The sequence below is a fragment of the Impatiens glandulifera genome, chromosome 1 (assembly GCF_907164915.1).
Source record: "Impatiens glandulifera chromosome 1, dImpGla2.1, whole genome shotgun sequence".
NCBI classification, from domain to species: domain Eukaryota; kingdom Viridiplantae; phylum Streptophyta; class Magnoliopsida; order Ericales; family Balsaminaceae; genus Impatiens; species Impatiens glandulifera.
Window position 1 is genome coordinate 72,783,506 of NC_061862.1, and position 63,316 is coordinate 72,846,821.

Below are 63,316 nucleotides of genomic sequence, written 5' to 3' on the forward strand. Positions count from 1 at the left end.
TATAAAATTGCTCGATGTCGACTACCACACCGATAAACCTTTCTAGCACGGTGACGAAGAGCTTATTTACTAGCGCAACATCATTTAGTGTTTTTTTAAGGCTCGAGTACCTGGACGATATGGATGTGAGTCGACCAACATATTGATAGAGCGACTCATTATCGTTCATGTGCATCATATCTAGCTCACTCTTCAATGTCTGCAATTGTGCATTCTTCACACGTTCCGCACCAATGAACCTTGTTTTGAGACAGTCTCACACTTCTTTCGTCGTCTTCTTATTTGCCACCTACATGAAAAGATCCTCCGGAAGTGCTTGTAAAAGATGTGACATTGTCTTCTTATCGAGTTGGGCATCAATCTATGTGCCTTCTGCTGGCTCGACAGACTCCCACACTCTTTGGTCATCCATCATAACATGTACATGAATCACCCAATTGATGTAGTTCGTGTGTGTTAGCTGTGGATAGTGGAATATGCTATTGTTTTGATGCGCTATTGATGATTCTACATCCTTCGACATTTGATTCCACCGGATGATTTTTGGTATTCACTTGATGCTTTGATATCAATTGTTGGCCTAGAGAGAGAATCACTCACAACACTTGGAAAATATTTTTATAAAATCTTTTATTTCTAAAAATCAATTATAAAAGTTATTCTCTCTCATTTTTATTATCTAATTGAGAGTAACATACATTTTATTATATTAAAAAGAAGAAAAAAACTTTTAATTTTTTATTTTAATCAAATTTATTATAAATATTTCGTTTTCCTCATTAATGCAGATATTCCGTTTCAAGGTTAATGCATATTTCCTTTTTATTTATCTGTAACAATATCGGAAAAATGCAACAATATCTGCTCACAACAATAATTTCCAAAATATAAATAATATATATATATATATATATATTTCAACCTATCTTTTATAATAACATTATTATATTTCACAATGTCCATACATCATAATAGTGTAATATTGTACACTGGTAAGAAGTCATTGTTGAGCTTAAATAATTGTGATTGGTTATTCAAAATCTCCATTAAATTAATTGTTTTAAAATATTGTTTAAGTTTTGATTTTATAAAAAAAAAAATTAAATAAAACTAGATACATTAATTTGATATATCATTAAATAAATTATATTGAGTTGAATACAAAATTTGAAAAATTATTTTATAGAAACTTAAAAATTAGATTATTTTTTATTTAACAATACAATTTATAAAACAAACCATCATACCAAAAAAATATTCAATTTGTTTAGATTAAATAAAAAAATTTAAAATTATCAAGTATACAGTAAATTTTTGTAATAACAAAATGTGTATTGACTAAATTGAGAAAGCACAAGTGCCCTAGTTGGTGTCCCGTGTAGTGTCTTATTTATTTTTATATTTTAAATAATAAACTAAAATTTCTGTTTATTTTTTAAAAATCCAACTAAATCTATTTATAAATTTTAAACTCAAATTTATAAAATAAATAATTATTTTTTTTTATAAAATTTAAGTTTTAAATCATATATGTGTTAGGCAACACTTAATTTATTATACAATATCGACTTGTTATCATTAGTTATAGAAAATTGTAAGTGAGTTTTGTTGGTTATTAAAATTAGTGGGTTATCCCAACTTACCGGATTTATGGACTTATATTTGAGATTATTTTATATAATTATTTCATAATTTATTAAAATTCTTTAATCTCCTTTTAAAAAAAAGTATATTATATTATTATTAAATGTCTCTCACTCTACTCTACTAAATCTTAATTTTTTTAAAACTTGTTCAAAACATAAATAAATTGATAATATTTAATTTTATAAATATTGCATTTATAAAACTTATATATTGTTATGTACTTGTGTTACACACCGATTTATTATTATATTAAAAAAAAAATTAATTTAATAAAAAAATAATAATAATATTTTAAAATTCTTAATAAATTATGAATAATATATAAAAATAAAAATAAATAAAACACTTTTATTTCACATTTTATTCACATCGGATTTATCACAACATATATTTTTTCCAAATGAACTTGTCATATCGTGACTTTACACTTTCACTTTGTTTAATCAAATATTTGATTCATATTTTTTAACCACTTTCAATTGATATCGGCTTATTATTCCTCGGCAAATCACATCACAATCACAATTGGTTAAAAACTTGTACTTGTTTTTGTTAACTTACAAGTTCGAAATTTATTATAAATCTTTCGTTTTCACAATTGGTTAAAAACTTGTATTTGTTTTTGTTAACTTACAAGTTCGAAATTTATTATAAATCTTTCGTTTTCCTCATTAATGCAGATATTCCGTTTCAACGTTAATGCATATTTCCATTTTATTTATCTGTAACAATATCGAAAAAAATGCAACAATAACTAGGGGTGGCCAAACCTACAGATCGGATACGATCCGATATTTCGGATCGGATATCCGCTTTTATTTTTTTCAAAAATTGCGATCCGTATCCGATCCGGTATCCGACCCTAAAATACCGGATCGGATCGGATCGGCCAGTCGGATACCCGTTGATCCGATTTTTTTTCATATGCTAGAAAATTGAAATTGTTCATTAAGAATCTTAAAATTCAACTCATAAGTACAATACATATCAAAAATATAATTCAAATACCAAAATGAAATCAATATTTTTTTAAAACAAAAAGACATTGGTCCACTTAAAATTTAACTCATAAGTACAATACATTGGAATTGAAAATGCAAGATTCAAACACTTACAGAAGTATATAAATTCCTCAGGTTCCACAAAAGCAAAAGGCAACTCATCAACAATAATCATCCTAGAAAGGGCCTTTCTACAAGTTGTTTGATCAAATTACCAACAAGACGGAAGAGAAATTGTTTGAAACACACCATCATCACGGACAATAGTTTTTGTTTCAACTCGCATAAGTTTTTGTTTCTTATCCATTTTAGCAGGAAGTTGCTTACATCTCTTGATATGATTAGCTAAAGGAGTTGTTCCATTTTTTGCCGCATAACCAATTTTTGTAGCACAATATTTGCACTTTACATAATTTATATCATCCGTTTTATCAAAATGAGACCACCAAATAGAACTTTTTCTCTTATTATCATAGATAGAACTAGAAGAAGAAACATTACTAGACGTAGGATGCTTTAGTGATTTTTGACTTGTAGAAATATGTGTTTCATTTCTCTCAGACTGTCAGATATAGATTTCTCACTCATGTTTGTAGATCTTGAATACTAGTAAGATCTGCAAGTTACAGCAGCAGAAATGGAAAACATATACTTAAATATATACTGGAAAACAAATACTTAAACACTACGAAGTAGGAACTGAAAAACAGATCTGGAAATGGAAGAAGCAGAAATGGAAAACAAATTTGCAAGTTACAGCAACAGAAATGGAAAACATTACTTACAAGTTACCGCAGCAGCTCCAAGCTCCAGCTCCAACAACTTCTAATGACGATTTGAGAAACAGACAGAGAAAGAAAAATGTGAAGAAGAACAACTCCAGCAACTTCTAATGACTATTTGAGAAATTGACAGAGAAAGGAAAATGTGAAGAAGAAGAAAGGAAAATGTGAAGAGGAAGAAGAAATAGATCTGAAAGGTAAGAAACCCGTTTGATATGGGTTTGTAAACAGACAGAGAAAAGAAAAAGAAAAAGAAAAAGAAAGGTAGAGAGAGATATATTTAATTATTTTATAATATTTTGTTTTTAAATTTATTTATTTAATAAATTTTAAATATCATCGGATCGGTTTCGGGTATCCGATTTTTTTTTTGCTCGATTCGTATTCGATCCAGAAATCCGGTAAAAATATCGGATCGAATCGATATTCGAATTCGATCCATCGGATACGGATTTTTTCGGATCGGATTAGCTGGATCAACGGATCGGATTTTTCGGATCGAATTTTTGGCCACCCCTAAAAATAACTGCTCACAACAATAATTTCCAAAATAATAATAATAATATTAATATTAATATATATATATATATATATCAACCTATCTCTAATTTCTTTTATAATAACATTATTATATTTCACACTAATTTCTTTTATAATAACATTATTATATTTCACACTAATTTCTTTTATAATAACATTATTATATTTCACAATGTCCATACATCATAACAGTGTAATATTGTACACTGGTAAGTTGAGCTTAAATAATTGTGATCGGTTATTCAAAATCTCCATTAAATTAATTGTTTTAAAATATTGTTTAAGTTTTGATTTTATAAAAAAAATTTAAAAATAAAACTAGATACATTAATTTGATATATCATTAAATAAATTATATTGAGTTGAAGACAAAATTTGGAAAATTATTTTATAAAAACTTTAAAATTAGATTATTTTTTATTTAACAATACAATTTATAAAACAAATCATCATACCAAACAAATATTCAATTTGTTTAGATTAAATAAAAAAATTTAAAATTATCAAGTGTGAAGTAAATTTGTGTAATAACAAAATGTGTATTGACTAAATTGAGAAAGCACAAGTGCCCTAGTTGGTGTCCCGTGTAGTGTCTTATTTATTTTTAATTTTTAAATAATAAACTAAAAGTTCTGTTTATTTTTAAAAATCCAACTAAATCTATTTATAAATTTTAAACTCAAATTTATATAATAAATAATTAGTTTTTTTTATAAAATTTAAATTTTAAATCATATATTTGTGTTAGGCAACACTAAATCTATTATACAATATCGACTTGTTATCATTAGTTATAGAAAACTGTAAGTGAGTTTTGTTGGTTATTAGAATTAGTGGGTTATCTCTAACTTACCAGATTTATGGACTTATATTAGAGATTATTTTATATAATTATTTCATAATTTATTAAAATTCTTTAATCTCTTTTTAAAAAAAAAGTATATTATATTATTATTAAATGTCTCTCACTCCACCCTACTAAATCTTAATTTTTTTAAAATTTGTTCAAAACATAAATAAATCGATAATATTTAATTTTATAAATATTGCATTTATAAAACTTATATATGGTTATGTACTTGTCTTTATTGTTACACACCGATTTATTATTATATTTGAAAAAAATTAATTTAATAAAAAAATAATATTTTAAAATTCTTAATAAATTATGAATAATATATTAAAATAAAAAATAAAACATAAATAAAACACTTTTATTTCACATTTTATTCACATCGGATTTATCACAACATATATTTTTTCGAATGAACTTGTCATATCGTGACCTTACACTTTCACTTTGTTTAATCAAATATTTGATTCATATTTTTTAACCATTTTCAATTGATATCGGCTTATTATTCCTCGGCAAATCACATCACAATCACAATTACAATTGGTTAAAAACTTGTACTTGTTTTTGTTAACTTACAAGTTCGAAATTTATTATAAATATTTCGTTTTCCTCATTAGTGCAGATATTTCGTTTCAACGTTAATGTATATTTCCTTTTTATTTATCTGTAACAATATCGAAAAAATACAACAATAACTGCTCACAACAATAATTTCATATATATATATATATATATATATATATTTTAACCTATCTCTAATATCTTTTATAATAACATTATAATATTATAGTTGTCCATACATCATAATAGTGTAATATTGTACACTGGTAAGAAGCCGTAAGAAGCATTGTTGAGCTTAAATAATTGTGATCGGTTATTCAAAATCTCCATTAAATTAATTGTTTTAAAATATTGTTTAAGTTTTGATCTTATAAAAAAAATTAAAAATTAAACTAGATACATTAATTTGATATATCATTAAATAAATTATATTGAGTTGAAGACAAAACTGGAAAATTATTTTATAAAAACTTTAAAATTAGATTATTTTTTATTTAATAATACATTTTATAAAACAAATCATCATACCAAACAAATATTCAATTTGTGTAGATTAAATAAAAAAATTTAAAATTATCAAGTATGCAGAAAATTTTTGTAATAACAAAATGTGTATTGACTAAATTGAGAAAGCACAAGTGCCCTAGTTGGTGTCCCGTGTAGTGTCTTATTTATTTTTATTTTTTAAATAATAAACTAAAATATCTGTTTATTTTTTAAAAATTCAACTAAATCTATTTATAAATTTTAAACTCAAATTTATAAAATAAATAATTAATTTTTTTTTATAAAATTTAAGTTTTAAATCATATATTTGTGTTAGGCAACACTGAATCTATTATACAATATAAACTTGTTATCCTTAGTTATAGTAAACTGTAATTGAGTTTTTTTGGTTATTAAAATTAGTGGGTTATCCTAACTTACCGGATTTCTGGACTTATATTAGAGATTATTTTATATAATTATTTCATAATTTATTAAAATTCTTTAATCTATTTAAAAAAAAACGTATATTATATTATTATTAAATGTCTCTCATCCTACCCTACTAAATCTTAATTTTTTTAAAACTTGTTCAAAACATAAATAAATTGATAATATTTAATTTTATAAATATTGCATTTATAAAACTTATATATGGTTATGTACTTGTCTTTATTGTGTTACACACCGATTTATTATTATATTTAAAAAAATTTAATTCAATAAAAAAATAATAATAATATTTTAAAATTCTTAATAAATTATGAATAATGTATTAAAATAAAAAATAAATAAAACACTTTTATTTCACATTTGATTCACATCAGATTTATCACAACATATATTTTTTCCGAATGAACTTGTCATATCGTGACCTTACACTTTCACTTTGTTCAATCAAATATTTGATTCATATTTTTAACCACTTTCAATTGATATCGGCTTATTATTTCTCGGCAAATCACATCACAATCACAATTGGTTAAAAACTTGTACTTGTTTTTGTTAACTTACAAGTTCGAAACATACATATAGTGTTAGGATCTAGGTCGCGGTTGGAGGACCGGGGTTGAGCCGGTTAGCGCGTTTCACTCAAAGGGTGGTGATTAATCCGGTTATAGATTAACATCGGGGTTTCAATACTACACAAACTGTCACAAACCCTTGAACTAGGTTCAAGCGCGGAAGAGGTTTGTTTCAGGTTGAAGCAGCACACTTGTATGATAGGAAGAATCGGTTTTGAATAGGACAGGTTTAGAAATTGATGGGTCGGTTTTTTTGTAACTTGGTGATTCGGTTTAAGTAGTGTAGAGTCGGTTAGAGCGGTGAAGATAGGTTAGTACAGGTCGGTTAGAATGTAGAACCAGCAGAAAGTAAATAACAAGACATGTTTTTATGTATGTTCGGAGATAAAACTCCTACGTCACCCCTTCCTCTCGAAACCGCGAGAAGGATATTCACTAAGGAATACAAATACAATCCGATCGAGACTTATTTCCTGTTCGATAACACCCGTACAATTTACACCGAAATTGTAAATACACACTTCAACTTAGCACTTAAGCTCTTCTAGAGATAGAACACAATCTTATCACTTGTAAATTAAATGCTCACTGTGCTCCACTTGTCCCAATGTGTCCCGTTTTGTCCCACGTTTTCTCTTCTTCAGCTGCTCCTTTTATAGGTGAAATATGCCAACGGTCATATTTCACTTCCTTGAATTTGATTGGCTGAGTAGAGGTTCATTGATACAGACCTGGCGGTCAACTGTTCAGACCTGGCGGTCAATTTTACAGAGTTGGCAGTCTGTTCTTCCGGTGTGTAAGACAAACCTGCTAGGTTTGTCTTTTACTCGATGTGGTAACTGTCGGTTAGACAGTTGTATGTACTTGGAAGATTGCCTTTCTGATTTATCATGAAGTGGAAAGATCTTGTAAGACTGTCTTCTGCAGCCTACAGACTTTCCTCTGACTTGTATGGATATAGAAGTGTTCAGTCTGTTCCTTTGGTATCATTCTCAACAGATACCCGAAGTATCTTCTTATGCTGGTCGGTCATTTGTCTTTTCACCGGATGGCTTCCGGTGTGATTAGTTTAACCAGACAGCTTCCAGTTATTCCTTTGCCTTCTAGCTGATCGGCTGTCTGGTGTTTCCAGTTTTTAGCTTTGGCCGATCCTTTCTTTGTGCGGTCATGTTCCGAATGTTCCTGGTCGGTTTAATAACTTGACCGGTTAATCTTCTTAACCGGTTCATTTGTTTGACCGGTCCGGTTCCTTGTTCCTGCATGGAAAATTTATTTATGTTAAGTTCTGTGAACCGGTCTAATTTTATCTAACAATTTCTCCCTTTTTGATTATTTTATTTAAAATTATCAAAACCATGTAAGTTTGCAAACGTAGGCCGGTTCTTTATTTGACCGGATTTTTGAAACTGACTTGGGAGAATTTTTCGAAAAATTTGGAAAAATTTTGAGAAAATTTTTGGAAAAATCTAATATTTTATCTTATCAATTTCTCTCTTTTTGATTATTTTATTTAAAATTATCAAAACCATGTAGAAATGCAAGTATATGCCGGTTTAAAAAATAGCTTTATATATATAGAGAAATAACCGAAAAACGGAAAGTATTATATAAATACCGAAATAAACATAGTTTAGGAAAAGTGAGCCCCTATTCTGATTCGGAAAATCTGAAGTCGTCCATCATATCATCGGTTGGTTCTTCCTCATCCGGTTGGTCCGGTCTTGAAGATGAACCTTCAGCTTGCGGTTGACCGCCCGTGCTGATTTGAACCGTATTGGAGACTCGATATCTTGTGGAACGCTGCTCCAGATGCTCTTCGTCTTCATCCTCGGTTTGCGGTGGGTTTGGTGGAGTATCGATATTTGTCTCGGTGATCCTCTCCAACATTTTTCTTGCAGAAACTTTCCTCTTTCGTTTCACCGGAGCCGAAGAGGAAGAAGCTGCCTTTTTCTTCTTGTGAGCCCTAGCATATTCTTCGAGCCCTTGTTTTTGTGCGTTTAGCCGCTCTGCATCTTTGGCCGCTTGATCTGCCACGGACTTCGCAAGTCCCGGATTTTGAGCCGCTAGGTTTCGTTCGCGCTCGGCTATTTCTTCTTCGGTCAGACGCGGTGTCTCCTTTGCTATCCGCGTTTCTTCGTCAAGCGCATCTTGGACTTCCTTAGCCGCTCGGGCGTTTGCTTCCTCAATCGCTGTATCAGCATTAATCTTGGCATTTAACAGCTCCGCCACCTGTTCGGTTAGCGCCTTAAGATCGACTTCAAGCTTGTCGTTGCGGTCTTCAAGGCTCGCATTCTTCTTTTCCAGATCTGTGACTCTGTCAAGTGTCGAGCCGACTTTATTGCTTGACCGCCCTAGGTCCTCATCGACCTCTGTGAATCGATGCTCGGTTTCCCTTTCAAACCGATCTATGTCATCCACCATCCTTGAGGTCTTTTCTTCCAAGTCCTCGGTTCGCCGAAGATGATTGTTGCGCAAAACCGTGTCGTCCTGGTAGTCGGCTTCGATGGCTGTGATCCGGTCCTCTGCCTTTACGAGAGTGTTTGGCGCACAACTTTTTTGATTTTCTCCTGTAATGGTTGAACCGTTGAGTCGGCAAACTCTTGAATAAGGGACTTGACCCTTTCTTCTGTGACGCCCGGTTCGGAAACCCCAGGTTGATCAGTTTCAAGTTTCTCGGTGAAAGGAGTCCCCGTCCTTTCGTCGGTTTCGTTTATTACCGGATCCGCCAGAGGAGGTGTTGCACCTTGATTCTGACCGTCATCGGTCTCAGGAGTTGGAGAATGCGGTGTGTTTTGCTGGTCGCGCACCGCGTCAATCTGCTTGATTTTGTCAAGGAATTCTCCTTTCCTCACTTCAAGCATTTCCAGCACTAGGAGTTGTAACTTGGCCTTCGGTGTTCCCGCCACATACCTTTCTGTAAGCTTTTGTATGCGTACGGATACAAAAAACCGGCTCGTTCCACACACACCGACTGCAAATAGAATATCCGGTCTACTTGCTGTCAGGTATAGAAGAGAACCGATGATGCCCCGGTAAGCGATCTGGTCTACCGATTGACCCTCATCATCTTTGTCCAATTTAACCGATGAGCTCATTGGAGTAGATGTTGAGGAGCATGTGTCCATCCCAAATTTCTTTAGAAGCTCCTTGGTGTACATGGGTTGGCTTATGAACGTTCCTTCTTCGAGTTGTTTAACCTGAAGACCTAGGAAGAAACTTAATTCTCCCATCATACTCATTTCAAACTTGTTAGTCATCACGGTTGAAAATTTATCACATAACTTAGGATCGGTTGAACCGAAGATGATATCATCTACATAGATTTGAACAAGTAGGATATGTTTCTTCTTCTCAAATTTAAATAACGTTTTATCCACCGAACCGATGGTGAAATCATGTTTTAACAAAAAATGCGGTTAGTGTGTCATACCAGGCTCTAAGTGCTTGCTTTAGACCGTATAAAGCTTTGTTTAACCGGTATACATGATTTGGAAATTCAGCACTTTTGAAACCGGGTGGTTGTTCAACATACACCTCTTCACGTAAGTCACCATTCAAAAATGCACTTTTAACATCCATTTGGAAAACCTTAAAGTTTTTGAATGCAGCAAAAGCTAGAAAAATCCTAATAGCTTCAATCCTAGCTACAAGGGCAAATGATTCTTCAAAATCAATGCATTCTTCCTGTTTGTAATCTTGCGCCACTAATCTGGCTTTGTTCCTCGTGACCAAACCGTCTTCGTTGAGTTTGTTTCTAAATACCCATCTTGTTCCTATGACCGGTTGATTTTTCGGTCTAGGGACTAGGTACCAGACTTTATTACTCTCGAACTGGTTTAATTCTTCTTGCATTCCCAAGATCCAATCCTGATCTGACAATGCTTCATCTATTCTTTTCGGCTCAATCTGGGATATAAAGGCGGAATTAAAGTATTCCTCCAGAATTTGACGCCTAGTTCGAACAGGTTCTGAAGGGTCACCTATAATTTGCTCAGGAGGATGATTGGTGTTTCTTTTGAAATTCGGCTCAGGGATGTCTACCAAATTACCGTTTACTTGATCAAGGCTAGACATATCGGTAGGCTGAGCAGGATTCTCAGACCGACCGACTTCCTCGGATTGAACCGGGGTGTCAGCTTCCTGTTGTGAGACAGCTTGATCCGGCTGGGTTTCAATGTTACCCATTTGGTCATGGACAAACCGCCTGAAGACCGGAGTCTCATCTTCACTGTCAGAATGGATATTATTATTTTCCAATCTGTTGTGTAGATCAAAGCATGATGCAGTATTACTCTCAACCGATTCATCAAAAACCACGTGAAGTGATTCCTCCATGGTTAAAGTTCTATTGTTATACACTCTATATGCCTTACTCACTGATGAGTAACCTAGCATGATCCCAGTATCGGTTTTTGCATCAAAAGCAGAAAGGGAGGTTTTACCATTTATATGAATATAACATTTACACCCGAAAATCTTAAGGTACTTAAGGTTGGGAACCCTGTTAAAATAAAGCTCATACGGTATTTTGTTATGAAACTTGTTAATTAAAGACCGGTTTTGTGTATAGCATGCAGTATTGATAGCCTCAGCCCAAAATTTCTGAGCAATGCCCGAATCGGCTATCATGGACCGTGCGGCTTCCTTGAGAGTTCGGTTTCTTCTCTCGGCCAGGCCATTTTGTTGAGGAGTCCTAGCACTAGACAACTCGTGTCTAATACCAGATTCATCAAGAAATGCGGTTAAAGTACTATTGGTAAATTCGGTACCTCGATCACTTCTAATACTATTAATGCGAGTTGATTTTTTATTTTGCAAACGTTTAAGCAGTGTGATCAAGTTTGATGCAGTTTCACGTTTAGATGGTAGAAATATTACCCATGTGTACCTAGAATAATCATCAATAACTACCATGGTGTAAAGCATACCTCCTAGGCTAATGACCTGAATTGGTCCAAATAAATCCATGTGAAGAAGATCCAAGCATCGGTTAGATTGAATATTCCCTTTACTCTTAAAGGTTGACCTAGTTTGTTTACCCATTTGACATGCTAAGCAAACCTTATCCTTGTTAAATACTATGTCAGGAATACCTTCAACTAGCTTTTTACCGCGAATATAGTTTAAGGTTATCATGTTCAGATGGTTTAGTCTCTTATGCCATAACCAGGTTTGATCAGTCTTAGCTATCATGCATATAGGGTATTGTACCTTAGTTTTCCAGTCTACCTTGTAGATATTTCCTAGCCTATTTCCGGTTAGTAGTATAGTGCCTTGAGAATTCTTAACTAAGCATGCATGTTTAAGAAATTCTACCGTGTATCCAGCATCACACATTTGACTAATGCTTAGCAGATTAAAACGTAGGTTTTCAAATAAGAGTACATTATCAATTGTTAAGTTACCAAGGACAATCTTACCCTTGCCCACAGTTCTACCTTTTGAGTTGTCATCGAAAGTGATTAGTGCACCGGTTTCTATTCTAATGTCGGTTAGCAGATTGTTGTTCCCGGTCATGTGCCTGGAGCAACCACTATCCAAGTACCATTCAGAGTTTCCTAGTCGTTTCTTTATATCCTGCAAAATGTACATATTTACAATTGTTTGGTACCCACATTCACTTGGGTCCACATGCGGTTAGTCCCTTGGGCATCCAGACCTTGACAAACCGGACAACTTTCTTTGCTAAGGTCTTGACCGTCCTTTTTGCACTCGGTCTTGGATATCTCGGTTTTTCTACGAAAGTCTTAAATGAGGGTGTTTTGTGGTTTGTCCTATGCGGTTGAGGATTGGCTCTCCTATTTTTGAGCATGTCGGCTTTTCTTTTCTCAGGGTCAAGCCACTTCTCAGAGTCGGTTGGACCTACATAGTTTAGTTTTTCTACCGTATAATATGCGGTCAACTCTTCTTCAGCAGTTAAGGAACTTCTAATGAATCTTATAAGAGGAAGGTTATCCTTTGTGAACCTTACTTTCTCTACGGGTTTTTGGTCTTTGGATCTATCCTTTTTGTATCCTAAGCCGAACATGCAAAAAGGATGTCTGTAATGACTACACATTTTCTTTACCATGTCACTGGATCTCTTATATGCGGCCATTTTATACTGGAATCGGGCATTTTCCTCTTCAGTTAGCTCTCGAACTGGTTCACTAGACTGTTCGGTCTTGAGTGGTGGTTCAGGTTCTAACTCGGTTTCTAAGGTAGGGGTTTCATCAGGTTCTATGATCTTTGGTTCGGTTATAACAGGTACTTTTGGTTCTGTCAGAATGGGTACTATAGGACCGGTTCTAAGGTTGAGTTTCTTAGGTAGCAGGGCTAGTAGGTTCTTATACTCTTCTACTATATCATTCAATGCATTGTATAACTCATCTTTAGTAAATTCTTCACAAGGAGAGTCAAATACTTGTTCCTCATTTTCCATGAGGCATGTGAATTCATCATCACTGTCACTGTGAGGCGATAAGCTTCCTCCATCGTCGGCTATCAGTGCTTTCTGAACCTCACTTCCTTCACCGGTTTGTTGATTGTTATTTCGGTTATTTTGGTTATCTGGTTTCCGGTCATCCCTCCTTGGTTTTCTGCATTCCCACTTGAAATGTCCCAAACAGTTACAGTTATAACACCTTACATTGGATTTATCGCCATAGTTGTAGTTTTTCGGTTGACTTCTTTTCATGAACCTTCCAAACTTCTGTGAAAGCATTGCCATGGCATCCTCGGTGAACTATTCGGCAGTTCTGATCGGTGCAGGTGCAGCCGGTTCTGTGGATGTGATCAGTGCTCTGGTTGAGGTTGAGGCTGAAACTTCTTCTTCAGTCCTAGATCTCATTTCAAACTCATATGCCTTAAGATCTTCGAATACATCATGTAGCTTCATCTTACTTAGGCAGTTTGATTCCCTCATCACCATTGTCTTTATATCCCACGCACTTGGAAGTGATCTTAATGCTTTCATGATGACCTCCTTGTTATCATACCTTTTGCCAAGAGTTGCTAGCTCATCTAATACACTAGTGAACCGGTCACTGTACTCTTTCATTGTTTCTCCCGGTTTCATCTTGATACTTTCAAACTTCTGAGTAGCTACCATTACCTTGTTTTCCTTGGTTCTTTCATTTCCCTCATGAATCTGAATAACTGTGTCCCATGTTTCCTTTGCGGTTTTGCAGTCTCTGATCTTGCAATACGTGTTTCTGTCCACACTGCTGGAGATCCGGTTTCTGGCATGGTTATCCAGGTTGTTTCTTCTCCTATCTTCAGCTGTCCATTTCTTTCTGTCCTTATCAATGATTATCGGTCCCTCGGCCAAAATGAACTCCATCTCATCATCCAAGGTGATTAAGTGTAGGTGCATGCGTGCCTTCCAGTTGGCAAAGTCATCACCTTCTAGCATTGGTGGCCTATCGAACGACATGCTTGCTTGAGTATTGAAACTAACTGCTCTGATACTAATTGTTAGGATCTAGGTCGCGGCTGGAGGACCGGGGTTGGGCCGGTTAGCGCGTTTCACTCAAAGGGTGGTGATTAATCCGGTTAGAGATTAACATCAGGGTTTCAATACTACACAAACTGTCACAAACCCTTGAACTAGGTTCAAGCGCGGAAGAGGTTTGTTTCAGGTTGAAGCAGCACACTTGTATGATAGGCAGAACCGATTTTGAATAGGACAAGTTTATAAATTGATGGGTCGGTTTTTTGTAACTTGGTGATTCAGTTTAAGTAGTGTAGAGTCGGTTAGAGCGGTGAAGATAGGTTAGTACAGGTCGGTTAGAATGTAGAACCAGCAGAAAGTAAATAACAAAACAGGTTTTTATGGATGTTCAGAGATAAAACTCATATGTCACCCCTTCCTCTCGAAACCGCGAGAAGGATATTCACTAAGGAATACAAATACAATCCGATCGAGACTTATTTCCTGCTCGATAACACCCGTAAAATTTACACCGAAATTGTAAATACACACTTCAACTTAGCACTTAAGCTCTTCTAGAGATAGAACACAATCTTATCACTTGTAAATTAAATGCTCATTGTGCTCCACTTGTCCCAATGTGTCTCGTTTTTGTCCCACGTTTTCTCTTCTTTAGCTGCTCCTTTTATAGGTGAAATATGCCAACGGTCATATTTTACTTCCTTGAATTTGATTGGCTGAGCAGAGGTTCATTGATACAGACCTGGCGGTCAACTGTTCAGATCTGGCGGTCAACTGTTCAGACCTCGCGGTCAATTTTACAGAGTTGGCAGTCTGTTCTTCCGGTGTGTAAGACAAACCTGCTAGGTTTGTCTTTTACTCGATGTGGTAACTGTCGGTTAGACAGTTGTCTGTACTTGGAAGATTTCCTTTCTGATTTATCCTGAAGTGGAAAGATCTTGTAGGACTGTTTTCTGCAGCCTGCAGACTTTCCTCAGACTTGTATGGATATGGAAGTGTTCAGTCTATTCCTTTGGTATCATTCTCAACAGATACCCGAAGTATCTTCTTGTGCTGGTCGGTCATTTGTCTTTTCACCGGATGGCTTCCGGTGTGATTAGTTTAACCGGACAGCTTCCGGTTATTCCTTTGCCTCCTAGCTGATCGGCTGTCTGGTGTTTCCGGTTTTTAGATTTGGCCGATCATTTCTTTGTGCGGTCATGTTCCGAATGTTCCTGGTCGGTTTAATAGCTTGACCGGTTAATCTTCTTAACCGGTTCATTTGTTTGACTGGTCCGGTTCCTTGTTCCTGCATGGAAAGTTTATTTATGTTAAGTTCTGTGAACCGGTCTAATTTTATCTAACATATAGTATTTTTAATTTTATTTTTAACCGTTTTATGTTTTTTGACGGGTCAACCCACAATACGACCCAAGTACTCATTTACTCTCATATATATATCTAAATTAATAATAGCTTTCGACCCGACAATCCAGACATTTTAAAATGAAGCATTATTATTATATATATATATATTAGTTAGTTACAAAGTTGAACTTATACTTTTAAAACGTCCCGTCTTCATCATGGTGTTTAATTTAAAATATAAAGTCTTATTAATCTAGTTAGTTAAAGAGTTGTACTTGTTTTGTTATGTTACAAATTCGAAACATACATATACCATTTTTTATTTTATTTTTAACTGTAGAATTATCCTCAAATATGGAAAGTCGGTAGCAAATGAATCAATTAGACTTTTGATTTGCTAACTGACCGAGAATGGAAAGTTATTAGAGTAAATCAATTAGTCTAATTGATTGAAGATTTGCTATCAAATCAATTATATAATTTTATCGTTTAAATAATTCCTTTTCTGCAAATGTATTTTTTTACTATTTAAGCACTGGAGTACTTATGTAAGAAACAATACACAACAGAAACACAACCAAAAAACCAACAATAAATTTCTCTTTTTTCTTAAATTTTCTACATGGTATCAGAGCAGGTTTTTTCATCTTCAAGGAACCTATTCACAACTTCCATTGCCTCCTCCAATGGTGGAAATAGCCATTGGAGTAGAACTCAAATGATTCTATAATCTCATATTTATCGAAAATCCCAATGCGTTTTTTTATAGTTCAGTTGAATCTGTATTGAGCATTGTCTTCGTGTCTCGACAAATTTAATTTTTCTCCTTTTTTTTGGCAAGCATCGTCTTCATGTCTCGACAGATTTCTTCCAACATTTCATATGTTAAAAAATTATCACTTTACACTTCAAAAGATGAGCCAAGAGCCAAGAGCCAAGATCGAAGAGCCAAGAGCCAAGAGCCACTTCTCTAACTAAGTAAATCTTGAATTTGAATCAGTCAAATTGAAAGAATGTCATCAACATTTCCATCTCCTCGACAACATCCTCTCCACTCTGATAGATGCCCAATGCCTTTCCTATTAGGTGGTTTACATACTAACCAAATCTCTTCTAAGTCGATTTGAGAAAATCTGTGGTAAGTTGGGCAATCTCAACATCAATTACCCAACTTGAGTGGGAGTATAGAATTATCCTCAAATATGGAAAGTCGGTAGCAAATCAATCAATTAGACTATTGATTTACTAACTGATCGAGAATGGAAAGTTATTAGAAAATCAATCAATTAGACTAATTTATTGAAGATTTGCTATCAAATCAATTATATGATTTTTTCGTTTAAATCATTCCTTTTCTGCAAATGTATTTTTTACTATTTAAGCACTAAAGTATTTATGTAAGAAACAACATAACAACAAAAACACAAGTAATAAAATTTCTCTCTTTTCGTCATTTTCTACAATAACCGTTTTAAATTTATGGGCGAGTCAACCCACATTCCGACCCAAGTATTCATTTACTCTCACATATATATCTAAATTAACCACAACTCTATACTCGACAATCCGGACACTTTAAAATTAAGCATCATTATATATATATATATATATTATTTTTTAATAAAGGAGAACTAGCATGACACTCCCACAGTCATGGTCTTTTAAGTCAACTCTTACCACTAGGCTAAACAAGTATAACAATTTAACCAATTAGGCTAATAAGACTTTATTATATATATATATATTAGTTAGTTAAAAGTTGAATTTATATTTTTAAAATGTCTCGAGTTCATCAAATTTGGTGTTCAATTTAAAATATAAAGTTTTATTAGCCTAGTTAGTTAAAGGATTGTACTTATTTTGTTAGGTTGTAAGTTCGAAACATACGTATAACATTTTTAATTTTATTTTTAACTGTTTTAAGTTTATGGGCGGGTCAACCCACAATCTGACCCAAATATCCATTTACTCTCACATATATATTCAAATTAATCACAGCTCTCGACTTGATAATCCAGACACTTTGAAATTGAGCATCATATTATATATATATTAGTTTCAATTGGATTTCTAATTTCACTAATTTAAAGATAAATTAAGTGACAAAAAAAACATTTAGGCTTATGCGGATGTTGAATCTGTTAGTATAATCAAAGAAACTCTAACAATCTTTTCGAGTATTACAGGTTTATATATCAATGAGGACAAAAGTCAAGCTTTCTATGGAGGGGTTAATGAAGAAAGGAAAGAAAACATATTTAATATTATGGGAATCAAGGAAGGTGAACTACCAGTGAAATACCTTGGAGTACCCCTGTCATCAAAACAACTCTGATATAATCACTTCAGACAACTATTAGAAAAAGTTATAAATTCTGTCTTGGGTTGGGCTACGAAAAAATTCTCTTATGCAGGTAGAATCGAGCTCATTAAAAGAGTCATCTTTGGAATTATTGGCTACTGGGCACAACAGATAGTCATCCCAAAGAAAGTAATGGCTAAACTTGATAGAATTATGAGAGATTACATTTGGGGAACACAAGGCGGAGGAGGAAAAAAAGTCAAATGGGAGGATGTTTAAACTCCCGTAAAAGAAGGCAAACTGGGAATAAAAAGTTGTGTTGAATGGAACAAAGCCCTCACCATCAGGAGCTTATGGGAGTTGGAGCAAAAAGCGGACTACCTATGGGTCAAATGGATGCATACAAGATTTATGAAAGAAGAGAAAAGTATCTGGACACGAAGCATTAATGAAAGAATGTCATGGTCATTGAAGAAAATCCTAAAAACAAGAAAAGATGCCTTTCAAATGGTGAAAACCACAATTGGAAATGGAAGAGGGGTACTATTCTCGCATGATCCTGTTGGGTTTTTTGTTTCCTTAGTCAATGAGGAAAAGCCCAGCAAATAGGCCCATCTTGGGCCCCCACTTAATTCACTTATTTGGGAGCAATATAAAAGGGGAGAAAGCTTCTTTTGCAAGAAATAAGAGCAAAAGAAAGAGAGAGAAAATCAAGAAAGAAAAGAGGGAAAAACTTCAAGTTTCAGCAGCCTTAATATTTTGATGATTGTCGGAGTTTGCATCGTTGGATCGTCCTAATTTTTGGACAGCAGCTTCACAACTTCTGGGCCAACATTTTGGACGGTGAAGATCGGATTCTGAGATCTGGAGGTCGGGGTTTCGTTACCAGAACAGTAGCAGTTGTTTTTGGTGATATTCTTCCTTTCTTGTTCTTTGATTGTTTCTATATCCTTGATGTGCATGTTTCCAAGGGTATTATGAATCTGTATGCCTCTAGTATTGTCTAGAGAAGATTTTTTGTTTTTCTCTCTTGCTGGTGATAGTGGATTTTAAGCGACACTAGGTGTCCCGTGGTTTTTACCCATTGAGGGGTTTTCCACGCTAAAATTCTGTGTTGTTTGTGTGTGCTTTCTTGGTATGTTACTCACTGTTTTAGGGCTGTGTTGATTGCATTTTTCATACCTATTTGTTAGCTTCCTCATAGGTTTAAACGGTTTGGGAAAGTGTTGCCAAACGAAGGATAAATTCCGCATTTGTTGTTTATCGTTGTGGTGCATTTCCATTAAAGTGGTATCAGAGCCTTGGTTTCTTATTTGGGAATTGAATTGTTTGAAAAATGGAAACTAATACAAGTAGGATGATTAATTTGAATGGTTCTAATTATCCTATATGTGAAAGATTATTACTTACCTGTTTTTGCTACTGATAAACCTGAGAATAAAACTGATGCAGAATGGACTATTTTGCATAGACAAGTTTATGGATATATTCGGAAATGGGTGGAGGATAATGTGCTAAATCATATTATTGGGGAGACACATGCTCGTACTTTGTGGAACAAGCTTGAACAGTTGTATGCTCGGAAGACTAGGAACAATAAATTGTTCTTGATTAAGCAATTGATTAAGTTACAGTACAAAGATGGCACTCCTATTACAAATCACTTAAATGCATTTCAGGGCATTGTGAATCAATTTCAGGAATGAGTATCAAGTTTGATGATGAGATTCAAGGTCTATGGCTACTTGGTACATTACTGAATTCTTGGGAGACTTTTAGGGCATCCTTGTCCAACTCTACACCGGATGGTATTATCACCATGGAATTGGCTAAGGGCAGTGTTATGAATGAAGAGATGAGAAGAAAGTCACAGAGTTCCTCTTCACAATCAGATGTCTTGGTATTTGAAAAGCGGGGGAGAAGTCAGAGTAGAGGTCCGGGTAACAAAGGAAATCGGCGTGGTATTTGCAACTCCGGTAAAGAAAGTATGCTAATGTTGAGTGTTACTATTGTGGTAAAAAGGGGCATACAGTAAAGTTCTGTAAACAGGCAAAGAAAGAGAACAAGAAGAAAAACTACAACAACCAAAACAACAATCAAAGGAAAGATGATGATGGCGGTGACAAGGTTGAAGTGAATACTATCACTATTGATTTCTTTATTTGTTGTGATGATAATTTGGTAAACTTTGCACATGATGAGGCGAGTTGGGTTATTGATAGTGGAGCTTCGTGTCATGTTACATCACGAAGAAATTTTTATTCATCTTACACTCCAGGTGATTTTGGGGATGTCAAGATGGGTAATAGTGGGCTATCAAATATTGTTGGCATTGGAGAAGTCTGTTTGAAATTTGATTCTGGGATGGAGTTGGTTTTATAAAATGTAAAACATGTCCCGTATATGAGATTAAATTTGATTTCTACAGGTTTACTTGATGATGATGGGTACAACAACTACTTTGGTAATGGTTTGTGGAAACTCACTCGTGGTTCTTTGATCGTGGCAAGAGATAAAAGGTGTTCAAATTTGTATGTGGTACAACTGAAGATCTCCAAGAGCATTGTTAATGTTGTGGAGAATGCTGACATGACTGAGATATGGCATAAGAGACTTGGTCATATGAGTGAAAAGGGCATGGCTTTGTTGTCAAAGAAAGAAGTGTTATCAGGTGTAAATGATGTCCAGTTGAAGAGGTGTTCTCATTGTCTTGCAGGTAAACAAAATAGAGTTTCAAGAGCCATCCTCCCTACAGAAGAGAGAACATACTTGATCTTGTTCATTCCGATGTTTGTGGTCCTATGAAGACAAAAACACTTGGTGGTTGCTCATATTTTGTCACATTCATTGATGACCACTCTCAGAAGGTATGGTTTTATACTTTGAAGTCTAAAGATCAAGTTTTAGATGTGTTTAAGAAGTTTCATGCCTCAGTTGAGAGAGAGACTGAAAAAAAGCTCAAGTGTATTCAGACAGACAATGGAGGTGAATACATTGGGCAATTTGATGCTTACTGTAGAGAGCATGGTATTCGGCATCAAAAGACTCCTCCAAAGACACCGCAGTTGAATGGCTTAGCAGAGCGGATGAACAGAACATTGGTTGAGAGAGTCAGATGTTTGCTTTCACATTCAGGGTTGTCGCGTTCCTTTTGGGGTGAAGCGTTGAACACGGCGGTACATGTTATTAATCTAACCCCTTGTGTTCCTTTGCAGTTTGATGTTCCTAACAGGGTTTGGAGTGACAAAGATGTTTCTTACACTCACTTGCGAGTCTTTGAATGCAAGGCATTTGTGCATATTCCCAAAGATGAAAGGTCAAAGCTTGATGTGAAGTCTAAGCTTTGCGCGTTCCTCAGTTATGGCGATGATGAGTTTGGATACAGGCTTTATGATCCAGTTCAGAAAAAGCTTGTTCGAAGTCGGGATGTTGTGTTTGTTGAAGATCAGATTTTGAAGGATGTTGAGAAGACAGAGACAATTCCTCGACATAGTGATGATCTTATTTATTTGGGTCCAATTCCTCTATAATATGTTGACACACAGGTTGGAGATGATGTTCCTATTGATGACCATGGTACTGATGATGTTGATGCTCAAGAGTAAGATGTAGATGAAGTTGTTCATCTAGAGTTACCAGTTCCAAACATGCCACCATGTGTTCCACTCAGACGGTCTACAAGAGATCGTCATCCTTCTGTACGTTATTCTACAAATGAGTATGTTCTTCTCACTGATGAGGGGGAACCTGAGTGTTATGTAGAAGCTATAGAAGATGAGCACAAGAAAGAATGGGCTGAAGCTATGCAAGATGAGATGGATTCCTTGTATAAGAACAATACTTATGAGTTGGTGAAGTTGCCTAAAGGCAAGAGAGAATTGAAGAACAAGTGGCTTTATAAGGTGAAGACCGATGAGTTTACCTCACAACCCAGATACAAAGCTAGATTGGTGGTTAAAGGATTCAACCAGAAAAAATGTATTGATTTCGATGAGATTTTCTCTCCGGTTGTGAAGATGGGTTCTATTCGGGTGGTTCTCGGTTTAGCGGTCAGTCTTGATCTTGAGGTTGAGCAGATGGATGTCAAGACTGCTTTCCTTCACGGTGAATTGGATAAGAAAATCTACATGGAGCAGCCTGAAGGGTTTCAGGTAGAAGGTAAAGAAGACTATGTGTGTAGACTTCAGAAAAGTCTATATGGGCTGAAGTAGGCACCGAGACAGTGGTATAAGAAGTTTGAGTCTATTATGGGGGAGCAAGGCTACCGAAAGACTACTTCAGATCATTGCGTTTTCTTTCAAAGGTTTGGTGATGATAATTTTATCATTTTATTACTTTATGTTGATGACATGCTTATCGTTGGAAAGAATGCAGAAAGAATTGCTAAGTTGAAACAACAGTTGAGTAAGTCTTTTGCAATGAAAGACTTGGGGCAAGTGAAACAGATTCTTGGGGTACAGATCACTCGAGATAGAGTTGCCAAGAAGTTTCACATGTCACAAGAGCGATACATTGAGAAGGTGCTTTGTAGGTTCAACATGGACAAAGCTAAAGTGGTTAGTTCTCCTCTTACTACCAACTTTAAGCTAACAGATAAAGATTGTCCTACTTCAAAGGAGAACATTGAAGATATGGATAAGGTTCCATATGTCTCAGCGGTTGGTAGCTTGATGTATGATATGGTATGTACAAGGCCAGATTTAGCTCATGCAGTTGGTGTTGTTAGTCGGTTTCTATCAAATCCTGTTAGGAAGCATTGGGAAATAGTTAAATGGATTCTCAGATATCTACACGGTACTTCCAAATTGGGTATCACATTTGGAAATGAAAACCCGATGCTTATGGGATACACAGATTCTGATATGGCTGGAAATAAGGATAACATGAAATCCACTTCTGGATATTTGATGACATTTGTAGGGGGAGCTGTTTCATGGCAATCAAGATTGCAAAAGTGTGTGGCCTTATCGACAACAGAGGCTGAGTATATGGAGCAACGGAAGCTTGCAAAGAACTATTGTGGTTGAAAAGATTTCTGCAGGAGCTTGGCTTCAAGCAATAGCGCTACGTAGTTCTTTGTGATAATCAAAGTGCAATACACCTTGCTAAGAATTCCATGTTTCATAAGAGAACGAAACATATTGATGTGCGATATCATTGGATTAGAGAATCTCTTGAAGACGGGTTGTTTGAACTTGATAAAGTTCACACTGATGATAATGGTTCCGATATGTTGACAAAGGCACTGGCAAGGGAAAAGTTGAAGGTGTGTTGTTCGATCACCGGGATGACGAACTCTTCCTCATAGTCAGGAAAAGGGGGAGATTTGTTGGGTTTTTTGTTTCCTTAGTCAATGAGGAAAAACCCAGTAAATAGGCCCATCTTGGGCCCCCACTTAATTCACTTATTTGGGAGCAATATAAAAGGGGAGAAAGCTTCTTTTGCAAGAAATAAGAGCAAAAGAAAGAGAGAGAAAATCAAGAAAGAAAAAAGGGAAAAACTTCAAGTTTCAGCAGCCTTAATATTTTGATGATTGCCGGAGTTTGCATCGTTGGATCGTCCTAATTTTTGGACAGCAGCTTTACAACTTCTGGGCCAACATTCTGGACGGTGAAGATCGGATTCTGAGGTCTGGAGGTCGGGGTTTCGTTACCGGAACAGTAGCAGTTGTTTTTGGTGATATTCTTCCTTTCTTGTTCTTTGATTGTTTCTATATCCTTGATGTACATGTTTCCAAGGGTATTATGAATCTGTATGCCTCTAGTATTGTCTAGAGAAGACTTTTTGTATTGCTCTCTTGCTGGTGATAGTGGATTTTAAGCGACACTAGGTGTCCCGTGGTTTTTACCCATTGAGGGGTTTTCCACGCTAAAATTCTGTGTTGTTTGTGTGTGCTTTCTTGGTGTGTTACTCACTGTTTTAGGGCTGCATTGATTGCATTTTTCATACCTATTTGTTAGCTTCCTCATAGGTTTAAACGATTTGGGAAAGTGTTACCAAACGAAGAATAAATTTTGCATTTTTTGTTTACTATTGTGATGCATTTCCATCAGATCCTTGACTGGATAATATTCCAATTATATTAAAAAAAGAAATGTAAGGAAATAGATTTAGAAAAGAATACATCAAGTACTCATTTAAAGACGTCTATGAAGGTAAATGTGATTCACTTTTGAGGCGTAATCCAGAAGGTGATAGAATCTTAAACCTAATGAGACAGAAGCAACTCAATGAAAGTAATGATAAAATAAGTAGACAGAAACGAAGATTAGGGTTTCAATCTGTGGATTCATCTCAACGGTTGTCTGGCCGCCGCTGATTAATCAACATTTCATTTATGCATTCCATTACAAGAAGAAACCCCTTATCAACAAAAGAAGTCTCTCATCAAATGATACAGAATGCAAAATCAAAATCATTAAATTCAAAAAGGATCAGAAAATTCCTGGCTTGGATTTCTCAAATAAAATGAGAACAGCGCTCGATAATTTCAGTTTCGATCATCTGGGAAAAAATCATCATTTCCAACTTAACTATAAACAAAATCAGAAACCAAAAAGATTTCTCCAAATCTTTTCATGAACAATGATATTGGATTATCAGAATGATTCAGAAAGAAAGAAACGGAGTGGAAATGAATATGGCGTCATCTCATACACAATCGCCCATTAATTTGGTAACGCTGGTAATCAGTAAATTAACAAATGGATCAGAAGATTCCTGGCTTGGATTTCTCACATAAGTGAAAACAACGCTCGATAATTTCATATTCGATCATCTGGGAAAAAAATCATCATTTCCATCTCATACATAACTAAATAATTTCTCCAAATCTCTTAATAATAAACCTCCCATGAACAACCATATTCGAAAATCAGAGTTCCAAAAGGGAGAAATGGAGTGGAAATGAGTATTGCGTCGTCTCATACACAATCGCCCATTGATTTGGTAGCGTTGGTAATTAGTAATCGACGCAAACTAACTAACAATAAGAAAATAAACGAAAATTAATAAACCTGAAATCGTATAAATCGATGAACTGACGAAGAAGACGATGGAGATAATTGCAAAGAGGACGTCTTGATTTATATAGCGGGGTGCTTGTAAACCCTAATAGAATCTCGCCACAATCCTATTGGAATTCAAAGACGGCTCATTTTTTATTATTTATTATATTATTTATTATATATAATATAAATTTATTTATTTATTTATTTTATTATATAAAATCATTCTCATTCGTCTCATCTATATCAATTGAACCTAGCTAATTCATCATCTACTCCTACTCACATCATCTATATTTTGTAAACATAATCCTTATTTATCCTTTAATCTAATTAAATAATATCTCTAACTTCTCTCTTCTCTATTTTCTTAGCATAATCTTTCCATTCTCTCGTCTCAATAAAAGAGCATTCATAAACCATGAGCAGTCCATCTAAAAAATAATATTATTGATCTAATCTCGTTATATTTGCCCTTTAGAGTTTTTGATACATCTAATGACGTTACCTATAGAGCTTTTTCTTTGTCAAGATTTTAAGTTTTGAAAACCGTTTCGGTCATCAACCTAGTTTTTTTTGTGTACTTTGGTCCGACCAGTTAAACCATTGGTTGAACTAGATTTTTTTATATATTTTTTTAAATAAATTTAAATATATTAATACATAAATTGTAAATATAAATTAGTTAGGCATATAAAAAATAATCAAATAAATACTAATTGAACTTAATAATGATCAATTAAATTTATATTATACCAAATATCTATAATTTTCTACAATCAAATTAACAAATAATCATAATTCCCTACAATCAAAATAGCAATCACACTAACTATTTATAATTCCTTATAACCAAAACAACAATAACACCAATTTTGATTTAAAACGGGATTTAATATCTAGATTACTAAATTGAAGCAATCAACAATCAACAAATCAGTAAACAGTAAGCAAATTAATAAACCCACACATTTTATTGAAGAACCCTAATTATACAGTACTTAAATTAAAAAAACCCTAATTGAAGAATCCTAATTCTTAACACTTATTCTCTTCTAAACCCAAACACATCAGTTTTAGATGTGTTTGTTGTGACCATGAAAAATTGGATTTTTTATGAGTGCAACTGCGGACTTGTTGTCGACGTAGAGCTTCACTGCCTTAGGTTTCGAACCACTTAGTTCGAACAACAATGATTTCAACCAAACTACTTGACACGGTGCCACTTCTGCAACCATGAACTCTAATTCACGTGAGGATAGTGCCATTGTCTTCTATTTTTGGGAGTTCCTAGAAACAAGACTATCATTAATATAAAATCCCATGCTCCCATACTTTTCCGTTATCTAGGTCACTTGTGAGATCACTACCAGAGTACCCCACTAATTCTTCATCACCACCTCCTTTTCGAAACACTAGACCTAAGTGTATAGTGCTTTGAATGTATCGAAGTACTTGCTTCACTACTTTGTGATGTATCTCAGTTGGCCTCTCCATGAATCTGCTGACAACACCAACATCATAAAAAATATATGGCCTTGTATGAAGGAAATAGCGCAAACAACCAATGACTTTTCGATATTTAGTTGCATAAACTAGTTGTCCTCCGAGATCCTTATAGAGTTGAGCCCTATGCTCCATTGGTTACTTTGTTGAGTTACAATTAAGCATTTTAAACTAGTTCAACACCTTTTTTGCATATGGTGTCTGCTTGATCGAAACACCTCCTTCGAACTGAGCTACCTCGATTCCAAGGTAGTTTGAGAGAAATCTAAGATCACTCATCTCGAACACCCCCATTATCTACTTCTTGAAAAGTTTAACACTCTTTGGATCTTCATCTGTTAAAATAAGATCATCCACGTAAATACCAACAATAATTCGGGTATTAGCGTTGCCTCTTGTGTACATCGCTTGCTCCTATGTACACTTTACAAAGCTCATTTGCTTTAAGATTTTGTCCAACTTTAGATTCCACGCACGAGAAGCTTGCCTTAGGCCATACAATGCCTTTTTAATTTAAACAACATATTTTCCTTCCATATGGCTTTGAATCCTTCTAGTTAAGTCACATACACTTCCTCTTTCAGTTCTCCATTGAGGAAAGCTAACTTTACATCGAGATGATGTGTTTACCAACCACAATTAGCTGCCAAGGCAAGAATGACTCGAATTGTGTCCATTCGAGCGACTAGAGCGAATGTCTCTTCAAAGTAAATGCTTTGTCGTTGCACATATCCCTTTACAACTAAATGAGCTTTGTGCTAGATCACATCACTCTCTGAGTTTTTGTTGAGCTTGAATATCCATTTGAGTCCAATTACCTTGTGTTCGACTAGCAATGGGATGAGAGACCACGTCTCATTCTTCTCGATTGCTTCAATTTCTTTATCCATTGCTTCTTCCCATTGTGGTTTTCCAGTCGCTTCATTGTAGCAAGACGACTCATATGTCTGTTCCAACATCAACTCTTCAAAATCAAGTGTCATCGAGGTGCTTCTTCCAAGATATCGGACATATTCTTGTATCGAATAGATCCTTAATCACTCTCAACGTGTCCACATGACCATGGAGTGGATATACCATTGCCTTGGTTTGTTTGTTTAGTCATTTTCCAAGTTGTGGAGGATTCGAGATAGCATGTTGGAACATTCCTGAAGTAGAATGTCCTCTTGTTGATCTACTATCGAATGGGATCGTTCGAATTCCAACATGCTTGTGATTAACCTCTTCGTAAACTTTGAAGGATTGACCACTCTTTTCACTTTGCCAATCTCAGGCTACACTTTCTTCGAACACAACATCACGATTCACATGGAACTTGTCGTTTTTTGGTTTTAGCAAGCTATGTGCCTTACTTCCTTCTTCAACACCAAAATAGAAAAACAATTGACTTCTATTGTCTAACTTTTTCATATGGGGAGTGGTCACATTGGCATGCGCAGTACACCCAAACACACGAAGGTGCACTAGGTCTAGCTTCATTCTAGTCCAAATATCAAATGGGTTTTGTCTCGAACAACTTTGGTTGGAACCCGATTGAGAAGATATACTGCATGACGAACTGTCTCCCCTAATACTTGCTCGGAACTACTATGCTTTTGAGCAACAACCTAGACATGACCATCACTGTTTGATTACGCCTCTTGACCACATCATTTTGTTGAGGAGAGTATGGTGCAATGAATTTTTGCTCTATCCCTGCTTCTTTACACAACTCTGCGAACTCCCTCAAGAAGAATTCACCTCCTCTATCCGAATGAAGGACTTTGATTCGAAGTCCAGTCACATTCTCAACCAATTGCTTCATCTTCTTAAACAAAGAGCATGCTTCGTCTTTTACTTTCAACATATGGAGCCACATCCACTTGGAATTATCATCGACAATCAACATGAAATATCGATTTCCTCCTATGGTTGTTGGCGTGATGGGCCCACATAAGTCAATGTGCAACAATTAGAGTGGATTTTTCTCTCGAAACTTGGCTTCTAGCGCAAAGTCAAACACTAATAGTCATTCCCTTATTTATGAGGGACTTTAGTGCTTGGAAGTTAACATGACTGAGACGAGCATGCCATAACCATGTTGGATCTTCAAGATTAGCTAAAAGGCAAACCAGTTTTGCCAATTTCAAACAAATTTGTTATAGTCGATTATGAGTTCGTCCCAATTTCATGATAAGACATGAAGGGTTCTTAGCGAAGACTTCAAGCTCTTCTCCGTCCATCACTACCTAATGACTCGTCTCGGTAAGTTTCCCGAGACTCACCTAATTACTTTGTTAAAAATGAATGAAAAAAACTCCCTCGAGAAGCCACTGGTCTCCATTTTTGCATTCAAACATGATAGAACCTTTTCCACAAATTTGTATTGTGGAACCATCTAAAACTTCACATTTCTGGTGACTACCTCGTCTAGTTCAAAGAACTTCTCTTTATCGTTAGTCATGTGATTACTAACGTCGTTGTCTAAGAACCAAACATCTCTTGATGTATCGTCCTTGTTAGCTTCTCAAATTTCTAGAGTCAGATCATTTCATTTAGCATGACAACATTAATTGGTAGAATTTCCTCCGAGATTGCCACAAGCAATATTGGTTCGACGTTGTCCGCGTGGGTAAGGTGTGTTACATCGTTCTTTTTAGCTCGACATTGTGTTGAATAATGTCCCGTCTCGTTGAAATTAAAACACCTAATGTGACTTTTGTCTTGGGGAGCTCATTGACCACCCGAACCACCTTATTTGTGTTTCCGAGACAATGCTCCTCATACACCTCTCCCTTGGGCTCTACCTCGGGTTCTACCTCCTCGACCACGGGTCTTACTATCTGTAGAATTCATTTTCCACTAGTTCAACGAATCTTCCTCATCCTTTTTCAACTATGTCTTCCACTCCTCTTGAGTGAGTAGCACTTGTCCTTCGCTTCCTCAAGCACTTGTGCTTTTCATGCATGTTCGCTCCTTGAAGGCCTTCAGCCTTCCAACTGCTTCCTCGAATGTTAACGTCTCGAGGTTATAAAATTGCTCGATGTCGACTACCACACCGATAAACCTTTCTAGCACGGTGTCGAAGAGCTTATTTACTAGCACAACATCATTTAGTGTTTTTTTAAGGCTCGAGTACCTGATCGATATGGATGTGAGTCGACCAACATATTGATAGAGCGACTCATTATCGTTCGTGTGCATCATATCTAGCTCACTCTTCAATGTCTGCAATTGTGCATTCTTCACACGTTCTGCACCGATGAACCTTGTTTTGAGACAGTCCCACACTTCCTTCGTCTTCTTCTTATTTGCCACCTGCATGAGAAGATCCTCCGGAAGTGCTTGTAAAAGATGTGATATCATCTTTTTATCGAGTTGGGCATCAATCTATGTGCCTTCTGCTGGCTCGACAGACTCCCACACTCTTTGGTCATCCATCATAGCATGTACATGAATCACTCAATTGATGTAGTTCGTGTGTGTTAGTTGTGGATAGTGGAATATGTCATTGTTTTGCTGCGCCATTGATGATCCTACATCCTTCGACATTTGATTCCACCGGATGATTTTTGGCATTCACTTGATGCTTTGACACCAATTGTTGGCCTAGAGAGAGAATCACTCACAACACGTGGAAAATATATTTTATAAAATTTTTTATTTCTAAAAATCAATTATAAAAAGTTATTCTCTCTCATTTTTATTATCTAATTGAGAGTAACATACATTTTATTATATTAAAAAGAAGAAAAAAACTTTTAATTTTTTATTTTATTCAAATTTATTATAAATCTTTCATTTTCCTCATTAATGCAGATATTCCGTTTCAACGTTAATGCATATTTCTTTTTATTTATCTGTAACAATATCAGAAAAATGCAACAATATCTGCTCACAACAATAATTTCCAAAATATAAATAATATATATATATATATATATTTCAACCTATCTCTAATATCTTTTATAATAACATTATTATATTTCACAATTTCCATACATCATAATAGTGTAATATTGTACACTGGTAAGAAGCAATTGTGGAGCTTAAATAATTATGATTGGTTATTCAAAATCTCTAATAAATTAATTGTTTTAAAATATTGTTTAAGTTTTGATTTTATAAAAAAAAAAAAAACTAGATACATTAATTTGATATATCATTAAATAAATTATATTGAGTTGAATACAAAATTTGGAAAATTATTTTATAAAAACTTAAAAATTAGATTATTTTTTATTTAACAATACAATTTATTAAACAAATCATCATACCAAACAAATATTCAATTTGTTTAGATTAAATAAAAAAATTTAAAATTATCAAGTATACAGTAAATTTTTGTAATAACAAAATGTGTATTGACTAAATTGAGAAAGCACAAGTGCCCTAGTTGGTGTCCTGTGCAGTGTCTTATTTATTTTTATTTTTTAAATAATAAACTAAAATTTCTTTTTATTTTTTAAAAATCCAACTAAATCTATTTATAAATTTCAAACTCAAATTTATAAAATAATTAATTAATTTTTTTATAATATTTAAGTTTTAAATCATATATTTGTGTTAGGCAACACTAAATCTATTATACAATATCGACTTGTTATCGTTAGTTATAGAAAACTGTAAGTGAGTTTGGTTGGTTATTAAAATTAGTGGGTTATTTCTAACTTACCGGATTTCTAGACTTATATTTGAGATTATTTTATATAATTATTTCATAATTTATTAAAATTCTTTAATCTCTTTTTTAAAAAAAATATATTACATTATTATTAAATGTATCTCACTCTACCCTACTAAATCTTAATTTCTTAAAAACTTGTTAAAACATAAATAAATTGATAATATTTAATTTTATAAATATTGCATTTATAAAACTTATATATGGTTATGTACTTGTCTTTATTGTGTTACACCGATTTATTATTATATTTAAAAAAAATTAATTTAATAAAAAATAATAATAATATTTTAAAATTCTTAATAAATTATGAATAATATATTAAAATAAAAAATAAATAAAACACTTTTATTTCACATTTTATTCACATCGGATTTATCACAACATATATTTTTTCCGAATGAACTTGTCATATCGTGACCTTACACTTTCACTTTGTTCAATCAAATATTTGATTCATATTTTTTAACTACTTTCAATTGATATCGGCTTATTATTCCTCGGCAAATCACATCACAATAACAATTGGTTAAAAACTTGTACTTGTTTTTGTTAACTTACAAGTTCGAAATTTATTATAAATCTTTCGTTTTCCTCATTAATGCAGATATTCTGTTTCAACGTTAATGCATATTTCCTTTTTATTTATCTGTAACAATATCGGAAAAATGCAATAATAACTAGGGGTGGCCAAACCTACAGATCGGATACGATCCGATATTTCGGATCGGATATCCGCTTTTATTTTTTTCAAAAATTGTGATCCGTATCCGATCTGGTATCCGACCACTATCCGATCCGAAAATACCGGATCGGATCGGCCAGCCAGATACCCGCTGATCCGATTTTTTTTCATATGCTAGAAAATTAAAATTGTTCATTAAGAATCTTAAAATTCAACTCATAAGTACAATACATATCAAAAATATAATTCAAATACCAAAATAAAATCAATATTTTTTTAAAACAAAAAGACATTGGTCCACTTAAAGTTCAACTCATAAGTACAATACATTGGAATTGAAAATGCAAGATTCAAACACTTACAGAAGTATATAAATTCCTCATGTTCCACAAAAGCAAAAGGCAACTCATCAACAATAATCATCCTAGCAGGGACCTTTCTACAAGTTGTTTGATCAAATTGCCAACAAGACGGAAGAGAAATTGTTTCAAACACACCATCATCACAGACAATAGTTTTTGTTTCACTCCCATAAGTTTTTGTTTCTTATCCATATTAGCAGGAAGTTGCTTACATCTCTTGATATGATTAGCTAAAGGAGTTGTTCCATTTTTTGCCGCACAACCAATTTTTGTAGCACAATATTTGCACTTTGTATAATTTATATCATCCGTTCTATCAAAATGAGACCACGAAATAGAACTTTTTCTCTTATTATCATAGATAGAACTAGAAGAAGAAACATCACTAAACGTAGGATGCTTTAGTGATTTTTGACTTGTAGAAATAGGTGTTTCATTTCTCTTAGACTATCAGACATAGATTTCTCACTCATGTTTGTAGATCTTAAATACTAGTAAGATCTGCAAGTTACAGCAGTAGAAATGGAAAACATATACTTAAACACTAAGAACTGGAAAACATATACTTAAATAGATACTGGAAAACAAATACTTAAACACTACGAAGTAGGAACTGAAAAACATATCTGGAAATGGAAGAAGCAGAAATGGAAAACAAATTTGCAAGTTACAACAGCAGAAATGGAAAACATTACTTACAAGTTACCGCAGCAGCTCCAGCCTCCAAGCTCCAGCTCCAGCAACTTCTAATGACGATTTGAGAAACAGACAAAGAAAGGAAAATGTGAAGAAGAACAACTCCAGCAACTTCTAATGACTATTTGAGAAATAGACAGAAAAGGAAAATGTGAAGAAGAAGAAGAAAGGAAAATGTGAAAAGGAAGAAGAAACAAATCTGAAAGTTAAGAAACCCGTTTGATATGGGTTTGTAAACGGACAGAGAAAATAAAAAGAAAAAGAAAGGTAGAAAGAGATATATTTAATTATTTTATAATATTTTATTTTTAAATTTATTTATTTAATAAATTTTAAATATCATCGGATCGGTTTCAGGTATCCGATTTTTTTTCCCGATTCGTATCCGATCCGGAAATCCGGTAAAAATATCGGATCAGATCGATATCCGAATCCGATCCATCGGATACAGATTTTTTCGGATCGGATTGGCCGGATCAACGGATCGAATCTTTCAGATCGAATTTTTTGGCCACCCCTAACAATAACTCACAACAATAATTTCCAATATATATATATATATATATATAATATCTTTTATAATGACATTATTATATTTCACAATGTCCATACATAATAGTGTAATATTGTACCCTGGTAAGAAGCCATTGTTGAGCTTAAATAATTGTGATCGATTATTCAAAATCTCCATTAAATTAATTGTTTTAAAATATTGTTTAAGTTTTAATTTTATAAAAAAAATTTAAAAATAAAACTTAGATACATTAATTTGATATATCATTAAATAAATTATATTGAGTTGAAGACAAAATTTGGAAAATTATTTTATAGAAACTTTAAAATTAGATTATTTTTTATTTAACAATACAATTTTTAAAACAAATCATCATACCAAACAAATATTCAATTTTTTTAGATTAAATAAAAAAATTTAAAATTATCAAGTATGCAATAAATTTTTGTAATAACAAAATGTGTATTGACTAAATTGAGAAAGCACAAATTCCCTGGTTGGTGTCCCGTGTAGTGTCTTATTTATTTTTATTTTTTAAATGATAAACTAAAATTTCTGTTTATTTTTTAAAAATCCAACTAAATCTATTTATAAATTTTAAACTCAAATTTATAAAATAAATAATTAATTTTTTTTATAAAATTTAAGTTTTAAATCATATATTTGTGTTAGGCAACACTAAATCTATTATACAATATCGACTTGTTATATTAGTTATAGAAAACTGTAAAGTGAGTTTTGTTGGTTATTAAGGATTTCTGGTCTTATATTAGAGATTATTTTATATAATTATTTCATAATTTATTAAAATTCTTTAATCTCTTTTTAAAAAAAAATATATATTATATTATTATTAAATGTCTCTCACTCTACCCTACTAAATCTAAATTTTTTTAAAACTTCTTCAAAACATTAATAAATTGATAATATTTAATTTTATAAATGTTGCATTTATATAACTTATATATGGTTATGTACTTGTCTTTATTGTGTTACACACGATTTATTATTATATTTAAAAAAAATTAATTTAATAAAAAAATAATAATAATATTTTAAAATTCTTAATAAATTATGAATAATATATTAAAATAATAAATAAATAAAACACTTTTTATTTCACATTTTATTCACATCGGATTTATCACAACATATATATTTTTTTTTAATGAACTTGTCATATCGTGACCTTACACTTTCATTTTGTTCAATCAAATATTTGATTCATATTTTTTAACCATTTTCAATTGATATCGGCTTATTATTCCTCGGCAAATCACATCACAATAACAATTGGTTAAAGAATTGTACTTATTTTTGTTAATTTAAAAGTTCGAAATTTATTATAAATCTTTCGTTTTCCTCATTAATGCAGATATTTCGTTTCAACATTAATGCATATTTCCTTTTTTTATATGTAACAATATCGAAAAAATGCAACAATAACTGCTCACAACAATAATTTCCAAAATATACATAATGTAATATATATATATATATATTTTAACCTATCTCTAATATCTTTTATAATAACATTATTATATTTCACAATGTCTATACATTATAATAGTGTAATATTGTACACTGGTAAGAAGCCATTGTTGAGCTTAAATAATTGTGATCGGTTATTCAAAATCTCCATTAAAGTAATTGTTTTAAAATATTGTTTAAGTTTTGATTTTATATAAAAAAAAATAAAAATAAAACTAAATACATTAATTTGATATATCATTAAATAAATTATATTGAGATGAAGACAAAATTTGGAAAATTATTTTATAGAAACTTTAAAATTAGATTATTTTTTATTTAACAATACAATTTATAAAGCAAATCATCATACCAAACAAATATTCAATTTGTGTAGATTAAATAAAAAAATTTAAAATTATCAAGTATGTAGTATATTTTTGTAATAACAAAATGTGTATTGACTAAATTGAGAAAGCACAAGTGCCCTAGTTGGTGTCATGTGTAGTGTTATTTATTTTTATTTTTTTAATAATAAACTAAAATTTCTGTTTATTTTTTAAAAATCCAACTAAATCTATTTATAAATTTTAAACTCAAATTTATAAAATAATTAATTAATTTTTTTTTATAAAAATTAAGTTTTAAATCATATATTTGTGTTAGGCAACACTAAATCTATTATACAATATCGACTTGTTATCATTAGTTATAGAAAACTGTTGGTGAGATTTTGTTGGTTATTAAAATTAGTGGTTTTTCTAACTTACCGGATTTCTGGACTTATATTAGAGATTATTTTATATAATTATTTCATAATTTATTAAAATTCTTTAATCTCTTTTTAAAAAAAAATATATTATATTATTATTAAATGTATCTCACTCAACCCTACTAAATCTTAATTTTTTTAAAATTTGTTCAAAACATAAATAAATTGATAATATTTAATTTTATAAATATTGCATTTATAAAACTTATATATGGTTATGTACTTGTCTTTATTGTGTTACACACCGATTTATTATTATATTTAAAAAAATTAATTTAATAAAAAAATAATAATAATATTTTAAAATTCTTAATAAATTATGAATAATATATTAAAATAAAAATAAAATAAAACACTTTTATTTCACATTTTATTCACATCGGATTTATCACAACATATATGTTTTCCGAATGAACTTGTCATATCGTGACCTTACACTTTCACTTTGTTCAATCAAATATTTGATTCATATTTTTAACCAATTTCAATTGATATCGGCTTATTATTCCTCGGTAAATCACATCACAATCACAATTGGTTAAAAACTTGTACTTGTTTTTGTTAAGTTACAAGTTCGAAACATACATATAGTATTTTTAATTTTATTTTTAACCGTTTTAAGTTTTTTGACGGGTCAACCCACAATACGACCCAAGTACTTATTTACTCTCACATATATATCCAAATTAATCATAGCTTTCGACCCGACAATCCAGACATTTTGAAATTAAGCATTATTATTATTATATATATATTAGTTAGTTAAAAAGTTGAACTTATATTTTTAAAATGTCCCGTCTTCATCATGGTGTTTAATTTAAAATATAAAGTCTTATTAATCTAATTAGTTAAAGAGTTGTACTTGTTTTTGTTATGTTACAAATTCGAAACACACATATACCATTTTTTATTTTATTTTTAACTGGAGAATTATCCTCAAATATGGAATGTCGGTAGCAAATCAATCAATTAGACTATTGATTTGCTAACTGATCGAGAATGGAAAGTTATTAGAGGAAATCAATTAGTCTAATTGATTGAAGATTTGCTATCAAATCAATTATATAATTTTATCGTTTAAATCATTCCTTTTCTGCAAATGTATTTTTATTATTTAAGCACTGGAGTACTTATGTATGAAACAATACACAACAGAAACACTACCAAAAAACCAACAATAAATTTCTTTCTTTTCTTAAATTTTCTACATGGTATCAGAGCAGGTTTTTTCATCTTGAAAGAACCTGTTCACAACTTCCGCTGTCTCCTCCAATGGTGGAAATAGCCATTGAAGGAGAACTCAAATGATTCTATAATCTCATATTTCTTTAAAATTATTTATCAAAAATACTATTGAGCATCGTCTTCGTGTCTCGACAAATTTAATTTTTTTTCCTTTTTTTTGGCAAGCATCGTCTTCATGTCTCGACAGATTTCTTCCAACATTTCATCTGTTCAAAAATTATCACTTTACACTTCAAGTGATGAGCCAAGAGCCAAAGCCAAGAGCCAAGAGCGAAGAGCCACTTCTCTAACTAAGTGAATCATGAATTTGAATCAGTCAAATTGAAAGAATGTCATCAACATTTCCATCTCCTCGACAACATCCTCTCCACTCTGATAGATGCTCAATGCCTTTCCTATTAGTTGGTTTACATACTAACCAAAGCTCTTTCAAGTCGATTTAAGAAAATTTGTGGCAAGTTGGGCAATCTCAACATCAATTACCCAACTTGAGGGGAGTGTAGAATTATTCTCAAATATAGAAAGTCGGTAGCAAATCAATCAATTAGACTATTGATTTACTAACTGACTGAAAATGGAAAGTTATTAGAAAATCAATCAATTAGACTATTTGATTGAAGATTTGCTATCAATTCAATTATATGATTTTTTCGTTTAAATCATTCATTTTCTACAAATGTATTTTTTTACTATTTAAGCACTGAAGTACTTATGTAAGAAACAACATAACAACAAAAACACAAAAACACAAGCAATAAAATTTCTCTATTTTCTTCATTTTCTACATTAACCGTTTTAAATTTATGGGCGAGTCAACCCACATTCCGACCCAAGTATTCATTTACTCTCACATATATATCTAAATTAACCACAACTCTATACTCGACAATCCGGACACTTTAAAATTAAGCATCATTATATATATATATATATATATATATATATATATTATTTTTTAATAAAGGAGAACTAGCATGACACTCCCACAGTCATGGTCTCTTAAATCAACTTTTACCACTAGGCTAAACAAGTATAACAATTTAACCAATTAGGCTAATAAGAATTTATTATATATATATATATATATTAGTTAGTTAAAAGTTGAATTTATATTTTTAAAATGTCTCGAGTTCATCAAATTTGGTGTTCAATTTAAAATATAAAATTTTATTAGCCTAGTTAGTTAAAGGGTTGTACTTATTTTGTTAGGTTGCAAGTTCGAAACATACGTATAACATTTTTAATTTTATTTTTAACCGTTTTAAATTTATGGGCGGGTCAACCCACAATCTGACCCAAATATCCATTTACTCTCACATATATATATTCAAATTAATCACAGCTCTCGACTTGATAATCCAGACACTTTGAAATTAAGCATCATATTATATATATATATATATATTAGTTTCAATTGGATTTCTAATTTCACTAATTTAAAGATAAATTAAGTGACAAAAAAACTTTTAGGCTTATGCGGATGTTGAATCTGTTAGTATAATCAAAGAAACTCTAACAATCTTTTCGAGTATTACAGGTTTATACATTAATGAGGACAATAGTCAAGCTTTCTATAGAGGGGTTAATGAAGAAAGGAAAGAAAACATATTCAATATTATGGGAATCAAGGAAGGTGAACTACCAGTAAAATACCTTGGAGTACCCCTGTCAACAAAACAACTCCGATATAATCACTTCAGAAAACTAGTAGAAAAAGTTATAAATTCTATCTTGGGTTGGGCTTCGAAAAAATTCTCTTATGCAGGTAGAATTGAGCTCATTAAAAGAGTCATCTTTGGAAATATTGGCTACTGGGCACAACAGATAGTCATCCCAAAGAAAGTAATGGCTAAACTCGATAGAATTATGAGAGATTACATTTGGGGAACACAAGGCATAGGAGAAAAAAAGTCAAATGGGAGGATGTTTAAACTCCCGTAAAAGAAGGCAAACTGGGAATAAAAAGTTGTGTTGAATGGAACAAAGCCCTCACCATCAAGATCTTATGGGAGTTGGAGCAAAAAGCGGACTACCTATGGGTCAAATGGGTGCATACAAGATTTATGAAAGAAGAGCAAAGTATCTGGACACGAAGCATTAATGAAAGAATGTCATGGTCATTAAAGAAAATCCTAAAAACAATAAAATATGTCTTTCAAATTGTGAAAACCACAATTGGAAATAGAAGAGGGATATTATTCTGGCATGATCCTTGGCTGGATAATATTCCAATTATATTCAAAAAAGAAATGCAAGGAAATAGAGTTAGAAAAGAATACATCAAGTACTCATTTAGAGACGACGTCTATGAAGGTAAATGTGATTCACTTTTAAGGCGTAATCCAGAAGCTGATAGAATCCTAAACCTAATGAGACAGAAGCAACTCAATGAAAGTAATGATAAAATATGTTGGAAAACAAAAAGCAATGAGAAGTTTATTACAGGAAAGACATGAGAAATTGTTAGAACAACAGGACAGGAGGTAGATTGACATAATATGGTATGGTCTCCAAAGATTATTCCTCGTCACTAATTTATTCTTTGGCTGTTATACAGTAAAAGGTTGACAACAAAAGACAGAATTCGAAAATACATAAACATTCCTGATATCAACTGTGTCCTATGTTCGGGAGTTGAGGAAAACATAAACCATTTATTTGGGGAATGCTCTTTTGTAATACAAATTTGGAGGATGTATGTTGCAGACATGAACATCATCAACTTTCCAGGAATATGGGAAGAAATTCAAGAGTGGATGAAGAATAAAGCAAAAGGAAGATCATTCTATGTAAGTATGTTGAAATGCTACTTTGGAGCAGTAATCTACAATATCTGGAAAGAAAGAAATTCAAGAACTCACAGTGGAAGAAGTAGAACCGCTGAAGATATTTGGAGAGATATAACTTCAGATGGAAATGCACTCATTCAATCTTGTAGAGGAATCGAAAGGAATGAAGAGAATAGAAAGCTCTGCCAGATATGGGATATTTCGTTTGAGAAGGTTACAAGCAGAATAAAAGTAAAAACGTTGTAGGCACTAATTGATTGTTGTTGTTATCTATAATTCAATTATTGTTTCATTGTCAAATCTAGAAATTATCTAGATCTGATCTTAAGTTTTTTTGTATTTTTTTCCTCTTTTGAGTTTTTTTAATGAAATGACATTAAGCTGTTTTCCAAAAAAAAAAAAACAAAAAAAAAAAATTAAGTGTAGATGAAAAATAATCACACGTATATACTTACAAGTGAAAATCAAAAAATAATACTTTAAATAGGTTTATACATTATTTTCTCAATCTTCTAAAAATGCCTATATAACTTATTTAAAATGCATAATTTTATGGTCTCCTAAATTATTATTATTTTTCTATTCATAAAAAAGAATTAAATTTGGTTGTGCAAACGTAATAGTTATTTATTAAATGTAGTTAAAATGTAAGACAATGTATAGAGCATCAGAAGATAAGATAGAAAAATAAATAAATAAATAAATCAAGGGAAAACAATAATAAAAATAATATCAAGTTCATTATCTAGGAAATAAACAAAGTAATTTTTTTTGTTAGAGTATCTAAATTTACAGTTAATGTTGATTTCTAGCTCAAATTGAAACTGCTATTGTCAAGTCATTGTTTTAAGATAACTAACCAAAAATAAGCTTATACTAGTCATGAAATTTTTATTTGTTTTAGAATATACAAATAATTGTAGGTTTTGTTTTTAAAAGTTATTTTATTATATAGATCCTTGGTTGTGAAACAAAAAGAAAAATGTATTGAGACTCATGTGTACGTACTTATTATTGTATGCATTTTTATTTGAAATTATTTTTAGTTTTTTACTACTGATATATTCAACATGATTCTTTTTTTATAAGATATTTTTATTTTGTTTATGATATTAATTAAGTAGTTTAGAATATTCACAATATTATATTAAGGACTAACTCATCATTTGCCAGCTTTTTAGCTTTTTCCAAATTCAATATTATTTTACGGGCCCAATTTATGAGTTGAAAAACTATGAAATCATGAAACAGAGATGTCCTTTTCAAGTATTTGTTACTAGTTTTCAATAACTTTTAAATTTTTGTTTTTATTTTCACTTAGTTTATAAATTTATTAAAATTTAAATAGTAAAATTAAATTTAGTTTTGTAAATTCTTTTATTATAGCCATTTTATTAAGGTATTTATAAAGAATTTTGTTCCTTGTTTTTAATTAATAGGACTAGAGGGTATATTTGTATTCATTAATCATTTTTACAAAAAAGAGAATTTTGACACAATTATTTCATTCATAAACATTGAAAACACATAATATATTCCATTGTCGACTATTTGTGACAATCATTCTTCCATCTTTAAGGAATCATTATTTAGTTTCATCCGTTGACGATCTTGTATTTTTTTTATAAAGACTATTTTATTGTGTTTCATGCTTGACCATGAGAACTCTTTCGTGAAAATATTTAATTTGAATTTTAAATTAAATATATAAAAAAAATTGACTAGGGGCCAATAAAGAATTTAGAGCGAAATAAAAAAATGCCAACAATATTGTTGGAGGGTCTCAATAACTCCACACTTAGAACTCAAATAAGTCTCACAGTTAAGAAAATTTGTGATTATTATACTAGCTAGTAGTTTGAACATAGATTCCCAACTAATGTAAGATCTCGTTCCAACAAATTTTAATCTTTCTTGGAGACCATGGATGATTGGACGTGTCATGGAAATTTCTATAAGAGAAAGACTTAAGATCATTAATATAAAATGAACCTTCATGATAAATTGGAAATTTTTGTGCAAAAAATATTAGATTTGTGAGTAATTATTACTCAATGTAGAAGGTAGATGAAGAAACCTATTTCTCATTTATTGGATATAATTCCTCCTAAAATTGTATTGAGAAAAGTTGAATTAGATGTCTAAACTTTTACAACTAGTTTATTTAGACGTAGATACTAATAAAATGTCATTTAAACATACGTATTATCAAAAATTGGCTCATTTAACATCTTTCAGTAAACCATGATTAATTTTTATTTTTTAATTTATATATTTCTTAAATAAATATTAATATTTTTTCTTTCTCTTTTTTTACATTAATAAATGAACTCTATTTTTATCTTTTTCATAAATGTTTTATTATTTTTATATGAGTATTTATTATTAATAATTTTAATTTTATTTTTCATTAATTTTATTTTTTTATATTTTTTTCTTATATTAATTTTAATAATTAATTATTTTAAAATTATTTGGTCCCAATGATTGAATATAACAATGACTTGTACTTTCAATAATAAAAAATTTTCAACACAAAAATAAATAAATTAATATTTAGATAATAATATCAACTCATTCATCAAACACCAAAAGAGTAATAATCAAATATTAGACAAAACAATGTTTCTTACCATTACTATATGTCATGTACAAAAATTAAATAAAAAATTATTAATTTCTTTTTTGTTCATATTAAATTAAATAAGAAAGAAATTCTTCAAAAAAAAAAATATTACAGTAAAACATAAAATTATAAATAAGTTGTTAAATTTTGTTCAAAAATAAGAATTTAAGAAATATGAGAAATAAAAACTGATAAAAAAAGATGAAATAAAAAAAAAATTTAAGAATGAAATAAATTATTTGGTTTAATTAATTAAAAAAAAGAGAAAGAAAATATATTAATATTTAATTAATAAATATATAAATTTAAGAATAAAAATTAATTATGGTTACTAAAAAAAGGTTAAATTAGCCCATTTTTAATAGTACATATTGACATTTTATTAGTATAGACGTTTAAGTGAGCTAGTTGTACAAATACATACGTTTAAGTGAACTTTTTTTCTAAATTGTAATGGAGTATTATTAGATTTGTTGGTTGTAACTTGTAAGGGAATATTTTATTAAACATAAAATTATAAGAAAAGTGATTTTTTTTATTTGAAATATTTTTATTTATTTATCAAAATAAAATTTAGTTGGATATTTTAGTTTTGTTAATTAATTGATGACTATTATTTGATAAGAAGTTCTCAAACAAGTATTAATATAGTTTTATTTCACATGACTAGATCATCGTGACAAGATTACATATAAGATATATAAAGCTCCAAACTAAATATTCGATTATGATCAATAACATCAACATTAACCGGAGTTGGTTGGTGAAGGAAGAGTTTTAACCTGTTCAGCACCACAATAGCCATAAAGAATATCGATTTCCTGAGTTGTATAGCCTATGAAGCCGAAAAGGGAAGGCCAACAATGTTTTTGAATGGTCGACAACACTCAGTTCCCAAATAAGTGAGAAAACTGAAACCATTTCGCCAGTGCATGACCGAAGCTCAAACATATATTCCCAACAAAGGTACAATGTTCCATTACCTTCATCCAATTTCAGGCTTTCACGAAGAGTAGGTATGTTATCGTTATTGAATATTGGACGCCCCATAGAATGTGTGGCTAAGAGTGAAACTAAAAGAACAATATCAACTCATCAATCTTCATTAATACTGGATTAATGTTCATGGCAATGTGTTATAATAGATAGGATAATTGATATATAAAACTTAGGCTTGTGAGAAATGGTTTTATAGAGGTAAAGAGACGATGAAGAGAACATATTGATTTCAGGTTAATTAATGTGATACTTACCTAAGATCTGGGTGGAGCCAATCTGGGTGAAGCCCGTCAGGCAGCTTGTGTCCAGTTAAATGGTGTGGTTACCTACTTAGTCCGTCCATTTTTTTTAAAACTAATTTAGGTGAGAAATCCAAGAGTTTTGGAAGAGATGTATTTATGGATTAATTATTAGGGAAATTTGAGCAATGACCTACTATAGGGTGAATTACCATTTGTGTGCGTGGATAATTTAAATAGCGTTGGTGACCCTCTTTTTTTAATGACAATTGTACCATTGCGTAACGCAACTCTAGTTGCGTGACGCAACTGAATTTTTTTTTTTCAAAATTTTATTTTTCGTTTCGCGGTTGCGTGACGCAACTGGAGTTGCGTATCGCAACTGGGGTTGCGTGACGCGATTGCGTATCGCAACTGGGGTTGCGTGACGCGATTGCGTAACGCAACTGGGATTGCGTGACGCGATTGCGTAACGCAACTGGAGCATTTTCGTCCAAAAAATTTCATAATTAAAATTTTTTGAAAAATAAAAAAATAAAAAATTGCGTCACGCAACCTGAAGATGCGTGACGCAATATGGACATTTTCGTCAGAAAAAAAAGGGGTCACCAGCACTATTTAAATTAGTGACCCTCACTTTCCGCATTTAGGCCTCTTTTTAGGGTCATCTCCTCAAATTTCCTAATTATTAGCCTAATTTTATTGTTTAGATATTTGTTTTTTCATGAAAATTACAAACATAAAATTTTCAAACGATAAAAATGCATAAAAATATTATTTTAATTAAAATTAACAATGTATGAGGTGAACAAAATAATATTTACATAATAAAATAATGTAAATTACATTATAATCTATGTAGTAATCTATACAAAATATACTTATAGAGACGAAAAATATATGTAAAAATAACTTACCCAGGACTATAATTAGGGAAATAGAAAAGCCAAAACTTTTTAAATAGAGTTAATTCTTACAATTGAATAATAACTGTGATCATCCTCTATAGAGGTGCTTGATTAAAATTAAGTGACATTTTGGTATTTTAATTACCATCCCAATATGTTTTTTAATCATATAAATTAGTCTTTTATCATTATTTAAAAATAATAATTAGACATTTAAAAAAAATAATAATTAGACATTTTCTTGATATGGGATATAGTGTTTATATGCAAGTGTATGATTGTATAAGTGAAATAATATTTAAGAAAGTTACATTTTAATCAAAATATATTTGTTAGAATATAATATGTTATTAAATAATGATTAACATTTAATTAGTATAAATAAATAAAAATATATATTTTTTAAATAGGCAGGGAATGGGTAACTTATGGTAAAATGTGCTAATATGATATGATATTATTTAGGAAACTACCCAACTAGAAAATATTGTTAGAAAAAAAAATTATATATACCTTGTATAATGAAATTTTCGATACGGGTATAATATTAATTGTTTAAAGGCATTTTGTTATATACTAATTAATAATTAAATTATTTGATATTGGAAAGAACGTGACATTTTCTTTTTCTTCTATTTCAGAAATATATGATTGACAAAATAAATTCAAGGATACATAAAAGTATGGGCTATTTTTATGATTTTCAAAAGTTTAGGGTTGATTTTGCCTACTCTCACTAAAATTCAAGTGATGCAAACAATATAAACTCATGAAGCTGCTCACAAACAGGATATTTCATTTAATATGGTTTGAAATTATGGTCTGTGCGTCTTATTGTGTTATCCAATTCTTGTTGCAAGCATTGTCATCATAATCATATATATATCTTGAATTGTAGTTTTTTTTCTTGTTGGGATAACTTCAAACTTATTTCATGTGATTGCGAACGACAAGTCTTCCATTGGGATGTTACAACTGGTGGAGTGGTTTTGTTAATTTTCAAATTTGTTTTCTTGTCAATATTGAAATTCAGTCTTGATTCTATGCCATAGGACAAAACTATTTTGGTAATAGGAAAATGAAAGAGCAATTCCCTAAGACATCCAAGTCATCTATTTGTCATTACTAAAAGATGTGATTGAGCCATTCAAATATGATTACATTTTTGAATGGGTGTAAATTGAGCCAAAACAATCAAATAGTCGCATGTACATACATACACTCTTTAGTATGATCTCCAATTACCCAAAAGATTTAGTAGCAATAAAATGATGATCATTCACTTCATGGGTGACTTGAAAGTTTGTATAAAAATTATAATTTTAATAAGTTATTGTAAGATGAAATAAGTAGACAGAAACCAAGATAGGTTTTCAATCTGTGCATCCATCTTTAACGGTTGTCTGGTCGCCGCTGATTAATCAGCATTTCATTTATGCATTCCATTACAAGAAGAAACACCTTACCAACAAAAGAAGCCTCTCATAGAAGCCTCTCATTAAAATGATACAGAATGCAAATTCAAAATCATTAAATTCAAAAAGGATCAGAAGATTCCTGGCTTGGATTTCTCAACTAAATGAGAACAACACTTGATAATTTCAGTTTCGATCATCTGGAAAAAAAATAATCATTTCCAACTTAACTATAAACAAAATCAGAAACCAAAAAGATTTCTCCAAATTTTTTCATGAACAACGATATTGGATTATCAGAATGATTCAGAAAGAAAGAAACGAAGTGGAAATGAATATGGCGTCATCTCATACACAATCGCCCATTAATTTGGTAACGCTGGTAATCAGTAATCGGACACGAGATCTAGATTAACAAATGGATCAGAAGATTCCTGGCTTGGATTTCTCACATAAGTGAAAACAGCGCTCGATAATTTCATATTCGATCATCTGGAAAAAAAATCATCATTTCCATTACATATATACCTCTATAATTTCTCCAAATCTCTTAATAATAAACCTCTCATGAACAAAGATATTCGAAAATCAGAGTCCAAAAGGGAGAAATGGAGTGGAATTGAATATTGCGTCGTCTCATACACAATCGCCCATTGATTTAGTAGTGTTGGTAATCAGTAATCGACGCAAACTAACTATCAACAAGAGAATAAACGAAAATTAATATACCTAAAATCGTATAAATAGATGAACTGATGAAGAAGACGATGAAGATAATTGTAGGGAAGACGTCTTGATTTATATAGCGGGGTGCTTGTAAACCCTATGACCATCCTTATCCATGACAAAGAAATGGGTAATGAGGTTGGTCATGGGTGATCTTGTCAATTTACCATGACCAAATGTTTGATCATTCCATGACTAAAACCAAAACCATGTCCTTGGGTCTTTGTTTTTGTCAAATTATGACAAAAATCACAACCAAGGTCATCCAATCAAATGCTGCCATTTGTCAACATCTGATTGGTTGCCCAGATTTTCTTTATCTCTTATCTTTAAAACCCGATTTTAATATTATTTATAATTTAAAAAAAAAATTATATCAAAATTTATATTTTTTCGAGATCTATAAATAGAGACTACTCTTGCTATATTTCGGTGCACAAAAAAAATCATCATTTTCTCCATTTTTACTAATTATCCTCCTTTGTTTACAATTATCCATAATTAATACTAAATTATTATTATTTTTTAAAAATTATCCATAATTAAATATTATTATTATATTTAAAAATTATTTAATATTTTTTTAATTTAAAAATAAAAATAAATTTTTTTAATTCATGATCCAGATTTTGTTGGTCATGAATAAACACAATGACCAAAATCTTGGTCATAGAGCTCTTTTCATGATCATGACTATGATCATGATCCAATTTTTGGTCATGGATAAGGATGGTCTAATAGATCTCACCACAATCCTATTGGAATTCAAATTCGGCTCATTTTTTATTATTTATTTTATTATATATATTATATTATTTATTATATATAATATAAATTAATTTATTTATTTTATTATATAATTTATTATATAAAATAATTCTCATTTGTCTCATCTATATCAATTGAACCTAGCTAAATCATCGGCTACTCACATCATCTATATTTTGTAAACATAATCCCTATTTATCCTATAATTTAATCAAATAATATCTCTAACTTCCCTCTTCTCTATTTTCTTAACATAAATTTTTCGTTCCTCGTCTCTATAAAAGAGCATTCATAAACCATCATCAGTCCACCTAAAAAATGAGATTATTAATCTAATCTCATCATATTTGCCCTTTAGAGCTTTGATATATCAAATATCGTTATCTTTATAGCTTCTTCTTTGTCAAGACTTTAAGTCTTGATCAAGGTTTAAAAAATCGTTTCGGTCATCAACACGGTTTTTTTATGTAGTTCAGTCCGACCGGTTAAACCATTGGTAGAACCGAATTTTTTTTATATTTTTTTAAAATAAATTTAAATATATTAATACATAAATTGTATATATAAATTAGTTAGGCATATAAAAAATAATCAAATAAATACTAATTGAAGTTAATAATGGTCAATTAAATTTATATTATATCAAATATCTATAATTTCTTACAATCAAATTAACAAATAACTATAATTCCCTACAATCAAAATAGCAATCACACGAATTATTTATAATTCCTTACAATCAAAACAACAATAACACCAATTTTGACTTAAAACAGGATCTATCATCTAGATTACTAAATTGAAGCAATCAACAATCAACAAATCAGTAAACAATAAGAAAATTAACAAACTCACACATTTTATTAAAGAACCCTAATTATACAATATCTAAATTAAAAAACCCTAATTGAAGAATCCTAATTCATAGTACTTATTCACTTCTAAACCCAAACACAAACCCAAACACATCAATCCTATATTGATTTTCTTGCTGCTCATAAATGATAAACCAACACATTATCGGATATACTACGAAAATTGATAAACTTGTCGATGAGTTCCAGCTGAAGAACAACCGTAAATTTGACAAACAACCATAGATCTGAAGAACAATCGAAGATCTGAAGAATAGTCGTGATATGAAAAAAGTCATCTTTCTTTTTTCGTTTTCAAGCTTCTCTTTCATGAGTTTCGTCTTCAAGCTTCTCTTTCGTCTTCAGCTTCTATTTCTAAAATGAAAGAAAGAGAGTGTATGTTTACTGTAAAAGTAAAAATATTGAAAGAAATAATTAAATAATATTATAATAATAGTTTATATAATTACCTTTCCAATCTGAAAAAACCGGTGTTTTTTCGGTTAAACTAGACGGTCGGACTGGATTTTGACCGGTTCGAAAGGTGACCATTTTGAACACAAAATCTGGATCGCTCAATAAACCATTTCGCGGTCGGACCGGTTGGACCGTCGGTCGGACGACGTATTTTAAAACCTTGGTCTTGATTTATCTCCGTCTTTCAACATTTATTTCGAGTTCAAGATCTATCTCACCGTTCAACGTATTAATTCAAATTTTTTTTTGAATTAAAATAATTTGAATTCAAGATTTGGCAATAAAATAAAAAAGAAAATCAAATTCGGTTCGAATTAAAATTATTCGAAATTCGAACCAATATCAAATTCGAATTCGATTTGTTTTATTAGAATTTTTTTCGAATTCGGTTCAATTTTCGAATTAACTAAAAAAATAAAAATTTGAAAAAATTGGATCGAGAAACTCGAATAACTCAAAAAATGAACCGATGAACGCTCCTAGTCTAAATTGTAAGATAAAATTGATACTTGGAAAGCTAATAAATGTGAGTATTATAAAGTACTAATCGATTATGGCAAAGATGTGGAATGAATTGAAATACTAGTTTGGGTTCAAGAACGAGATGTGAGGGGAAATTTGACGAAATGACCCTAATAATGACCGCTTTTTTAGAAATAATTTAGGCCGATAAAGTTTGCAAAAATGACATTTTTGACATGTACAAAGTCAAAAATACTCTTGCGCGTCACGCAAAACATACATTCTCGTGATGCAATGAGGTGGCTCTATGAAATGTCCTAAATGCCCTTAATATTTAATATATTTTCCCCCATTTTTTCATTTTTTCTGCCACTCTTCTTCTTCCTCGTTCTCTCTTTTCTTGATCTTCTCTTCCTTCTCTCTAAACCTTAAGCGGGGAACGGCATGTGAGATGGTTAATGGTTGATAATTGTTGGCCTAAGGAGAATATTTTCCATAAAATCTTTTATTTCTTAAAAGAAATTACAAGAGTTACTCTCAGTCTCCTTTTTCTTATCTAATTGAGAACATCATACATTTTATTTATAATAAAAAGAAAAAACTCTTAATTTTCTAATTTAATCAAATTTATTACAAATTTTCCATTTTCCTCAATAATGTAGATCTTTATTTTCCAATATTAATGCACATCTTCTGTTAGGATCGGGGACGCCCTTGGGGGACCGGGGTTGATTTTCCGGTTTCGGTAAAGGTGGCCGCTTACAACACACACAACTTGGTGATAGTCCGGTTAGAGACTAAAACCGTTCTCAGCACTGCACAACCTGTCACAGACTCTTGAACCGGTGTTCAAGGGCGGAAGTGTCTGTTTCAGGTTGAAGCAACGTTTGCGACTTTAGATGATGTTTAAGAAGGAGGATGTTTAACGAGAGTGAGTGACCGGTTTTGGAGGTATGATTGGTTTGCGGTTTACGGTAAGACAGCGGGAAATGAAAGCGAAATGAAAGAACACAAGACAAGGAAATTTGTTTATGGATGTTCGGAGCAAACCCTCCTACGTCACCCCTTCTTCTCATGTTATGAGAAGGATCTCCACTAACTCTTAAGAGTTACAATTACACTTCCGGTCGAGCCCAACTTCGCTACTCGCCGGTTTACACCAAACTCACGCTTTGATGTAATACAACACAACACAATAATCACACACAAGGATTTCCGGTTTTAGGCAAACCGAATATAGAACTTTATCTCTCTAGACTTTAATGCTTTATGACTTTTTGAATTTATGATGCTCACAACTACAAGTCCCGAACTGCATTGAATGAAGACGATTGATCTTCCTTTTATAGCTGAAAGTAGCTAACGGCTACTTTCTTCTCTCTCTTGCGGATTGGTTGATCATTAGCACGCCTATCTGCAGAAGGATTGCTTGCACGCTTCAACTTCCTCAACACCTGGCATTCATGCAGATGACTCTGAGCAGATGATGACATAACCGGTTTTCAGATTGATACACGTGTTGAACATCCGCTTCCGGTCGTCAGCATTGGATCACCAAGGCATCATTGCCTTCCTCCCATGCTTCTGATCGGATCCGATCTTCTTTTATTCTTTCGAGACACGTTTCCTCTGTCACAGTACGTCACTCTTGAAATTTGAATCTTCTGACTTTTGATCTGTACTTTCCGGTTTCTGTGTCTTGTACCTTATGATCCGGTTGGAGTGTAATCTTTTGTTCTTTGCTAACCGGTTGCTTGAGATAGTGAAGCCGGTTCCTGTGATCCTTCGGCTTGATCACTTAAAACCGGTTTCTTTGAAGTGGTAACAACCGTTTTCTGAACACCTGATTTCCGGTTCCGGTTTGTTCATTACCTGCACATGAAATTTAACTTCTGTTTAGTTTGTCTGGCCGGTTCCAAAAATTAATCTACTTAATTTTTCTATCAATTTCTTCCGTTTTGATTATTTAGAATAAATATTCAAAAATTGTAATGTGTGGCCGATTTTAAGAAAATTAATCTACTTAATTTTTCTATCAATTTCTCCCTTTTTCGATCGGGGACGCCCTTGGGGGACCGGGGTTGATTTTCCGGTTTCGGTAAAGGTGGCCGCTTACAACACACACAACTTGGTGATAGTCCGGTTAGAGACTAAAACCGTTCTCAGCACTGCACAACCTGTCACAGACTCTTGAACCGGTGTTCAAGGGCGGAAGTGTCTGTTTCAGCTTGAAGCAACGTTTGCGACTTTAGATGATGTTTAAGAAGGAGGATGTTTAACGAGAGTGAGTGACCGGTTTTGGAGGTATGATTGGTTTGCGGTTTACGGTAAGACAGCGGGAAATGAAAGCGAAATGAAAGAACACAAGACAAGGAAATTTGTTTATGGATGTTCGGAGCAAACCCTCCTACGTCACCCCTTCTTCTCAGGTTATGAGAAGGATCTCCACTAACTCTTAAGAGTTACAATTACACTTCCGGTCGAGCCCAACTTCGCTACTCGCCGGTTTACACCAAACTCACGCTTTGATGTAATACAACACAACACAATAATCACACACAAGGATTTCCGGTTTTAGGCAAACCGAATATAGAACTTTATCTCTCTAGACTTTAATGCTTTATGACTTTTTGAATTTATGATGCTCACAACTACAAGTCCCGAACTACATTGAATGAAGACGATTGATCTTCCTTTTATAGCTGAAAGTAGCTAACGGCTACTTTCTTCTCTCTCTTGCGGATTGGTTGATCATTAGCACGCCTATCTGCAGAAGGATTGCTTGCACGCTTCAACTTCTTCAACACCTGGCATTCATGCAGGTGACTCTGAGCAGATGATGACATAACCGGTTTTCAGATTGATACACGTGTTGAACATCCGCTTCCGGTCGTCAGCATTGGATCACCAAGGCATCATTGCCTTCCTCCCATGCTTCTGATCGGATCCGATCTTCTTTTATTCTTTCGAGACACGTTTCCTCCGTCACAGTACGTCACTCTTGAAATTTGAATCTTCTGACTTTTGATCTGTACTTTCCGGTTTCTGTGTCTTGTACCTTATGATCCGGTTGGAGTGTAATCTTTTGTTCTTTGCTAACCGGTTGCTTGAGATAGTGAAGCCGGTTCCTGTGATCCTTCGGCTTGATCACTTAAAACCGGTTTCTTTGAAGTGGTAACAACCGTTTTCTAAACACCTGATTTCCGGTTCCGGTTTGTTCATTACCTGCACATGAAATTTAACTTCTGTTTAGTTTGTCTGGCCGGTTCCAAAAATTAATCTACTTAATTTTTCTATCAATTTCTCCCTTTTTGATTATTTAGAATAAATATTCAAAAATTGTAATGTGTGGCCGGTTTTAAGAAAATTAATCTACTTAATTTTTCTATCAATTTCTCCCTTTTTCGATCGGGGACGCCCTTGGGGGACCGGGGTTGATTTTCCAGTTTCGGTAAAGGTGGCCGCTTACAACACACACAACTTGGTGATAGTCCGGTTAGAGACTAAAACCGTTCTCAGCACTGCACAACCTGTCACAGACTCTTGAACCGGTGTTCAAGGGCGGAAGTGTCTGTTTCAGGTTGAAGCAACGTTTGCGACTTTAGATGATGTTTATGAAGGAGGATGTTTAACGAGAGTGAGTGACCGGTTTTGGAGGTATGATTGGTTTGCGGTTTACGGTAAGACAGCGGGAAATGAAAGCGAAATGAAAGAACACAAGACAAGGAAATTTGTTTATGGATGTTCGGAGCAAACCCTCCTACGTCACCCCTTCTTCTCAGGTTATGAGAAGGATCTCCACTAACTCTTAAGAGTTACAATTACACTTCCGGTCGAGCCCAACTTCGCTACTCGCCGGTTTACACCAAACTCACGCTTTGATGTAATACAACACAACACAATAATCACACACAAGGATTTCCGGTTTTAGGCAAACCGAATATAGAACTTTATCTCTCTAGACTTTAATGCTTTATGACTTTTTGAATTTATGATGCTCACAACTACAAGTCCCGAACTGCATTGAATGAAGACGATTGATCTTCCTTTTATAGCTGAAAGTAGCTAACGGCTACTTTCTTCTCTCTCTTGCGGATTGGTTGATCATTAGCACGCCTATCTGCAGAAGGATTGCTTGCACGCTTCAACTTCCTCAACACCTGGCATTCATGCAGATGACTCTGAGCAGATGATGACATAACCGGTTTTCAGATTGATACACGTGTTGAACATCCGCTTCCGGTCGTCAGCATTGGATCACCAAGGCATCATTGCCTTCCTCCCATGCTTCTGATCGGATCCGATCTTCTTTTATTCTTTCGAGACACGTTTCCTCCGTCACAGTACGTCACTCTTGAAATTTGAATCTTCTGACTTTTGATCTGTACTTTCCGGTTTCTGTGTCTTGTACCTTATGATCCGGTTGGAGTGTAATCTTTTGTTCTTTGCTAACCGGTTGCTTGAGATAGTGAAGCCGGTTCCTGTGATCCTTCGGCTTGATCACTTAAAACCGGTTTCTTTGAAGTGGTAACAACCGTTTTCTGAACACCTGATTTCCGGTTCCGGTTTGTTCATTACCTGCACATGAAATTTAACTTCTGTTTAGTTTGTCTGGCCGGTTCCATAAATTAATCTACTTAATTTTTCTATCAATTTCTCCCTTTTTGATTATTTAGAATAAATATTCAAAAATTGTAATGTGTGGCCGGTTTTAAGAAAATTAATCTACTTAATTTTTCTATCAATTTCTCCCTTTTTGATTATTTAGAATAAATATTCAAAAATTGTAATGTGTGGCCGGTTTTAAAGATTTTGTTTTGAGAGAAACGTGTTTGAAAAACATGTGTTTTTGAAGAGTGTATGTTTTGAAAAATATGAGAGATAGGTGAACTTGTGTGTTTGAAAAACGTAGAAAATATGTTTGGGAAACATAAAAGATAGCAAAAGTAACCAAGTTCTGAAACACATCAAAAACATAATTGTTCAAAATAATTATGGAAATAGAGTTTAAGACTTGGATGATCCCCCCTTGTCTTGCTCCTTTTCCAGTTCTTTGTCCAGACGTTTTCTTGCTTCTTCTATTCGTGCTCTGTGCTCTCTAGCACGTCTGTCAGCATCTATCACCACACCGGCCCACACACTTGAATGGCCGGGGACCTTTTTCCTAAGGTTGAAGTTGGCACAAGCTGGTTTTGGCGGTGGACGTGGTGGAACAGTCAGAGGTCTGAAGCTTGGAGTTGCTGCAGGTTCTCCGGTTGTCCTTCTTCTCCGTCTGTTGAGTTCCTCCGGGTCTTCTTCTTCTTCCTCATCCAGCGGTTCCGCATTTAACGCAACCGGTTCGGCTGTCTTCAATTCTGCCCGCTTCATCACGTCTTTAATGGCACTCCGTTTCTTCTTGTTCTTGTTTCTTGTGCTCATGGAGTGGGACGATTGACCCTGTGCCGATTCCTGAGCGTTAGCCTGCTCCTCTTCATTACATTGTTGGGCAAGCTCATGATCCTTATCTTCAAGTTCCTTCTGTAACCTTTCTCTTTCAATTTCTTCTTCTTGCAGCTTCCGTGCGGTTTCAGCGTCTTTTTCGATTTGAGTTTGGGTTGAACCTACTTGAGCCTTTGACATTTCACCGATCTGAATTGCCATTGCTTGCAACATGTCCAAAAGTGGAGCGGTTGCAGCTTTGACAGACTCGGTAATCATGGCTTGAACTGTTGATTGCATAGTTGTATCCATCATAGCTTGTAGAGAGTTTACCATTTTATCTTCAGCCGCTGAGATCCTTTCTTCGGTTACTGCTTTAAAATTCCCAAGACATGAATCAGCTGTTTCCACCACTGCTTGCTTGATCTGCTCGATGTCCAGAGCCTTAGCCGGTTGAGAGGCTTCTTGTTCCCGGTTTTCAGAAGCGTCGGATGTTTCACCAGTTATAAAGAAAGGCTTACTCTGAAATAGCTCAGGATTGTTGAATTGTCGTTGGCAAGTGTCCCACCATTTCTTGTCAAGACGTTCGAAGCTTCGCACAAGCCGTTCTCGTACTTCAATAAATCTCTCTGCCATCTTCATTTCAATCGGTTCCAGTTCCTTTCCTTGGATTTCTTGAAAGGCATTCTCAACTGCTTGTAACCGCACATTTTCAAGAATTACCGGAGCTTTGGAAAACGCCGGTTGGATCAATTGGGTGTTGGCTAACTCGAGTGCCCTTTCTTCTAGCTGGATAAGAGCGTCCCATTGCTTGTTTCCACTGAAACCTGGAAGCATGTCGGATAGTTTGGTCTCACTTCGGAGCTTCACCCACCGGATATATGGAGCCAGCGCTTCACTTGCACCTTTATTCATATCTTGAATAAATTCATCAAACAACTCATTTTCTTGTTCTAAGGTGTATGGGTATTCTTCTCCGGTTGAGGCTTCAGTCTGAGGGTCAATCTGCAATGTGCCCGTTCCGGTTTCAGTTGGCTCTTCAATCATAATGCCCTTGCCCTTATCTGCCTGAGTAGGACCTTCTGGAGCTGTCTTGCCTTGAGCGGAACCGGAAGGTTCCCGTTCTTCAATGTTTCCCTCCTGAGCCGGAGGTGCGGTTTCTGTTGACTTGGTCGTCTCATCGACCGGTTGGATTTCTGTTTGATCAGGCATTTCAACCTGATTTTCTGGCTTCCGACGACTAGACACGTCGTCTTCTTCGGTTTCTTTTGTGATCTCTTGGACCACATTCTGGATGGCTTCTGAAGTATTCAAGCCCACTTCGGCTAATACTTCATCGGCTTGCTTGCTTGGAGATTTGGAGGTTGCAGAGTCAACATTTCTCTCTGCTTCCTCCTTAGAATTTGATTTGTTCTCCTTGCTCCCCGAAGATTCGGTTTGCTTTGGAGAATCGGATGGGATGGGAGTTGGGACAACGGTGTTGATGGGGATTGGCTGGAAGACATCTGCAGTTCTTTCTGGTGGATTGTCCGAGGAAAGGGTTCTCTCGGAGTCCGCCGGTTTCTTTGAGCTCTTCTTCGCTGATACCTTCTTCCTCCTTTTGGGTTCTGGTTGAGCTTCTGCCTCAACCGCTTTTCTGGACGGTTTCCTTTGTCTTGTCTCTTCTTCAACTGGAACCGATGAACTGACTCCCTTAGATGACTTGGTTTTTGAGGTTTTAGGTTTTATTGTCTTCTCCGGTTTTTCAGCCACTGACTCAGAGTCAAGAATGTTGGAAATCGGAAACGGTACGCCTTCACCTAGTTCCACATTAAGGAACTCAAGGATCTTAACTATTTGCATAGCAAAGGCCTGCACCCGGCCTTCTTTCTTGATTATCATTTGACAGAATTCTTCGTATAACACGTATCCCCAGTCCACCTTATCGCTGCGGACAATTGCTAACAGCATTCTCAGCTTAAGCTTTATGAGGTTATCGAAATTACCTCCCCTTCCTTGGAGCGATCTGGAGATGACGGTTACCAGCCATTTGTATTCCGGTTTCAGCTTGATTTTCCGGCTATTGTGGAGCACCAGGTCCTGACCTGAAAGGGATACAACCAACCGGGCAGCATTTGATTCTGCGCTGGTTAGGTCGAATTTTAGGTCCGAGCCGGTGTTAGGCAGACCGAGAGCCTCCGCAAAAATTTCTTCAGTTATAAGAACCGCCTTCCCGTTGACGGTAGCCGAGATTTTTCTTTTCAACAGTGTCGCCGTCGCCAAGAATTCCGTCACCGCCGCCGGGTAGATGGTGAACGGACCAGAGAGGAACTTCTCCAACCCAGAATCTCGAAGGAGTTGAAGAACAGCCTTGTTCTTGTCTTCAGCGTGCTCGTCGATATCTGCAAAATCTACCTGCAACATCCATTGAAACGGGGCTTTGCCTAGATCCATTGATTTTGAGAAAGGAAGATGAAGATTCGAAGATGATCGGAGAGAGGAGATCTTTGAAGTTCTGAAAATTTTTAGAGAGAGAAAGCGCATGTGTTGAATGGGCTGATTCGTCTTTATATAGATGGCGGTTCCGGGCAGTTTTGAAGATGAACCGTCATTTTGGTGTTTTGGCGCCAATTTTCCCTCCAAAAGTTACTGCCGTAACTTTCGGCGGTAAAAACGGAAATTCGATGGGCGGTCATTTTTGAGAGGTAAAACCATGGGCGGTTAAGGTTATTCAAATTTTCATTTTTGCCTGAAGTTCCGGTTTCTATTGACAGCTTGTTAACCGTAAATTGTTAACTTAACTTTGAGTTTGAGTATGAGATTGAGAAACCGGAATGAATTGATGAAGATAAGAACCGAAAAACTAAAATATTTCATTAATGCAGGAGAAGAAATACATAGGAGCGGTTCTGGTCGTACAACAAAATGACCAGAAACCGGAAAAGAGAATAAAAATGAAAGATTTATTCCGTGAACCATCCTCCTTCCAGCCTCCTTTGATACCATTTTTCCATGGTGTTTTGAGGAAACCGTTCCTCAATCCTTGACACCCATTTATAGACCATTTCTATAGTAATGGTGTTGAAGGATCCAACCGGAACACCTTTTCCAAGGTTGCGACGTTTGGACATGAGGAACCGGGTGATCTGAGGGGCGTAGCTGATCTTTCCCCTCTTACCGGTCATAAGCTGTTTAAGCTTATTGAATAGATAGGATGACCAGTTGATGTCGGTTTCGCGGATGATGGCTATCATAATATCGAGTGCCTCCCGGCTGTAGTTCTGGTTGGGCATTCGGCCTATGATAGACCTTTGAACCAAGTCGTGAAAGACTTGATAATGGGGAGCGAAGTCTTCTTTCTTCCCGAAGTCCTTAACAGGAGCGTAGGAAGAAGAGAAGATCTTGAAGAAGATTTCCTTAGCCGGTAGATGCGGCGTCGGAAAGTCAGAGAAACCTTCCGTTGGAAGGTGAAAGAATGTGGCGAATTCCTCCTCAGAAAACTGGAGGAATTGGCCATCGATGATGGTGCGGATGCTGCCATCATCAAGAACGTGACCATTGTTGAAAAATTCGTACACCTCATCCACGAGGATGAGGTCCGAACCCTTGAGGAAACCTTTCAGGCCAGAAGCTATGATATGTTGATAAATGCATTCATGGTCGTAGCTGTGCTTGATGTCTTCAAAGTCGATGATCAAGGTGTTTCTAATTTCAGTAGACATGATGATGGAGAATGAAGAGGACTTAGAAGAGTTCTTAAGCTTTTGAATTCTTAGAGAGAGGAATGCTTGAAGGCGTGATTTGAAAGATGGAGGTTGAGCCCCTTTTTATAGCCTGGAATGAGTGATAGCATTTAATGCAAAGATTTGAAAATCTAGCCGTTTATGCTTAGGCATTAATGATTTTGTGTTTTTCCAAGAGAATATGAGCAAGTCTTGTCAAATCAAGTCAGGCATGCTTTGAAGTTTATATTTCCAAGAGAATAATGATTTATTTTGATGCTGCGCATTAAATATTGTAGATTTTGACTTGGAAAAGAAATGAAATCTATTTCATTAATTGAAGTCCAAAACCGGTAGTACATCAAAAGTACCGGTTTTGTAAGGAAAAGGAAAGAAGAAACGAAAGACAGGTTTAGATATTTGACGATTCAGCTGTTTGAGTGGTTGAAGCCTCAGCCGCTTGAATCTTTCTAGCCTTGATCGCTTCCCACCTGTCGATCATCTCCTGTACTCGTTCTTTGGTGAGCACGTGCCTTGGATGCAGAGTGACGAAAACTCCGGAGTGGATCTCCAGACTTGCGCAGAAACCGCTCAGCTGAGGAGCGTATCCGGTTTTGTTGGAGAGAATCATCTTCTTCAGGTTGCTGAAGATGATCCAGGACCAATTGACCGGTGTCCCAACCGTTACAGCTATCATCATCTCGAAGACCCTCTGAGTGTAGTAGTAACTTTTCTCTCTGCATAAAACAGATTTTCCCAGAATCTCGCAGAGAATCTGGTACTTGTGAGAAAGTTGACTCTTAGCACCCCAGGGCTTAACCGGGATATTAGATCCAGAAAACCGGCGACACATCTCTTCCATTGTCACCGATGAATAGGTTAGATCGGTTACCCCTTCATTGGGTAAACCGCAGTATACAGCGAAATCCGTCTCGCTGAAAAGGAATTTTTGCCCGTAAACCTGTGCAACGAGTATCTCTCGATGCACCTCTTTTACGGTTTCGAACAGTTCTTCGACTACAAGGTAGTCGATGATGAACCTGTTCTCAAGGAAACTTCTTAGCCCGCTCCTTTCAATGGCTAAGAACATCTCCTTGACTTCATGATCCTCATACTGGTAGATTGATTCAAAATCTGCCAGTAAGATCTTCTTGGCTAAAGGGTTGGAGTTCATGTTTGTTTTGAGAGAGAAAGGATGATTTTATCTCAAGGATGATTCTTGTGAATAGTGAACTTGTGATGTTTTGACAAAGATTAAGCATGGTTTATATAGCCCGTGGATTCGGCTTGGTATTAAATGAAATTAAGCATGCCTGATGATGTCATCAGCTATTAAATAGACTTAACTTGTTGAAGTAACTAATGGTTATTTCCAAGGTAAATCTAATAATTACTAAGATAGCAATGATGAAAAATATCTATTGACAAGATGTAAGTTTCCCTCTCTTGATGATGGACACATGTCGTCATCTTGATTGAGGTAAACTTGTTTTTAATTAATCACAGGCTTCATTTATCAAAGCATGCACGAAAACTCGGTTGTTCATCTCAGGTTAACCGGAAAAATTCATTTCATCAGATCAGAGTGCATGCGTACTAAGCGGTTTTCCATGACCGGTTTTAGTAGAATATTTCCGTTTTATGAAGAATAATTGATTGATATCAACAATTGTTCAATTTTGGATTTTATCCACTTCAACCTGGTTATTTCAACCCCATAGTAAACATACATTTGATTTGAAATTTGAAGTAGTCGGGCATAACCGGAGACTTCCTCCCTGTTAGCATGTTTGATTTTATTAATGGCCTATTTGAATATGGTTTGAGAAACTTTCGCTTCTCCCTGAACACATATCCCGGTTTTACATGCATCATGATTATATCAATTGATTAAGATTAGTAAGGCCCAAAATATTTCGAAAATGTGAAAACTTAGCTTCCTGTAGCGGTTTCGTAAAGATGTCCGCTACTTGTTGCTCGGTCGACACATATTCCAGCCGGATGTGTTTCTCCTGAACATGTTCCCGGATGAAATGATGTCGAATGTCGATATGCTTCGTTCTTGAGTGCAACACCGGATTGTATGTAATTGCTATGGCGCTGGTGTTGTCACAAAAGATTGGAGACTCCTTTGCTTCTATTCCGAAGTCCCTGAGTTGCTGTTGAATCCAGAGGAGTTGTGCACAGCAGCTTCCAGCCGCTAAATACTCCGCCTCTGCGGTTGACGTTGCAACGGACGTTTGTTTCTTGCTGCTCCAGGTAACTAGCCGGTCACCCAGAAACTGGCAGGTTCCACTTGTACTCTTTCTGTCGATTTTGCATCCCGCGTAATCGGCATCGGAGTAGCTTATTAGATTGAAGCTCGAGTCTTTTGGATACCAGAGTCCCACTTCTTGAGTTCCCTTCAGATATTTTAAGATCCTCTTAGCCGCCGTATAATGAGATTGCTTTGGATTTGCCTGGAACCTCCCACATACTCCAACCGCAAACAGAATATCAGGTCGGCTAGCTGTGAGATATAACAGCGAACCGATCATTCCTCGATATGCTGTGATGTCAACTGCTTGACCATCATCATCTTTGTCCAGCTTCACGGAAGGACTCATTGGCGTAGCCGCTTCGGCACATGTATCCATCCCGAATCTTTTCAGCAGTTCGGCTGTATACTTCGGTTGGCTTATAAAGATTCCGGCTTCCATCTGCTTAACCTGAAGTCCTAGAAAGAAACTCATTTCCCCCATCATACTCATTTGAAATCTATCAGTCATCATTTTCGAAAATTTGTCACATAACTTTGGATCGGTTGACCCGAATATAATGTCATCAACATAAATCTGAACAAGTAAAATTTGCTCCTTTCTTTCAAATTTAAAGAGAGTTTTATCTACTGAACCGATTGTAAATTTGTGATCAAAAAGAAATTGAGTCAAAGTATCGTACCAAGCTCTTGGAGCTTATTTCAAACCGTAAAGGGCCTTATTCAGCCGGTAAACGTGATTTTCATGTTCTGAATTTTTAAAGCCTGGAGGTTGATTAACGTACACCTCTTCATTTACTTTACCATTTAGAAAAGCGCTTTTTACATCCATTTGATAAACTTTAAACTTTTTGAAAGCTGCGTATGCTAAAAATATTCTAATGGCTTCAAGTCTAGCTACAGGTGCGAATGATTCTTCAAAATCAATCCCTTCTTCCTGTTTATAGCCTTGAGCCACTAACCGGGCTTTGTTCCTCGTAACTAAACCGTTTTCATCGAGTTTATTTCTGAATACCCATCGTGTGCCTATAACCGGTTTATTTTTCGGTCTAGGAACTAGGTACCAGACTTTATTTCTCTCAAACTCGTTTAATTCCTCTTGCATTGCCAAGATCCAATCTGGATCTGACAGTGCTTCATCCACCTTTTTCGGCTCAATTTGTGATATGAAAGCAGAGTTTCCATAGTGATCCAAATTTTGTTGCCTAGTTCGGACGGGTGAGGATATGTTACCTATTACTAGTTCAAGAGGATGATTTTTGTTCCTTCTGAGGTTAATCCGAGACGTGTCTACCAAGCTTTCGGCTGGCTGATCAAGGTTAGACTGATCGGTAGGTTGAACAGAGTCAGACCGACCGATTTCTTCAGTAGAAACTGAAGCGTCAACTTTCTGCGGTAAAGCAGCTTGATCAGGTTGAATTTCAACATCAACCGCTTGGTCCTTGACAAAGCGTCTAAAAAACCGGAACCCTCGTCTTCATCATCAGAATAGATATTGAAATTTTCCATTCTGTTGTGAAGGTCGAAGGGTAATGCAGTGTTTCGCTCAACCGATTCATCGAAAACAACGTGTGCGGTTTCTTCAACTGTTAAAGTCCTAGTATTATATACTCTGTAGGCTTTACTCACAGCTGAATATCCCAACATTATTCCCTCATCGGATTTAGCATCAAAAGCGGTCAAGTACTTCTTGCCGTTATTATGAACAAAGCATTTACTACCGAAAATTCGAAAATACCGTACATTTGGAATTTTATCAAAATAAATTTCAAAAGGAGTTTTCGAAAACCGTTTAGTTACTAGAGATCGATTTTGTGTATAACAGGCGGTGTTGATAGCTTCAGCCCAAAACTTTTGAGCGATACCCGAATCGGCTATCATTGACCTTGCGGCTTCCTTGAGAGTTCGGTTTCTTCTTTTAGCCAGGCCGTTTTGTTGAGGAGTTCTGGCACTAGACAACTCGTGCCTAATACCGGAATCATCAAGAAAAGTTGTTAAATTACTATTAATAAACTCAGTTCCTCTATCACTTCTAATTTTGTTTACTCGAATAGATTTTTCATTTTGTATTCTCAAAATCAGTTTAATCAAGTTTGAAGTTGCTTGATTCTTAGAAGCTAGGAAAGTAACCCAAGTAAATTTAGAGTAATCGTCAATAACCACCATAGTATAATGCATGCCTCCTAAACTCGTTACTCTAACCGGACCGAACAAGTCCATATGCAACAGTTCTAAACATCTTTCAGATTGATAATTTCCTTTACTTTTAAAAGATGATTTTACTTGTTTTCCCATTTGACATGCAGCACATACTTTATCTTTTGAAAATTTAACGTTTGGAAAACCGTGAACCAGTTCCTTGGAACAAATAAAGTTAATCGTTTTGAAGTTCAAGTGATTTAGCCGTTTATGCCAAAGCCAGTTTGGATCATTTCCGGCTATCATACACACAGGTTTTTCGAAATCAGTTTTCCAGTTCACTTTATAAATATTTCCTATCCGGTTACCGGTTAACAAAGTTTCATCATTTTGATTCTTGACTAAGCATGAGTTTTTATGAAATTCAACTTTATAGCCCACATCACACATCTGACTTATGCTTAGTAAATTAAAACTTAGTTTTTCTACTAATAATACATTATTTATGGATAGTTCACCATGGACAATCTTACCCTTACCCACGGTTTTACCTTTTGAGTTATCCCCAAATGTGATGAATGCTCCGGTTTCGTACTTGATGTCGGTCAATAGCTCCTTGTTTCCGGTCATGTGCCTTGA

General features: G+C 33.9%; 5 non-coding genes and 1 pseudogene across 5 annotated transcripts; all 6 read right to left on the reverse strand.

The window, feature by feature from the left end:
- Nucleotides 1–24,211: 24,211 nt before the first annotated feature.
- On the reverse strand, nt 24,212–24,379 carry LOC124923217. Its single transcript, XR_007098222.1, has one exon. It is a non-coding gene; the product is annotated as a small nucleolar RNA snoR143 (small nucleolar RNA).
- A 29-nt stretch (nt 24,380–24,408) lies between these two features.
- On the reverse strand, nt 24,409–24,507 carry LOC124923095. The gene has a single exon (XR_007098114.1). It is a non-coding gene; the product is annotated as a small nucleolar RNA Z103 (small nucleolar RNA).
- A 176-nt stretch (nt 24,508–24,683) lies between these two features.
- LOC124923075 lies at nt 24,684–24,782 on the reverse strand. The gene has a single exon (XR_007098096.1). It is a non-coding gene; the product is annotated as a small nucleolar RNA Z103 (small nucleolar RNA).
- Nucleotides 24,783–45,791: 21,009 nt separating this feature from the next.
- Nucleotides 45,792–45,972, reverse strand: LOC124923218 (annotated as a pseudogene).
- A 29-nt stretch (nt 45,973–46,001) lies between these two features.
- Nucleotides 46,002–46,100, reverse strand: LOC124923100. The gene has a single exon (XR_007098119.1). It is a non-coding gene; the product is annotated as a small nucleolar RNA Z103 (small nucleolar RNA).
- A 193-nt stretch (nt 46,101–46,293) lies between these two features.
- Nucleotides 46,294–46,392, reverse strand: LOC124923079. Its single transcript, XR_007098099.1, has one exon. It is a non-coding gene; the product is annotated as a small nucleolar RNA Z103 (small nucleolar RNA).
- Nucleotides 46,393–63,316: the final 16,924 nt, after the last annotated feature.